Here is a 72,089-nt window from a genome sequence, read left to right as displayed (position 1 = left end):
TAAAACCAAGAACTGTCCGTCAGCTATGAAAATGTCACAGCAACCGCCACATCAAACTCTTATAGAAAGAAATAGTTACTGAAAATCATTGCTGCCACTTGTGAGTTCGCTGACCTACATGAAATAACTTGGCAGTCTCTACCCAATTACTAATGAACTGGAGATGGCCACATGACAAAAGACCACCACTACAGCTGCAGTTATCTCCCCTAGTGGAAGACGCAGCAGGGTACCCATGAATACACTATAATATATCCCTAGCTAACCTCCTCCAACCCCAAACGTAGATGTTAAGGATGACAGTGTGTATCAGTAATGTAAGGATAAAAAAATTACAAGGAATATTGTAATTATTCCCCCAAACTTAGGAAATTCAGAGCTAAGCTTACACTTAAGAGCAATCCAAACATGTTAAGATACAGAAATACAATTAAGGCATCCAAACAACTTTAACTCAGCTCCATAGAGACACCCATGCACTAACAATATAATTAAAATATTTGCTGTTTCTGGTCAGAGATTAGATTAAACTGATTTATCCCCCTCATGGTGTCAACTGCAACAATTATGTAATCTTTTATCCTTATGTACTCTAAACCTTACATCTATTTTAACAGGTATCTTGGATTTTTTTGTTTTAAACCATTATTAAAAGTTTCATACATGAATGCTAAAGAAGAAACCGAAAGAGCATGCTGCCGTGAATTGAGAGTTCTGTGAGATGCCCAAAACATTTATTGAAAACAGACAACATCTGAAGAAGTGGGTTTTTTACCCACAAAAGCTTTTGCTCAAATAAATCTGTTTGTCTTTAAGGTGTCACTGGACTCCTTGTTGATTTCCCATGAAAGTGTCTTTCAACAAAAAGCTATTATCTGTTAACACATATCTGAGGGGAATTTTTTGACAGGTCCGAGCCCAGGCCTACTGGAGAAGCCTCCAGCCCCTGCAGATGTACGTGATCGAACATTAGCTGAGGCTATCACAACCACAAGTGGGCAAATTTCCCACACACAGTATTGTAGTTCCAAATTCTGATCTTGTTCACAGTAGTGTAAAAATGTAGGAACCACATGACTGCTAAAATACATAAATTTCATCTAGGATTCTGATAACACTTTCAGTTTCCTAGTTAGGTGATTAGATCACTACAGGCCATTTGGTAAAGACCTTTGCTATGAAACTCAAATAAAAACTACTATTTCTGTTAATGGTATGGGGCTTGGCATGTCAGGTGCATTCATTTTTGAGATTATCTTCATTGGCATTTTGATGAGGAGCTGTTTCAGAACAGTGTGAAGGACTTTTCTGGCTCAGCTGTTGGGCATTTTTCTTCTCTTCTCCCCTCCCCCATTCTCTATACATAGATGTCAATCAAAATGCAGGCTCTTGGAAATCCTATTCAGAGTTTTACATAATTTATAACAGGATGCTCACAGGAATATATAGATGTAGTGCACTGACGTGGGGGGGCGGGAACCAAAAATCTCTAATACCAATGTCACAGAGATGAAAGGATTTTAAAAACTCATTCTGAGTCAGGTGTTCAGCAAAGCCAATTATCCCAGTGGAGGTAACTGCTAATCAAAGTAAAAATGGAGCATCAGAGCACAGCGTAAATGAATTCTCATTCACAGTGACTTCAACCATCACTGTTATAGATAAAACAACTTACCTTTTATTGCAGGTATTTGGGGGAAGGGAGAGAGAATCAGCATTTTATTCTGTAATTTGTCTGGGACAAGGCATTTTGTGTAACAGAAATGTTGACCTATTTTATAGGAACTGCAAAATGTGTTTTGTCTTGTACAGTTGGATAGGATGTATGACTGCATGTCATGCTGCTTCAGGAACCAGCTAACAAGAAGAACTGAAAATAAACGAAGTGTCCATGGATACCTTCACAGCCACTGATGCCTTCTTCTCCTTAGATCAAGGATATGCATTTCACTTGCTTCAGAGGTATAATCTGCTGCCCAGTGAGAGAATGCATATGCATATGCAGCTGCAAAATGGGAACTGCATGTGCATTGATGGTATTATATAGTCCTATTGGATTTGAGGTCCAGAATAGTGGAAGTAGGACAAAAGAATAGAGAGCTGCTTCTGTTTCTGAGTAATGATTGAGAGATGAGAGGATCTAATTATGGACTTCAGCTCAGGTCAAGGCAAAAAGTGACTTTATACTACCTTTGCAGATGTTAGATTCTGGAGGCAGTCAGAAACTAGAGTGGCTACAGCACGCACTAGAGCTCATCCACCCTCCCTCATCCAACCCAATTGTGCAGGTCAGTGGAGGTACAGTGGTGTAAAACCCATGTAAGTGAGAGCAGTGTCAGACTGTTTACACAGTAAAAAAAAAACTTGTGTTCTAATTTTGGAGTTTACACTGGAGGATTGCATGACTAATGGGCAGTATTTTATTTTACTTCTAAAGATAGTCTAAGGGAGTTATTTCTTCTGTTCAGTCAAGGAATGTGGAGTTGGTTCTTTTGTTTATTATTCAACTGCAATGTGTTTTCAACTTTCTCACTCCACAGAGTTGCATATAAAAACATAAATAACAGTGCTAGTATGACAACATTTGGAAAATGTAGTTCTGGCACGTATGTATTTTTTTTAAAAGGAAATAATTTATATTGTTTAGGAAATAAAATTGTTTGAAAATTGTTCAGTTTATATATATGAACAATTTTCAAACAATTTTATTTCCTAAACTATAAAGGCTAGTCCACACAGAAGATAATAGCCTTCTACTGCTGCCAACAAATGGAGTTACTACTTTACTTCATGTGGTATAGCTCTGTTATTTGATTAGAAGAACCCTGGTATGGAGTCATTATATAGGTATGAAAGGCCTGACCTATAGTGGAATCAGTGTAATTCTATTGCATGGTGAGGGTGCAGATTTTTGGAACCTATGTAAGGGATCTGAACTCTCTGTGTACTATGGGACAAAGCACTTGGAGGGCCCCTAGTATGCCAGCACGCAAGGAATTGGGGGCCGAGGAGAGGAAAGAGAACATGAAAAGGTTGGAGCTATGAATGCTTGACTACATAAATCTACTAGGTCAAAGAAGGAAGGAAGCCAACTTCAATCCAGAGCTGCAGTCCATGGAGCAGTCTCCCATGGTCATGTTTTGTGAAGGCATGATTAACTCTCCTTGACCTCAGGCCTCTTGGAGCACCACCAATGAGCATTTCTGTTCCACTTACTCAGGCTATGAACAGGTCCTTGGATTTGGACCCAATTCCCTATATAGCAAACCAAATTACAGTTTGGTCAGTTGTTTTGCTTGGTGTGGTTGAATATGCCTCTGCCAGACTTGTAAATTGAAGGGTGATGCTGGAGATCATTCTTCTCTTTCACAAAGACTCCAGAGCAGCATCTGCTCTACACATGGCTTCTCCCTGTACGTACAGAATAAAGCTACTTTAAAAAAATCTCTACCCTTAAATGAGGTAAATAAAGGGATTTGTGTGCACTGCAAACATATCTTAACCAATGGAGGAGTAGGGAAGTAATCGAAGAAATTTTTCAATACTGCATTGTCTTATGAAAAGGAATTCAACCATTAAATTGCTAGCAAAGAGATGGTAATAGGGACTGGAGCCCTTGGAGAAGCAAAGGTCAAATGACAGAGGGACTCAGTGACTAGTATTAGTGCTCAGAGCCTTATAGTTCAGAATCTCTTATGTGCTCACATACAGCACAGAATATTTAATGTGCTGTAAAACAGACAAACATTCATTGTCTGAGAGAGGAAACAGCAGGAATGTAGCAGCAAGCCAGAAAGCATTTTTCAAGGCTGTGCAGGTGGTAACCTGATAATAACAACTGAGCTCTGAAATAACATTTTTCATCCATCGACCTCAGAGCACTTTGTAAAATGGTTGATGGAGAGAGTTACTCTCCATTTCCTAGACAAGGGAACTGAGGCTCAGAGACATGGTTTTCCCAGGGTTGCACACCAATCTGGGAGCTGAGCCTGGAGCAAAGCATCAGTTTCCCAATGGCAGGTCCAATGTCCTATCCTCTGGTCACTCTGCCTCCTTTAGGAGAATAGGAAAGAGAAAGAAGTTACTTTCTAAATGGTAAATTAATATGCTTAGCAAGTAAAACACAAAGATGCAAATCTTGTGGCTGGATACTGATGGAAAGGTGTTGACACTGGTGTGCTTCCACTGTGCAGGGCAGAGCACAGGATGTGGAGAGCCTGCATTGGGGTTCAGCTTCTCCTTTTCTCTGGAGATGTACTAGACTGGGGCCACAGGCATGATAGAATGGAGGAGGGCTTAAGGGCTGGGTGCACGGTGGAGGGAATCTGGGGGAAAAGCAAATGTGGGTCCATTAGTCAAATTCACTTGCATGGGAAAAAGGGACAGAGGCAGAACTACTCCCTGGGGCTCTAGAAGCAACGGGTGTAGAGGATTCTTTCTGTTGTCTCCATCATGGAAGTCCTCTGCACAAAAGCCCCAAGAAATCCATTTTGCACAGAGAAGATTTCAGTCAGAGTAAGCTAGAGAAATCAGAATGGGTGATTTGGACCAAAGGGAGGGTGGAGATTTTCATTCCTTACAATTGAACATTAGAAAGCTCATTGATTTCTTAAGAAGATATTCCATGTTCAGAAAGTCAGGAGTTGCCTGGACTGGCATTAAAACTTTGCTTTAGGGGAGAATGAAACACAACACTAAGGAGCTGCTGGAAGCAGCGTGGGCCGAGGAATATACTAGCCACCATTTCCAGCAGCTCCCATTGACCTGGATCAGTGAACCGTGGCCAGTAGGAGCCGAGATCGGCCAGACCTCTGGACGGTGCAGGTAAACAAACCGGCCCGGCCTGCCAGGGGCTTTCCCTACACAAGCAGTGTCCCAAGTTTGGGAAAAACTGTGTTACCAACTTCTGTTGGTGAGAGTGACAAGCTTTCGAGCTTACACAGAGATCTTTTTCAGGTCTGGGAAATGTCCTGACTAAGGGTGTGTCTACACTACAGGATTATTCCGATTTTACATAAACCGGTTTTGTAAAACAGATTGTATAAAATCGAGTGCACGCAGCCACACTAAGCACATTAATTCGATGGTGTGCTTCCATGTACCGAGGCTAGCATCGATTTCTGGAGGGTTGCACTATGGGTAGCTATCCCATAGCTATCCCATAGTTCCCGCAGTCTTCACCGCCCATTGGAATTCTGGGTTGAGATCACAATGCATGATGGTGCAAAAACAGTGTTGCGGGTGATTCTGGGTAAATGTCGTCACTCATTCCTTCCTCCGTGAAAGAAATGGCAGACAATCATTTTGCGCCCTTTTTCCCTGGATTGCCCTGGCAGGCGCCATAGCATGGCAACCATGGAGCCTGTTTTGCCTTTTGTCACTGTCACCGTATGTGTACTGGATGCCGCTGACAGAGGCGGTACTGTAGTGCTACACAGCAGCATTCATTTGCCATTGCAAGATAGCAAAGACGGTTACCAGTCATTCTGTACCGTCTGCTGTGCTATTGTAAATTGGCAGTGAGATGATGGTTATCAGTCGCTCTGTACAGTCTGCTGCTGTCATGGGTGCTCTTGGCTGGCCTTTGCTGAGGTCGGCTGGGGGCGCAAAGACAAAAATAGGAATGACTCACCAAGTCAATCCCTCCTTTATGGTTTATCTAAAAATAGAGTCAGTCTTGCCTAGAATATGGGCAAGTGTATGAGAGAACCAGTGTATCAGAGAACCAGAGAGCACAGCCGCTCAGTGTCAGATCCTGCGGAAATAATGAGCTGCATGACATTCACAGGGGTGCCCCTGCAACAACCCCACCCGTTGCTTCTCTCCTCCCCCAACCCTCCTGGGCTACCATGGCAGTGTCCCCCCATTTGTGTGATGAAGTAATAAAGAATGCAGGAATAAGAAACACTGAGTTTTTAGTGAGATAAAATGAGGGGGAGGCAGCCTCCAGCTGCTATGATAGTCCAGGCAGGATATTAAATGGTAGAGAGGAGAGGAGCCCAGCATCCTGCTGCTATGATAGTCCAGGCAGTACAGAATCATTTCTCTAGACATGAAAGGGGGGGGGGCTGATGGATCTCAGCCCCCAGTTGCTATGATGAGGATGGTTACCAGCCGTTCTGTACCATCTACTAGGAATGACCGGGAGTCATTCCTATTTTTACCCAGGCGCCCCCGGCCGACCTCACCTGAGGCCAGCCAGGAGCACTCACAGGATGATGAGGACAGCTATCAGTTCTTTTGTACGATGCCATCTGCCACTGGGGAGGGGAGGGGAGAGGATGCTGCTATTCATTGCCGCAGCGCTGCGTTTACCAGCAGCATGTAGTAGACATAGAGTGACATATAAAAAAGCCAAGAAACGATTTTTTTCCCTTTTCTTTCAAGGGGCGGGAGGGGTGGTAAATTGACAACATATACCCTGAACCACTCGGGAAAATGTTTTGACCCTTCAGGCATTGTGAGCTCAGCCAAGAATGCAAATGCTTTTTGGAGACTGTGGGGACTGTGGGATAGCTGGACTCCTCAGTACCCCCTCCCTTCCTCCATGAGCGTCTATTTGATTCTTTGGCTTTCCGTTACGCTTGTCACACGGCACTGTGCTGTGGACTCTGTATCATAGCCTGGAGATCTTTTCAAATGCTGTATCATTTTGTCTTCTGTAACGGAGCTCAGATAGAATAGATTTGTCTCCCCATACAGCGATCAGATCCAGTATCTCCGGTATGGTCCATGCTGGAGCTCTTTTTGGATTTGGGACTGCATCACCGCCCGTGCTGATCAGAGCTCCACGCTGGCAAACAGGAAATGAAATTCAAAAGTTCTCGGGGCTTTTCCTGTCTACCTGGCCAGTGCATCCGAGTTCGGATTGCTGTCCAGAGCGGTCACAATGGTGCACTGTGGGATACCGCCCGGAGACCAATACCGTCGATTTGCGGCCACACTAATCCTAATCCGATATGGTAATACCGATTTCAGCGCTACTCCTCTCGTCAGGGAGGAGTACAGAAACCGGTTTAAAAAGCCCTTTATATCGATATAAAGGATCTCATTGTGTGGACGGGTGCAGCTTTAAATTGGTTTAACGCTGCTAAAATTGGTTTAAACGCGTAGTGTAGACCAGGCCAAAGTCAGATTTAGTCCGACCCCTTTTAGGGTAGCACTGACCACACAGGCCTTACTTTGCGGCCTGTAAATAAAACATAACTCATAATGCTAGTCTAGACATAGCCACTGAAGATAACTAGCAAAAGGTAACTGAAATAGCAGGCAGACTTTTTTCGTTCAGTCAGATTTTCCTTGCTGACATAAAATAGATTTAGAAGAAATCAGGGGAATAGCTCTATTTGTGATTAAGGATAACATTGAAAAAGTGGCCTATGTTTGAATTGTTGTGGAGATGGCTTTTGACACAGTTGTAGGGACTATGGTTCTTTAGCTACAGGACCTTGAGAAAAAGTTATAATTTTGAGGAAATTTCTCTTAAACATTTCCTTCGTCAAACTAGTAACTATTTGACTCCCTGTCTCTTCACAAAAGAAATTTATAGAAAATTCAGGTGGCCCATGAAGCATTAATATAAAACCCTATTATGTTAAATTTGGAGGAGATTGAATTACATTATTAATATGCAATTCAGAAGGACTGTAGTTTGCTTTAAGTGCAAATCTGATCACGGCCTTAACTGTAGAGCAATCCCCATAATAAACAACCTCCATTCTGTGATTCATAAAAGATTATGCCTGCACCAAAGGACTGTAACCTAAAGCTGTTCACCGTCATTTGTATTCATGGAGCTTGCAGAAGCTGAATCATTGCTTGCTTCTGTTCAGCCAGAATGTACATTAAATATCATACATACCAAGTCTGAAATACAAAAGGGAGCCTTTTCTATTAAGGTAATAGAGAAAAATGGATCCGTGTATCAAAGCTAAGAAACAAAAACAAAAAACCTCCCACAATGGCTGTTAATTACATGTACAGCGAGGATGTCATTCTGAATAATGCACTGCTTTTTAGTTTTGTAGAAATTAAATTTAATCAAAGGGAAATGGTTGTGCACACAGTACACTGAGGCATCCAGTAGAAAACTGAATTCCCCCTTTCCCACAATTTGTACGTTCCTCAGCAGCTTGACTACCCTAGAGCTATTTAAAAGAGAAATAGAATTCAAGAGTGGTTGAAAAATCAAGAGATTACAAAACAGTGAAGAAAGCAAATTCTCCACAATACAACAAGTGAACATTTGACAAGGATCCAGATTCTCTAAGATACAGAGAAATGTATAAAGATGAAAGGAAGGTCTCGTGTAGTTTAGCATGGGCAGAACAGCTTTAGATGCAAACACAAAGGGGAACTATCTCCTAAAACAATCCCTTAAAAAACTTTAGAACGAAATAGTGGGTAACGACAGCTGGAATACAACTAAACCAGGAAAACGAAAACAGGCGCTCAAGCAGACGCAAAAGGAAGACAACATGGAAAAAGAGAATTAAAAAAACAACTGAGTTTTCAGATTGATACTCAGTTTGCTGCTGACTAGGGAAGGGGTTGGACTGACACAGCAAATAGTGTTGTCCTCCCAGCTTCACTGTTGTGCCCTGCCACTCATTGTACGTACAGCAGGGCACAACAACAATAAGAGTTCATTTTGGGGACTGGTCAGAAAACAACATTTCTGTTTCAGAAAAAGCTTCAACTTTTTAACAGTTGTTTCTGTTCCCATATGGAATGTAACCAGGACCCTTTGAATACTTCATGAACAATGAGACACCCCCGCCCCCCACCATAATAGCCTGCTGGTTATGGCACTCAGAGCTGCAGGAGACTTCAGTACAAGACCCTTCTCACAATCAGGGATCTCCCTTAGTGCTGGTGTTTGCTCTAACTACTAGGCTATTGGCTATTCTGGGATATGAGAGAGAGAGACTTTCTCCCTGCTCCCTTTTTCCTCTCCCCTCATCCCCACAGTATGCATTTCCACAGTATGGACTACAGCGGGGTGTGGGGAGTTGTAATGTTCACTAAAGTGTTGCACTGTAACTGCTCCATGTAGACCTGTTAGCATGAGCTAAAATATTCCTAGCTTGAGTTAACCTAGTACACTAAGTTAACTCAAAACTAGTTACATTTTAGTTCATGCTAGCAGGGTGTTCACAGATCAATTACAGCACAACACTTCAGTGCATGCTGTGACTCACTCTCTCTCATAGTCTGCACCGTGGGCAGTGTAGATGCACTGCTTTCTCATTTTGACCAGAAATTCCATTCTGGACCTTCCTGACAAAATTTTCAATGTACCCTTGTATGTTTCTGTAAAGTTGGTACTTTCCATCACCACCACCATGAACAATTTTTGTCAAAAATATTCCCAACCTTCTCTCTGTGTTTCCCACTGAACTCCTCCTTCTGTGGGGAGAGAATAAAATAGAAATGCAGCTAACTCCTCTAGCTAGCTCCTCCAATCCGAACACTTGGGGTGAGAGTGTGATTGGTTACTACAAGAAGCAGAAGTGCAAGACCTGGGTTTAAGATGGAGCACCCCAGGATCTTTGTGAGCAAGAAGCACTTTTCTCTCCCATGCATTGGGCAGCATGTACTAAAGGACACCAGGAAACAAGACACATTAAAAAGGACTGATGTCAACTCCTTTCCAGAGCTTTTCTTAGGGTATGTCTACACTACAGGATTATTCCGATTTTACAGAAGCCGGTTTTTGGAAACAGATTGTAGAAAGTCGAGTGCAAGTGGCCACACGAAGCACATTAATTCGGCGGTGTGCATCCATGTACCGAGGCTAGCATCGATTTCCGGAGCGTTGCACTGTGGGTAGCTATTCCGTAGCTATCCCATAGTTCCTGCAGTCTCCCCCGCCCATTGGAATTCTGGGTTGAGATCCCAGTGCATGATGGTGCAAAAACAGTGTTGCGGGTGATTCTGGGTAAATGTCATCAGTCAATCCTCCCTCCATGAAAGCAATGGCAGAAAATCATTTCACACCCTTTTCCCTGGATTGCCCTGGCAGACGCCATAGCATGGCAACCATGGAGCCCATTTAGCCTTTTTTCACTATCACCGTTTGTCTACTGGATGCTGCTGACAGATGTGGTACTGCAGTGCTACACAGCAGCATTCCCTTGCCTTTGCAAGTCAGCAGAGACAGTTACCAGTCATATTGTACCATCTGCTTCTGTCATGGGTGCTCCTGGCTGGCCTCGGTGAGGTCAGCCAGGGGTGCATGGACAAAAATGGGAATGACTCCAGGTCATTCCCATCTTTAAGTTTTGTCTAATGGAGAGTCAGTCCTACCTAGAATATCAGGCAAGCCTACTAAAGAACCAGAGAGGCAAACAGCTGCTCCAGGTCAGAGCCCTAGACATCCCACAGAAATGATGAGATGCATGCCATTCTAGGGGGTGCCCCTGCAACAACCCCACCCATTGCTTCCCTCCTCCCCTACCCCTCCTGGGTTACCGTGGCAGTTATCCCCCTATTTGCATAATGAAGTAATAGAGAATGCAGGAATAAGAAACAACACTGACTTTATTGCCTCTGCAAGCAAAGATAAAATGGGGAACAGGGGGGAAGGCAGCCTCCAGCTGCTATGATATTCCAGGGAGGACTGAACCTCCAGGAGACAAAGCTTAAAGAAGGGAATGACCAGGAGTCATTCCCATTTTTGCCCAGGAGCCCCCGGCCAACCTCACCGAGGCCAGCCAGGAGCACTCATGGGATGATGGTGACAGATACAAATCATATTGCACCATCTGCAATCGGGAAGGGAAGGGAAGGGAAGGGAATACTGCTGTGTAGTGCTGCAATACTGCGTCTGCCAGCAGCATCCAGTAGACATACTGTTGAAAAATAAAATTGAAAAAAGGCGAGAAACAATTTTTTCCCTTTTCTTTCACAGGAGAGGGGGAGGGGGGCTGATGACACATAACCTGAACCACCCGTGACAATGTTTTTGACCCTTCAGGCTTTGGGAACTCAGCCAAGAATGCAAATGGTTTTCAGAGAGTGTGGGAACTGTGTGATAGCTGGAGTCCTCAGTCCCCCTCCCCCCCTCCGTAAGCATCCATTTGATTCTTTGGCTTTCCTTTATGCTTGTCTCAGCTCCTTAAGTTTCACGCAGCACTATGTTGAGTCCCTATTGTGGCCTCTGTCTATCATAGCCTTGGAGATTTTTTCAAATGCTTTGGCATTTCATCTTTTGGAACGGAGTTCTGATAGAACAGATTCATCTCCCAGTACAGAGATCAGCTTCAGTATCTCCTGCACGGTCCATGCTGGAGCTCTTTTTTGATTCTGGGACTGCATGGTCACCTGTGCTGATCGGCACTCCACGCTAGGCAAACAGAAAATGAAATTCAAAAGTTCACAGGGCTTTTCCTGGCTACCTGGCCAGTGCATCCGAGTTCAGATTGCTGTCCAAAGCAGTCACAATGGTGCACAGGGATAGCGCCCGGAGGCCAAAACCGTCGAATTGCGGCCACACTAACCTTATTCCGAAATGGCAATACCGATTTCAGAGCTACTCCCCTCGTCGGGGAGGAGTACAGATATCGATATTAAGACCCTTTATATCGATATAAAGGGCTTCATTGTGTGGACGGGTGTAGGGTTAATGCGATTTAAAGCTTCTAAATTTGATATAAACTCGTAGTGTAGACCAGGCCCTAGCATTGAGTGCCTCAGCTTGACTTCTTCTGATACCCAATCTGTTTTGCTCTGCTGTTAGAGGATTGACTTCAGCAAGATGGCAGACACGAGTGATAACAAATACAATTTCAAAAAAATTAATTACAAAGTTTAACAAAATAAACCTGGGTAAGGTTTTACTGTTAAAGCCAAATCAATGTGGTGGTGTTTTGTTTTTTGGGGGGGAGGGGAAGGGAGGGGCGGGGGAAGAAATCAAGTTATCTCCATGCTTGTTTGAAAGTGCCAATGAACATTCCATTTCCGGGGGGGAGAGATTTTACCGCGGCTCCTACACACACATACACACACTCTACCTCAGGCCCTTTTTTCTGATTCTGATGGCATAAAAGGGACATAAACTAAAGTGTAGTGAGAGCCTGTGACGTCTCCTTGGCAAGGAGAAGAAAGTGGTGTGGCTAGAGTGCACCATGCTCCGGCCATTCTGATCTGGCAGTCAAAGGGGTGGTGTAGCCCACTTGTAAATTAGAGCATCCTTTGCCTATACTAGTAGCTAGGCAGGCATCCAGTTGGCCCTAGAACATGGGCAGCAAAAAGGTTAAAGCTTGAAGCTACTTTTGCCCCCTTTTCCTAGCTGGGCCCTTAGGGAACAGCAAAAAGGAGAATCAGGTTCATGGAGTCTGAAAGTTTGTGTTTACATAGTATGCAATTTACAAGGGTCCCACTCCTGCATGCTCTTAATTACACAAGCAGCCTTTACTCACCCAAGTAGTATCCCACTGTACATAATGAAATCTTACTACATAGTTTCAATTGAATATAGCCATGGGGATTTTTGGTATCCAGTGCAGGCAATCTGATTAGACTAGAGGTCAAAACACAGCTGTGAGCAATCTTGTCACCCTTGTATATTCTTTTTGCAAAATGAGCCTGGTCTGAAACTTAGCACATGACCATTTTGTAGCTGGGCAGTGGGCAGGAAAAGAAAGGTGAATAAGTTCCTAATCTACTTCCTCATTTACAAACCTAGTCTTGAAACAATTTTCTTATATAGCCCTTGAATTATTATTTTTAAAACACAAGAATGTTTTGGTTATGCTGCCTTCTTAAAGCGTAATCTGTAATAGGAAAAATGATCCCTTAGGTCATCTTCTAGGCATAATTACTTGCTCCCATCTTGGATATTGGGCCACCACTTTCATGTGCTCATAGTGTAGGCTACGTGACTTGGGGAGAATTTAACTGGCCATACCATGGAAAAGTTAGAGATTTCATTTTGATAACATTTTCCTGACAAAGTCATTTTTAATGGATGCCAATGTACTCTAAGATTGGAAGCAAAGCCGTGCCAACAAAAATATTTTTAGCTGCTACAATAATTTAAGGGTCATGTGCAGTATTAATATAATCAATATTATAAAACCTTATTTTTAAAAAGAATATTGGCCCATTTTTCACCTATGTAATTCTAGTCATAATGGGAAGTTGTTAGCTTAAAATTACAACGAACTTATCCTATAAGAGTGGACTTGCATAGTTATTTCCAACTTGAAACTATATAGGACAATCACTTACCAGTGAAGAAAAGAGAAATCTTGATTGTAAAGGCTCTATTCTGTTCTTTTGGAATTACTCAGGTGTTTGACTTGGACAGTACCTTGGAATAAGGGGGATTGGAGAAGGCAAGTGTATAATCTTCCAGTTGTTTTAAAATTAACCATCCCTAAAGGCAGGGCCAGTGTTAGTTTCTGCCTTGGGTCCCAGTGAGTCTAAGGGCTTGGCTACACTAGAAACTCCAAAGCGCTGCCGCGGGAGCGCTTTTAAGTGCAAGTGTGGTCGCGGTGCCAGCGCTGGGAGAGAGCTATCCCAGCGCTGCAGGTACTCCACCTCCCTGAGGGGATGGGCTCCCAGTGCTGGGGCACTGTTTATAGACTCATAGACTCTAGGACTGGAAGGGACCTCGAGAGGTCGTCGAGTCCAGTCCCCTGCCCTCATGGCAGGACCAAATACTGTCTAGACCATCCCTGAGACATTTATCTAACCTACTCTTAAATATCTCCAGCGATGGAGATACCACAACTTCCCTAGGCAATCTATTCCAGTGTTTAACTACCCTGACAGTTAGGAACTTTTTCCTAATGTCCAACCTAAATCTCCCTTGCTGCAGTTTAAGCCCATTGCTTCTTGTTCTATCATTGGAGGCTAAGGTGAACAAGTTTTCTCCCTCCTCCTGATGACACCCTTTTAGATACCTAAAAACTGCTATCAGGTCCCCTCTCAGTCTTCTCTTTTCCAAACTAAACAAACCCAATTCCTTCAGCCTTCCTTCATAGGTCACGTTCTCAAGACCTTTAATCATTCTTGTTGCTCTTCTCTGGACCCTCTCCAATTTCTCCACATCTTTCTTGAAATGCGGTGCCCAGAACTGGACACAATACTCCAGTTGAGGCCTAACCAGAGCAGAGTAAAGCGGAAGAATGACTTCTCGTGTCTTGTTTACAACACACCTGTTAATGCATCCCAGAATCATGTTTGCTTTTTTTGCAACAGTATCACACTGTTGACTCATATTAAGCTTGTGGTCCACTACGACCCCTAGATCTCTTTCTGCCATACTCCTTCCTAGACAGTCTCTTCCCATTCTGTATGTGTGAAACTGATTATTCCTTCCTAAGTGGAGCACTTTGCATTTATCTTTATTGAACTTCATCCTGTTTACCTCAGACCATTTCTCCAATTTGTCCAGATCATTTTGAATTTTGACCCTGTCCTCCAGAGCAGTTGCAATCCCTCCCAGTTTGGTATCGTCCGCAAACTTAATAAGCGTACTTTCTATGCCAACATCTAAATCGTTGATGAAGATATTGAACAGAACCGGTCCCAAAACAGACCCCTGCGGATCTGCACTGGCTCTTTACAGCGCTGTAACTTGCTGCCCTCAGGGGGGTGTTTTTTCACTGTAAAGCGCCAGTGTAGCCAAGGCCTAAGTAGTGGGTTCTCATCTCGCTGCCCTTAGCTGCTCACACATTGGTTTTCTGCATGAAGCCCAAGCCCCGCCGTGCAGGGCCCTCCGTGGCAAGGGGCTCTGGACAATTGCCCTGCTTGCATTCCTCTAATCCCAGCCCTGCCTAAAGGCCATGTAGGTGATAGTCTAGAAATGTGCAGCAAAATGCTATCATGTGAGAAGTGCTGCTTTGGATCAATATACAGTTCTGTCCCCTTAAGTGTTCTAACTCCCAGTCTCTTTTACAGAAATGGAGTATTATTTGGTGTAATTAATGCACAATGAAGAAAGATTATTAAGTGGATAATTCTACAAGGAGAAAGGAAGCATTCTCTAGTTCTGTACCGAGTTCTTGTTTCATTCCTTACAGTAATCAACATCTTTCTTCCATTCTCTCTTCAGTAACAAGAAATCCTATGCAAACATATCCCGATTGTGCCTTCAAATTTGGGTTCGTGTTTGATCTGGAACAGATTGTTCCTGTTAATTTTTTTTATGTTAGTGCTATCTCAGAAGCTATTTCTATAGAAACTCCAGTAATAAAGGAAGATTTTTGTACACAACAGGAGAAATGCTAAATTTTAGCTTCAACAAGCATAATTGCTGAATATAAAAAAGGAGAAATTTGAATAAATTATCTTACAAGCTCTTCATTCAGAACCATTCAAATATATGGCCAACATTTTCAGATGTGGTTGCCTAAAGTTAGGCTCCTAAATCCATATTTAAACACTAAATAAAAGTGGCATGATTTTCAGCAATACTCAGCAACTGCTGGTCCCACTGGCCGTCTTTGGGGAAAAATAAAAAATCAGGCTTCTTTGTTTGTTCCTAAATAAGGCTTTAAGAACCTACTATGAAACTTTAGGTACTTCTTGTGCCTAGTTAAGTCCTTTAATACATTAATTTTACATAGGGGTTTCCAATTTTCAGCCCTTTTTGCCTTGTAATTTAAATCCAACCAACCATGATGCTCTGAACTGAAGACATATTCAAGGGACTATTCTACTGTTTGCATGATTCAGACCACAAGCTGCTAGAAAACTGAAGTGGAGAACAATGACCTGGTCAGAAGTACAGAGATTGGAATGACCATAAGGGCTTTTTATCCATTGACTGCACAGTAAGCAAATATTTATTGTAAAGCCCTTCATTTCAAGGGGCTTTTACTAGATAAACACACACTAAGCAAACTTCCCCCGCTCTAGCCCCATAATGTAGAACTTTTTAAGGCACTTATTACTCTTGGGAATAGACCACTAATTATAGCGACCTGGAAACCAACTCATTTATTTAAAAAACTGAAAAATATTACAATCCTGAAATGCTTCTGTGGTGCCTCATGTTGCCTGTCTCATCTGTCAATCAGAGTCCCTAGGCCAGACTATATTTCCAAACTGACATTTCTTCCATGAAAACAGCTGTGAAAACTTGGACAGAAAATTTTTCAGCCAAGTCTCCTAGAGCTATTCTGATCCTCAGCTGGATTTTCAGACCACTGTGGCCACAGCAGCAATATTCATAGAGTTTAAGAGTGGAAGGTACCATTGGAGAAGAACATAATGACCATACTGGGTCAGACCAATGGTCCATCTAGCCCGATATCCTGTCTTCTGACAGCAGCCTATGCCAGATGCTTCACGGGAATGATCAGAACATGTAATCATCAAGTGAACCATCCTGTCACCCATTCCCAGCTTTTGGCCTCCGATGTATCACAGGTCGTTACGTTATACCCAGTTATCCTTGGATTGAGCTCAATAACTAGCATATCTTCCAGAAAGGCATCCAGTTTTGATTTGGCATTAAGGCATCAAGGCAGCACTTGGGCCACATTGGAGCATCCCAGGAAGACTGTCCTTCACACAACAGCCCCTGGATCAGATGAGTTCTGAGCTACCTTTTCACACAAACACACAGACTTATACTCTGTGCAATTTCACCATGTCCCAGATGTGGCCCTATATTTGTATCAAAAGTTCAGCAACAGAAATAGAAAAATGATTCAGGTATGTGCTTTTACCAGTCAGCAGTTTAGCATTCATACGCTGATAAATGGGATCAATTCTGCTCTTTGTTACATGGATTTAAGTATGGGAGCTCTACAAAGATTAATTGCTCCCATCAGCATATTCCTAGGAACCATTAATATTAATCATAAGTCTTTATTCAGGAAAACATTCCTATTCAGGATATTACTACAGCATGAGCTTACGTGCTTCCCTGAACTGAGGCTATATAGGGTTGTAAATGTACTTGGTATTGTGAAGAATTAGGTCAGTGGTAAAAGGTGAACGAGGCCCGTGCCCTAAAGACATTATTTTTTTGAAGCACTGTTGAACACCAAAGGTCAAATTCTCTGTAGATATACATGAGCAAAAGTTAATGGAGGCGACACTATTGACACCAATGGGGAATGTGACTCAAACAGTACAAGAGACTGTTCTGTGTATGGTTTGTATGTGTGTAGGACATCTGGCCAAGACCAACAATGGTACTTAGGCACCTTGATTTCAGACTAAGGTACTACTGTGATTCACAAAATCCCTGCTCAGTTTACAGGGCCTAATCTGATAAGCACCTAAGTACCTTTGTACATCTGAGACTTCTTCCCTGTCCAACGTGGTAGAATTCATCAACCTTTGTTTTGAAGTATAAGGACTGTGACAATCTTTTTAATTTTAATCCAATTTATTTTTATGATTTTTAAAAAATTCTTACTAAGCTTAACGTAGAATTCCATAGGTGAATTATGCATTGCTGTAAGCAGGTCACATTCCCACTCTGCTCCTAACACAGTACACAGACCTCGATTCAACTCTACCCACATATCTACACCAGCGACACCATCGCAGGACCTAACCAGATCAGCCACACCATCACCGGTTCATTCACTTGCATGTCCATCAATGTAATATACGCCATCATATGCCAGCAACAGTCTCTATGGAAAAGGATAAATGGACAAAAATCAGATATTAGGAATGACAATATAAAAAAACCTGTAGCAGAACACTTCAACCTCCCTGGCCACACTATAGCAGATCTTAAGGGGGCCATCCTGCAGCAAAAAAACTTCAGGACCAGACTTCAAAGAGAAACTGGGGAGCTTCAGTTCATTTGCAAATTTGACACCATTAGCTCAGGATTAAACAAAGACTGTGAATGGCTTGCCAACTACAAAACCAGTTTCTTCTCACATGGTTTTCACACCTCAACTGCTAGAACAGGGCCTCATCCTCCCTGATTGAACTAACCTCGTTATCTCTAGCTTGCTTGCATATATATACCTGCCCCTGGAAATTTCCACTACATGCATCCTACGAAGTGTGTATTCACCCACGAAAGCTCATGCTCCAAAACATCTGTTAGTCTATAAGGTGCCATAGGAGTCTTTGCTGCTTTTTGAGATTTGGTAACCAAATCCAAACAAAACATCCTGTTTTTTTAATTATATTTTAATATTTTCCACACTATTTTCTTGTTTTATTGCAACCTACAATTCTATTAGCTTTTGACCAATACAACGCTCTCCTCCCACAAAAAACAAACATTTTCATTGAGCTGTTCATGAAGATTTATTGTAAGACAGTGTTATTTTATTTTCTCATTATTCATCTAAGTTTCCAGATTAATAAATATATTTAACAAGACTCGTCCCCTTACTGATCCACAGTGCTCCTAAGCATTAACCTCTTCCAGCTACTGAAAATTGGCTGTCTACATCTATTCTTCATCTCATATTACTTTTTAATATATAACAGGAATTATCTGTCACTCTCAAAGTTCCTTAATAATCTCTTTTTTGAGAGCTTTTCATAATTTTTTTACAAGTCTAAAAAACCCCTAGACACTAGTTCTTTTTCCACTATTTTGTTAAGTTTTAAAAAGAATTCTACAAATAGTTCGAGAACAGTGTTCCATTTTACATAATCCATGCTGCAGTCTCCGGTACAATGGCATGACTTCAGGATGGAAGCTGTATCCTCAGCTCTTCATTTCCTGGCTTTTCGGAATTTGATTTAAACCTTTAACACTATTTTAATATAGCTTTTTTTGTATGTAGGAAATTGAGAGAAAGAGAAGTGATTCAATATATAACCACAATGTATATCTTTTTTTAAAGGAGATTTTTCCTTGACCCCAAAAGTAAGCTGATGTATTTTAAGAAATGAACAATCATCTGCCCCATTCCTTTCCTTGGCCTATACTACATATATTTAGACATCCAGATTTGAAGAAAATGTGTGAATAGGTTTGGGGATAGAGGCTGTCAGTGGAAACATGGAAAGGAATGTTACTGGAATCTTCATTCTCTACAAAAAAACAAGATTTTGAGCTCAGTAAATGTTGTACAAAGGGTGATTACACTTTGCAAACAGTAATAAGCCAATGAAGGAATCTTACAAATGCAGGTATGACCGACTAAGTTATTGGACAGTAATCCCTAGCAGCACTACACCTATATACAAAATGTACATAGCAGTAAATATCTTTATTTAAGCAGAACAGAAAAACTTCCTGATGTTCATTTACACATAGGACCTGGCAAGAGAGTGACCTCTGCAAAGCTGATAATTCTCATGGAAACTATTAGCCAATTACAAACATAACACAATAATATCAGTTGCTAAGATGTATTTTAAAACACAATTACAATCACAAAGTATAAGAAACAAATATGTGAAAATAGTAACAATTACTAGTGCACATCTATAACTGTGCCTCAGTGGGTCACAACTGAGGATGCCAAATTCAGGACATACTGCTGAGAAATAGGACAAACACAACCCAAAACTGGTGGTTATTCTTCCATAAGATATACCAAACCAGCAATAAAAGTAAACCTCTGTTTCACCACACTGGCTAACAAGAAGTCATAAAAGCAATTTCCTTAAGCATTCCAGTTCTTATTTCACCACCAAAACCACTAGATTTACAGGTGAGTGGTTCCTTAAAACCAATCTCTTCAAATAAAAGGTTCTTCTGATCCCAAAGGACTAGCCACACACCCCAGACAATATACAGCTCAGATCTTACCCCAAAATCATGTGGTTGCCAATCCTTCAGTATCTAAAATCTGAGGTTTATTTATAAAAAGAAAGAAAGAAAGGCGAGAGTTAAAATTGGTTAAAGGAATCAAATGCATCCAGTAATCGAAAAGTTCTTGGTTCAGGCTTGTAACACTGATGGACTAAACTGCTGGTTTAAGTCAAGCCTCTGGCTGCTTCCAAATCATTGGAAGGTTCTCAATTCCTTGGTTAAAATGCTTCCATGAATATAAGTTCATAACCTTGAAGCTGGAGCAGGATAGAAGGCCTTTTATATCTTCTGCCATGTGGAGGGAATCCCATTGTTCTTACTGTGGAAAAGTACAGTAACAAGGTGGTGGTTGGAGTCACTGCAGGAAGCTATTACATATACTTCAGATGGAATATTTGCAGGACAGTCCATTCAGTGTAGGTGGGAGTCTCCCATGATCCACTGCCAGTTAAATGTTTCTTGATTAGCAACTTTATTTGAATAGTCCCTTCAAGATGTGCTGGCTAACTACCTTGTGGACATTACACCAGGAGCAAATATTTGACAGGTATAGAGCCAATACTCAACTTCAAATAAAAAAATGATATCTGCATACAGATAGCATAATCATAACCAGCAAATAATAACCTTTTCATAGACACTTCACCTGACAACCTTTGTACAAGATTTGTTGCAAATATATAACAGAACAGTGGTTGCAACAATGGTCTATATGGTCATATTTTAATAAGAATGTCACAGATGTATTTTAAAACACAATTACAATCACAAAGTATGATAATCAAATATGTGCAAGTAGTAACAATTACTAGTGCACATCATTAATCCAGCTGGTAATTAATCCAAAGCAATAATATGGCTTATTTCTCTTTGAAAGTATGTACAGAAAAACAAGTGGTGTTCATGTCGGGTCAAGCAGGAATTGATTCTATGTGACTAGAGCTTTGTAGGAATATTTTAGTATGTCTAAAGGACTTTTGTTTTAATTTTGGGCACAAGAACAATAAGTGATAACGTCACCCAACTGAGACCAATACGTTGTTCTCACAGGGGAAAAGGAAGAAAATATGGTTATTGTCTTTGTTTAGGAACAGCTTCATACAAGTAGGTGAATCTATTCTGGGCAATATGGGTCTGAGCCAAAACTGACCAAAGTCATTGGAAAGACTGCTATTGACTGCTGAGGTCTTTTGGTAAAGATAGAAGTGTCAGTAATAACCAGTCTAAACCTTGCCTCATTTCAGTAGATTAATAGTAATTAATACACCTGGCACCACTCTCGAATAAATACCTTGCTGATGAATAATAAAGGATCTAAGAGAGTTATTACTCGGAGTAATTGCAAAAAAGGTAGCTAGAAAAATCTTATACATTATTAACATAATCCATTATACTATGGAAAGGATAAGCCAATTAACTAACTTTAATCTGCCCCTATAGTTTAACTCTTTAGATAACACTTGGTATTTAGACTAGCACACAGCAGGGAAAATATTGCTCAAATAAGAATGAGGCCAAATACATAAAAATAGGAATTTCCATGTCATTTACAATAAGTATGCAAATACTATTATATTATCTACATGATGACTGAAATCTGGGTTGAACATAGGAATTCTCTCCAATGGCTGCCTACACACCAGATACAGTAAGAGAGTTTTCCCAGTCATTTAAAATTTGCTACAACACATTCAGCAAAAACTTTGGATTGGATTCACAAGGGGAACCTAATGCTGCAGTGAGGTGCACTGCAACACCGAACTTTTAAGTGGCCTGCCTCTTGCTGGAATTCACAGGTGCCCAGGCTTCCCATGCATAAGAAGAGATAGGTGCCTTAGAATGGGATCCACAGAAGCCAGCAGGCTGAAAATATTTGACTTAGGCAGCTCCAGTAGGAAATGCTAAAAAGAGGACTGTGACCTAAACCCTGCCCCTGAAAGGGAGTCAGGCATCTTCCTCCACTCAGGCTTCACGGCTGAGAAACCTGTCCTGGACTGAAGTGCCCAAGTCAGGTCAGCCCAATATCAAGAAAAACAGAAGGGGAAGGTGGTGGCACCACCCTCTAACTTTTAGCCCAGGGGTTAAAGCACTCACCTGGCATCTGTGAGACTGGAGTCCAATTCCCTCTCCTTGAGATAGAGCAGGGATTTGAATTTGGGTCTCCCACCTTCCTCATGAGCATTGCAACTACTGGGCTTTAGTGTCACACTTTCTCTGGCCCAACTGGAATATTCAATATTTTAAACTTCAAATCCCTGCTCAATACCAGGCAGAGTGGGGATTCAAACCCAGATCTCTCATCCCAGGTGAGTGCTCTAACAACAAAAAAGTTAGAAAAAGGCAGGAGGGGGGAACAACAGCACCAACACCACTTTCTACTCAGGCATTGGGACCCACAGGTAAGATGGGTGGGCAAATGACTGCTTTATGAATCCCTCTGGGAAGTGCCAAATTGCTGGGCTATCAGGACTTGGTGTTTGTGCACATCCTTAGCTGTCAACATGTTAGGTAGTCTTAGGGACTTTAATGGCAGAGACATAGGCAGCTAGAGTTTTGTGAATGCAAATAGTGCTTAAATATTGGACTTTGTTGCCTACCTGCCACTTTAAACACCAAAGTCCCTCTAGTGAATCCCACTCTGTGCTTTTATATTCCCATATAAGCATCCCTCATCAGCATCTTCAATGAATAACCTCACCAGTATGAAGTGTAATAAGGATATATTTTGTTCCAATGAAAGAGAAATATTTAATGTGTATAAAACTAACAATTTAGTTCCCATAATGATTAAGAAAATCTCTCTCAAATAGCACATTAATCCATTCAATGCCTAGTCTGGTAACTTGGACTGGTTGCTGAGGACTTCATTTGTCTCTAAAAATCATAAGAGATGTTACAATTGGATGCATTTTATACATTTTGTCGCTTTTGAAGTGCTGCTATATGTAAATGCAGATGTTAGCTATACATATTTTTTAAATGGACAGTTTGTTGTGTCCTTAGAAAGATGAAGAATTAAGTGTTAGCTCTCCTGAGATGGCAATTTTTTCCAGGGAAAGAAGGCCAAAACTGGCTTCCATTTCACCTTAGAGGACACTCCTTGCGATTTGGTGTGAGCAGCGAAATCAGATCTGCTTAAGCTCATTAGCCAACAGCAGGCCAGATTCTGGTCTCAGTTAAACTACTGTGAATCTGGAGTCATGGCTATGACAAAAACAGAGGAACTCCAGATTTTCACCAACATGATGAGAGCAGCATTTAGCTTTGAGCATGCAACTTAATTTCTAATAAAGAGCTAAGCAAGTAGCTGACAACAGCAGGAAGAACAGCAATGTTCAGTTCTTAATTCTTAAAATAAAGGAGAACATGACCTTGAAAAACTGTAATCGTCTGCTAAAGCCTGGCACAACAATCATGGTTCTAAGTGGAATTGAAGGGAAAAATGAAGCATCTAGAGTGGAGAAGTAGCTGATTTCTGGCTCAGTATAGCAACACACATTTCAAATAAAGGACAGGTTTGTATAGTACCCAATTTATCATAGGTTATTGCAAATGGTGATGACTCTGTCTGTGATTTTACACAGGGGCATGAACCCACTTTCCTCAATTTTGTGTACAAAGTCCATAATGTTCCTGGAATATTGTGGTTTGTTCCACTGTGTGGGTGATTATTATCACTTTCTTAATCCTTGTGCATTATCATATCACACAAAGCACACTATAAAGTTCCTGTTACATTTCATTATTTCAACGTCTGTAAGAATCAAGAACAGATTGAAAATTCTTATGGCTACTTCAAGTAAGTTATAAACCAAAATTCAGAGAGAGTATGCATAACTAAATAGATGCCAGGTGAGTTCAAAACACTTAGCTTGAGCAGGGATCAGTACAAGCTAGCAATTGAAAAGATTAAATGTTATCCAAACACAGAAATCAAACCGAGTTATATTACATCTTGGAATAATGCAGATTTTTGAGATTTTTCAGAAAAAGCGTCTAATAACCCTTTGAAAGCTTGGGTTAAGATACACTGGGAACTTTAAAATAACTAGATATCTAGACCATTCAAATAAAGGACAAAACTATACTTTTCTGCATCCCACGTGTTGCAGCTGTTTTGTGGGGTTTATAAAGGAATTCAATCACCAAGGCCCCCAGTCTGGCATATTTTATCTTGAGGTCAAGTAGGGTGGCATATTTCTTGGTCACTGAACCAGCCTTTTGCTTGTCTTAAGCCTCATGCAAGATGACAGGGAGGTAAATAAGGCAAGACCATACATACAAAAATAAAATGATTACATGGGCCAAACTCTTAAAAGCTGCTAGTGGAGCACACACAAACACACACAAACACACTTTGATAGGAGGAAAATGTACACATACGTAAGCACAGTAGGCCAATGGATCAGACTGCCTAAGGAGGTTGTGGAAGCTCCTTTGCTGGTGGTTTTCAAAAGGAGGCTGGATAACATCATCTATTTTGGATGATTTAGACACAACAAATCCTGCATCTTGGAAGGGGGTTAGACTAGATCAGTGGCTCTTAACCTCTCCAGACTACTGTACCCTTTTCAGGAGTCTGCTTTGTCTTGCATGTCCCCACGTTTCATCTCACGTAAAACTACTTGCTTACAAAATCAGACATAAATACAAAGTATCTCAGAATACTATTACTGGAAAATTGCTTACTTTCTCATTTTTACCATACAATTACAAAATAAATCAACTGGAATATAAATATTGTACTTGCATTTCAGTGTACAGTATATAGAGCAGTATAAACAAGTCATTGTCAGTTTGTACTGGCTTTGCTAATACTTTTCTGTAGCCTGTTGTAAAACTAGGCAAATATCTAGTACCATTGATGTACCATACCCTGGAAGACCTCTGTATCCCCAGAGGTACATGTACCCCTGTCTGAGAACCACTGGACTAGATGACCCTATGGTCCTATGATTTTAAAGCTCATTGGAGTTGCATATGGAAATTCCTACCACAGGTAGGCTAATGGTTTGGAAACAAATTTGAATACACAAGCAACAGCCCTATTAGAATCTGATGGTTCAAACTCAGTCTGAATTTGGCAGAATCACAGTCATCAGGAGTAATGTTGCAACATTTGTGTTGCAGCATTACAATACCAGCCTAGAGAAGTGCATTCTTAGAGTGTTGGTGGCAGGGGAGAAATAGCTTCTTCTCATTCTGTCCATAATCTGTGACCATAGTGTTTTGTTATTAGGTTTCCTTCTGCATGTGTTGTGTAGGAGGATTATATTATATTCTCATTTCCCACTTGGGTGCTACCCCAGATTGTACTTGCAAACACTAAACCACATTTTTGGCAGCTATTACTATTTAGTAGAGATGACTCAAACCAGGATTTTCTCTGTAACTTGAAGTCTTTAAATCATGATTTGAGGACTTCAGTAACTCAGAGGTCTACTACAGGAGTGGATGGGCAAGTTGTGTCCTGCAGTGTGAAGGAGGTCCAACTAGATGATTGTGATGGTCCCTTCTGGCCTAAAAGTGTATGAGGACCAAGACATTTGAAGTATCAGAGGGGTAGCCATGTTAGTCTGGATCTGTAAAAGCAGCAAAGAATCCTGTGGCACCTTATAGACTAACAGACTTTTGGAGTATGAGCTTTCGTGGGTGAATACCCACTTCATTGGATGGCATGCATTCACCCACGAAAGCTCATGCTCCAAAACCTCTGTTAGTCTATAAGACATTTGAAGACATTTATATCTGGGTTTATTTTTAATCCATTACAAGCTGGGGACAAACTGCAGAATTTGAATTTAGATTAGTGTTCTGATTCTAAGATGCTCTGAGGTTGGTGAAGGTGATGGGTATGGCCCAGGGGCTTTGCTTTAGACCTCTTTCTACTAATCATTGAAATGGTTTAAATGTCATAAGAGAAGTGAGCAAATACCTACCCATGACCCATTTCCCCTCCCCCTTTCCTTTGGTTTTACTTTTGAAGTAATACATGGATGAATGTTATTTATTTCTGAAAATTCTATGCAGAGCTCTGTATGCAAGCAAGCACATTTGTTTGAAATCAAACTTATTAAAAATGCTTCCAGGACCCCATCAGAAATGAAGCATTTATGTCTCTGCAGGTAATAGTTAAATATTTCAATAATTTTGTATTGTGACTATATTGAGTTATGGAGAAATGCTGAAAGTGAGAAACTACCTTTAAGCCCATTAAACACATTAGAGGCTGACTGTCCCACAGTCTTTCAGGATGGTAACTAATTGCTTCCTAAGCAACTCTAGCACATCTGCATTTTCTCTTACTAATCTTGTCATTTTACAGATTCCTTAATCTCTGAGTAAAACTTCTGCTCTCAGTTTCAATTAACATTCTTTTATTAAACTTCCCTACTTTTACCGTAGTTGCAACATCAGTGCTAGGACGACAGAAGATGCATCTTCAACATTAACCTACTACGCATCATTTAATGCTCCAGGCACTTTTGTTAGATGACTTTTAGCAAAGTTTTTCTGGCAAAACACCTTATGGATAAATGATTTTTCTGTTTGCCTTATTTCCCCCTTTGAAAAAGAAATCCTGGGATAAGTTCTTCTGACCTTCTCTTTTTGAATGATGTAATATCTGCTTTTGTTAATTAAGAGACAGGAAGACAGCATGGCATTTTTCAAAATGAGGTCATGGGAGCCTGAAAAATTGGTGAGCACTCTCTGACAAGCACATTAATTGAGTGTGATTTTAATGGTTCGTCCTGGATTTTTAATTTTGTGAACATTTAAAATTATGCATTGACTTTGGTGCAGATTCTGCCACCCTGTCTCATATGGGGTCAGATACAGCTTTTGCTTTGAGCTGTTTTGCACCACATGAGCTGACAGAAAGGGCCAATAGAGCAGGTGAATCCTCATGATACAGGAGGCCCCTACACCAGGGTAGAGATTGCTCATCTACCTTTGCAACAGCCCTGGATGCAGGAAGCATTTTGGAATTAAGGTGAGCTGGAGGGAGGAAAGAAGTAGGGGAAGGTGTGGCTGAGGTAGACCTGTACTCTGGAGATTTTGTACCTGTGAAAGGCCCCATAGGACCTATTGAAGAAGTGGTGAAACAGGCCAGCCCTCATGGTTGACCTAGACTGCATCAGGGCAAGACTAGTCTGGCAGTAGCTCTCAAAGATGGAAGGCACATGCTGATTCTCCTTTGTCCCTATCCTGGCACAAGAATGAATCTTTCCCACTGAGTGGTAACTTACCCAGCATGTATCCAGATAAAGTCAATGGGGCTACTTAAGGCATAAGGTACTACTCAGCATAAGGGTGGCAGAATCAGGCCCTTTTATACATTGAAAAAGTAATCTCAAATTAGTTCTTTGTGCTTGGGTGAAAAGTGCCACAAAAGAGATCTTGTAACATTTTACAAACATTAATTCAGTAAATCTCTCTGAAAATTAGGTCAGTTCTATTTAGGTGTCTAAATATTGCTGTCCTTTTGTGTCTAAAGCTAGAGTCTAGACAAATTGCACCAACATTTACCAATAGAAGGGGTAAATATCTTTAATTCATCTTAATATGTTAAGTTTGAAACACGTAGCCCACTTTAAATAGCCAACATTTTAAGCTATTTCACTGATTCATGACAGCCCAGATTTGACAAATATCTGGCATTCTGCAAGACATGGATTCTCGCAGGTTTTTCAATCAGTATCATTGACTGTATGGGAAGATGCGCTATGGGCATTTAAGTTCAGGGTATGACAGTTCTTTCTGGGCACTGATCTCACTATATGAGGGATAAGAATGTAAGTTTTATGAGGGTGCCTTGGTGGGATTTTGATTTTTGGATGTTGACCCAGCACATGCAGCTTTGCATTAGGTATTTTATACATAAACCCAGAGTTCTGAATGGGCAAAGAAACAGATTCAGAAACATGCTCCTAATGCATACTTCCAGCATGGCTGGACATAGCTGTCACATCCTGGCATCCCATTCCTTTGAAAGGATGTTCTATAGGAAGGAAGTCTGAAAGTTTCAAATATGCAGAGTCAAATATTCTACTGAATATTCTTCCAGTTATTCACATAACAACAACAAGCAACACCTCAATTCTTTTTCTGGTGAAAACAAAGTGTCGGACTCCTGATTTAAAACCAGTAGGATTTTATGAATTTTTCTGTAGACAATCTGGGGACAGGGCTGACTTTAGAGCAGTGGTGGGCAACTTGCAGCCTGCATGCGGCCTGCCAGCACACTGCTTCTTGCAGCTCCCATTGGCCAGGAACGGTGAACCGCAGGTACAGGGAGCTGCAGGCACCATGCCTGTGGACAGTCAACGTAAACACTACCTTGCAGCCCGCTAGCGGATTACCCTGATGGGCCACGTGCGGCCCGTGGGCTGCAGGTTGCCCACCACTGCTTTAGAGGGCAGCAAGCAGGGCCATTGCCTGGGGCCTCATGCCACAGAGAACCCCACAAGGCTAAGTTACGTCATATCTATAGACTCACTGTGGGTAAATGTAATATGAGTATTACAGTAATTTAATCTCTAAAAGTGGAAATAAATCACATTAAAGTAGAAGCTTTCAAACTGTGGACCCCAGTGTGTGTAATGATGATCCTGTTTGGGGATAGCAAGAATGAAAGCCTACAAATGTTTAATAAGAGTACATGTATTTTAAAATGACTTTCTTTATTTGTCATCTGGTAATTAACAAGAGACCAAGATGAAAATAAAAATAACCTGAAGAAGTTCCACAGAACTGCTATGCTCCTTGTATACATGCTCACAAAGAGGTCGCAGCCACTTGCAGGGAACCACCCCCATTGCTAAACACTGTAGAGGGGGTCTCTGCATGGTCTGTGCTGTGGGAGGGAGGGGAGAAGACTGGGCACAATGCACATCCTGGTGGATGATGATATTGCCTCCATTATTCACACCTTCATCATCTCTTGGCTGGGCTACAGCAATGCAGTACACCTGGGCACAAAGCCTTCTGTACTTAGGACATTTCAACTAATACAGAACTCTAGAGCACATCTCCTCAGCAACACAGGCTACCACAAGCACACCACACTTGTCCTCTGCACTCTACACTGGCTTTCCATAGAATATCAAATCAAGTTCAAAGGTCTTCATCCTTATCTTTAAGGAGCTCAATGGCCTGGGCTCAGAGTATCAAAAAGAACACCCTGGAGCTTTAGATGAAGACCATGGTTAAGAATTTTGCTCCTCTTGCACAAAGGAACTCTATAATAAGGAGAAAACTTGTCTGTGCAGGAGACAGAACTTTCTTGGGAACCTGCTTGAGACTGGAATGAACTCCAACAGGAACTAAGGTTACAGCTGTCTGAAACAGGATTTTTGGTTCACAAGCAATTTCAGCATTTTGAAAATTCTCACAAGCTGGAAATCCTGAAAAAAAATGTAGTTTTGGGAACACTGATACATGGTATTTTCTATTATATTTGCTCCACAGGACCAGCAGTTGCTGTGTTAAACTGACATCCTTGCATTCTGTGATTCGGTGAAAGTTGTCGACCCTGATTTGCTTTTGTGAGACCACCACAGTTTTGTGAAACTGTTTCATTAGATATCAGAGGGGTAGCCGTGTTAGTCTGTATCTGTAAAAGCAGCAAAGAGTCCTGTGGCCCCTTATAGATTAACAGATGTATGGGAGCATGAGCTTTCGTGGGTGAATACCCACTTTGTCGGATGCATGTTGTGGAAATTGGTTGCCTCTGGAAATTTCCACTACATGCATCCGACAAAGTGGTTATTCACCCACAAAAGCTCATGCTCCAATACATCTATTAGTCTATAAAGTGCCACAGGACTCTTTGCTGCTGTTTCATTAGAAAAATTTCTGATCGGCTCTAACTAAGAACCATCACAACTGTAACTGCCTTGTACTTCAAGTGCAAGGTGCATTTCTTTGAGCTTGCTTTCTCTAAACATAGCAACATTAAAAGAATCCTACCAAAACAAAACCCTCTCCTGAACATGCTTCTCTCTCTGAGGAGAGGATGAGGGAATAATCAGATGAGAGATGTTGCTCATGCTGGTTAATGAACTCAGGGAAAGTGCTGAGATAATTTAGTCATCACTGTAGTATAAGAATCTACACAGAACAGAACATCAGTCTTTCCTGGCTCTGTGGAAAAGAAGGGGGGAATCTATGCAGCCACAGGCTGTGTGTGTTTTGTTTTTCCATAGAGCCCCCATGAGAGATCTGGAGGCTGCTGAGGTCAGGACCAGATTTCTATGGTCAGGGAACAGGAGATAGGTATGCCATGAGGGTAAGGTAGGCAAACTAGTCCTGAGTAACAGGTCTATACCCAATCCCTTGACCTCCCACAGATCTCCATGAATCTGTCAGGTTTGGACCAGGTCTTATGCCAAGTTTTTGTGGGGTGCAACCCCACATCCACCAACAGATCTCCGTGAACAGATCATTCCGTTTTCTGGCTATGAGTTCCCCCTCCCTCCCCAATGAAAGCAGGTGATTTGAAAGAGGTACTTAGTTACATGCTTTCCTCTCTGGTCATACTTCCACTATGAGGCAGCAGTAGTGCAACGAGGGCCATGCAGCAGTGCTCTACTTAAAGCAGCATCGAGTTCCCCTGGTTCTCTGCTCATCATATTTTACTATAGCTGCCTGAAACTTTTGACAAAAGCAATTTTTAAAAAATTTATTATTATTTGGGCTCCCCAAGAACACCTGACCAACTCGTTTTTAGCTTGCATTTATATGAACAGCGTTGACAATCAGCCCTGTGCAAAAGCTAGGTTCCAATGGCTGTGGACACATATGACTGTTTTAAAATGTTCTTTGCCTAAGTTACACCCCCAGTGTAGGGATGGTTTTAAATATCGAGCTTTATTAAACTTCGTACACACCCCCTCACCCACATTGCAAAAGTCCCATTGCTGCTGCATCCTTTTGGAGTATATCAGCATTTTCCCCAATAACTCAAGTTATCATGGAATAGGTTTGCCAACTTTGTACTCACCCAAAACTGAATACCCTTGCCCTGCACCCTAACCTGGCCCTTCTCTGAGACCCTGCCCCTGCTCACTCCACCCTCCCTCTCTCTGTTGCTCGCTCTCCTCACCCTCACTCACTGGGCTGGCTCAGGAGGTTGAAGTGTGGAGGGGGTTGAGGGCTCCAGCTGGGGTTGCAGGATCTGACCTGGGGCTAGAAATGAGGCGTTCAGGGTGCAGGAAGGGATCTCAGCTGAGGCAGTGGGTTGGGATGTGGGAGGGTGTGAGGGCTCTGGCTGAGTGTGCGGGCTCTGGGGTGGGGTCAGGGATGAGGGGTTTGGGGTACAGGAGGGGGCTCTGGGGTAGGGGGTGGAGCCAAGGGATTTGGAGTATAGGAGAAGGTTCCTGGCTGAGGCAGGGGGTTGGGGCATGGGAGGGGGGATAGGCTCTGGGCTCGGGGTGCAGATTCCAGGGTGGGGCCTGGGATGAGGGATTTGGAGTGCAGGAGGGGGCTCCAGGCTTGGGCTGAGGGATTCAGAGTGCAGGAGGGGGGTCTGGGCTGGGGCAGGGGGTTAGGGTGAGAGGGGTGTGAGGGCTGCAGCTGGGGGTGCAGACTCTGTGGTGGGGCTGAGGATGAGGGGTTTGGGGTGTATGAGGATGTTCTGGCTGGGACCAAGGGGTTCTGAGGGTGAGATGGGGATCAGGGCTGGGGCAGAGGGTTGGGATGCAGGAAGGGGTCAAGGGTGCAGGTTCAATTGGCTCTTACCTCCGGTAGCTTCTGGAAGCAGTGGCATGTCCCCCTCCAGCTCCTATGCAAAGGCTTGACCAGATGGCTCTGTGCTGCCCTGTCTGCAGGCGCCACCCCTGCAGCTCCCACTGCCATGGTTCACAGCCAATGGGAGTTGCAGAGCCAGTTCTTGGGGTGGGGGCAGTGTGTGGAGCCCCCTGGCTGCTCCTATGCATAGGAGCCTGAGGAGGGAAATGCTGCTGCTCCTGAGAGCTCTGCGAAGCCACGGCAGGCAGGAAGTCTGCCTTAGTCCTGCTCCACTGCTGACCGGACTTTTAACGGTCTGTTCAGTGGTGCTGACTGGAGCCTACAGAGTCCCTTTTTGACCGGGCATTCCTGTTGAAAACCAGACACCTGGCAACCCTATCATGGAACAGAAATTCATTTTCCTGGCCAGCTGTACTTATAAGTGCTACACATAGCCTTACCCCAGAAGGAAGACGATCATTATTTGTATTCTGTTTCATTACAGGTCTCATGACTCACTTGTAGAAGTTGCACGAGGACTCTTGCTATGAAAGTAATTACCCTTTGTGGGCGATATATCTTGTGCTCAGCTCAGCGGCATGTTTCAATTCAGTTTTGAGTTGTGGGAACTCATAGCTGAAGGAGAGCTTAAAACATAAAGTCAGTGGAACCTCATTGTTTTTCTGTTTAAGAAGAAAAAGCTTTTTTTAAAAAAACAATGAACGGAGGTTCACTTTACAATATTTCCTATCTAGTGTACAGTATGTGAGGTGAGTGTCTGAGCGTGATAACAATGCAAAAGAGTCCAAGGTTTAATTTGGATGAGCCCTGAAAAAAAAATCAGACCCTTTTAATTGGGTAAAATCCTGATACCAGTGAAACCAGTAGGAGTTTTGCCATTGACTACAATAGAGCCAGGATTTCATCTACTGAGAAGCTTTGTGAGAACAGGCATTCATGATATTTCTGTGTCTTCCTGATTCTAATATGGACAGAAATCATGAGAACCACAGCTTGAATAGCATTTCAGCCTAGCTGGCGTCCTGTTCCTATTTGAAACAGGACATTTAGAGGCATGGACGAGCACAGAGAAATTCTAAACCTGAAAAAGAAAATTGGTTCAGATTGGGTTTGAGTTATAAACAAAAGGAAGAGTTGATTTTTTCCCTTTGAACTGATTCACTCAGTGTCTAGACAAGAAGTCAAGTATCAGAGGGGTAGCCGTGTTAGTCTGGATCTGTAAAAGCAGCAAAGAATCCTGTGGCACCTTATAGACTAACAGACGTTTTGGAGCATGAGCTTTCGTGGGTGAATACCCACTTCCTCAGATGCAAGGAAGGGATGCATCTGAGGAAGTGGGTATTCACCCACGAAAGCTCATGCTCCAAAACGTCTGTTAGTCTATAAGGTGCCACAGGATTCTTTGCTGCTTTTATAGATAAGAAGTACAAGTACAGCTTTGACAAATGGGATCTTAGTAGTCTTGCACTGAGCATTAATTTACAGTCTTTGCAAAAATTAACTGAGAAATTTTCTAAGGGATTAATGGATCAGTGTCATTGATGTCTGACTTGCAAATGGAAGTGTAGGGCCTGATCTTGAGATAGTCTGAGCCTCTGTTAACTCCCACTGAAATCCATGGACTTGCAGGTATTTTGAATTTTTCAGGGTATATTTTTAGGTGTAGATTTTTGAAAGAGATCAACACCCACATTCTGAGCCAAGGTTTCTAGAAGACTTAACTCCCACTTTGGTAACAAACTAAATGGTCAGATTTTTTTCAAACTGCTCCACATGGTGGGTGCTGAGATCTTATGGAAAATCTGGCCCCTAATGAATAAAAAGGTAGTGAGTCCATCAGGTTGGGGAGACGTTTGCTAGTGTTCAAATCTCACAGTGTCTGCATTCAAATTATACGACTCATCATGACACATGCTATTCTGAAAAAGAAATCATCAGGGGGTTGTCAAGATTCAACTGGAATTTAACATTCTCCTGGGAAAGAGAGGTCATTAGAACCCTGAGATTTGGAATATTGTCTTGAATGACAATATGACAGCTGTTATTTTTTTAACAGACACCCACTATATAATATGATAGAAAAATGCAAACTGTCTCTGGAGAATAAATGTAAACACAGCTCTACTATTCCATTTAGAGCTAAAAAAATCAATACAAGTACCGATCTGAAATGTGAAGGCCTGAATTACTTTGGATATTGTGGAACTGATTCTTTTCTGAGTTATAGCAGTGTAAGGTCCTAATTCAGATTAGGCAAGACACTTAGCACATCCATTGACTTCAATGGGATTAAGCATATGCTTATGTGCTGTCCTGAACTGGACCCTAAATCAGGAGCAACTACTTTGAATTTGAAGTTACATCACTGTAAAGTCATAATGGGATCAGAATCAGGACCTTTATTTGCAAAGAGCAGTTACCTGCCCTTGCCTTGGTGAATACACCAGTGCATTTTGCTGCTGACACTTGTTGGCATGGAGACTGAGGCCTGATCTACACTGGGGGTGCGAGGGGATCGATCCCGTTGACTCTGCCTGTGCCTCTCACAGCAGTGGAGTACAGGAGTCAACGGGAGAGCACTCGGGGGTTGATTTATCACATCTAGACTAGATGCGATAAATCGACTCCCACTGGATCGATCACTGCCCACGGATCTGGCGGCTAATGTGGCCATACCCTAAGAGTAAAGTAGAAGTCACATTCATAGGAATGTCTTCCTGCCTCTTCAGTCATCCACTAGTATGACTTAGAACACAATTGCTATACTCAAGAGGAAACTCATACTCTGTGCACATTACAATGTTATTTTATGTCATCAAGGCTCAAGTATAGTTACATTCAATGTAGCACTCATTATATGTTGGCAGTAGTACTGTTCAATAATGTTCTACTTTCAGTATTGAAATTTTGAAACCTGGGGAAAAACTGTATTAATATTTGTCATAATTATTAATGTAGTAGCAAAGATGTACCAGATCATCTCTGAATGGAAGAGTTTACAATCTGTGAAGATTAAAAAAAGCTGGAATGAGATAGAAAGCAACATAAATCTCACAAATACAAATTTAACAGAGGAATTTTTCACTGAAATTCTCTTAACCAAATGTCATAAATAAACAGAATGTGCTTCTTAAATTGATACTAATTTAACACACAATAAGAATCTTCTATTAAAGTGTTGATCTTGTTCCAAACACCAAAAACCCACACAAACAACACTAAATAATTCACCTTATTATGCTAGACACAGTTCTAGAAATCTCTTGGAAAGTGGGTCATACTAAGTCATTGCTTTTGTACTATTGTGTATAACTAACTTTCTTATACAATCCAGAGAGCAAAATGATAAACCAGAGTAGACAGATTCAAAAAGCATCAAATGTTCAAAAAATTTCCATTACTATTTATGATTAAACTAGATTAAGACATACAAGGTAACAAGGAAACATTCTTCAAATATATTAGCAGCAAGAGGAAGATCAAAGACAGAATAGGCCCATTACTCGATGACAGAGGGAAAACAATAGCAGAAAACGTGGAAATGGCAAAATTACTTTTTTATGTTCATTTTCACCGAAAAGGCTAGTAGTGATTGGACATCTAACATAGTGAATGCTAGTGAAATGAGGTAAGACCAGATGCTAAAATAAGGAAAGAAGAAGTTAAAAATTATGTAGACAAGTTAGATGTCTTCAAGTCACCAGAGCCTGAAGAAATATATCCTGGAATATTCAAGGAGCTGACTGAAGAGATATTTGAGTCATTAGAAATTATCTTCAAAAAGTCATGGAAGACAGGAGAAATTCCAGAGGACTGGAAAAGGGCAAATTTAGTGCCAATCTATAAAAAGGGAAATAAAGACAACCCAGGGAATTACAGACCAGTCAGCTTAACTTCTGTATCTGGAAAGATAATGGAGCAAATCATTAAGCAATCAATCTGCAAACACCTAGAAGAAAATAAGGTGATAAGTAAGAACATGGATTTGTCAAGAACAAATAATGTAAAACCAACCCAATAGCTTTCTTTGACAAGGTAATACACATTGTGAATGGGGGAAGTTGTATATGTTGTAGATCTTGATTTTAGTAAGGCTTTTGATACTGTTTGGCATGACCTTCTCATAAACAAACTAGGGCAATACAAACTATATGGAGCTACTAGAAAGTGGATGCATAACTGATTGGAAAACCATTCCCAGAGAGTAATTATCAGTGAATCACAGTCAAGCTGGAAGGGCATATCAAGTGCGGTCCCACAAGGATCAGTTCTAGGTTTGGTACTGTTCAATATCTTCCTCAATGATTTAGTTAATGCAATAGAGAGTACACTTATAAAGTTTGTGGATGAAACCAAGCTGGGAGGGGTTGCAAGTGCTTTGAAGGATAGGATTAAAATTCAGAATGATCTGGACAAGCTGGAGCAATAGTCTGAAGTAAATAGGATGAAATTCATTACAGAGAAATGCAAAGTATTCCACTTAGAAAGGAACAATCAATTACATATATAAAAAAAGGGAAATGACTGCCCAGGAAGGTGTACTGCAGAAAGGGATCTGGGGATCACAGGGGATCATAAGCTAAATATGAGTCAACAGTGTAACGCATTTGCAAAACAAAGCAAATAATTCCACAATCTATTAGCAGAAGGGTTGTAAGCAAGATACGAGAAGTATGTCTTCCGCTCTACTCTGTGCTGATATGGCTTCAACTGGAGTATTGTGTCCTGTTCTGGGTGCCACATTTTAGGAAAGATGTGGGCAACTTGGAGAAAATCCAGAGAAGGGTAATCAAAATGATTCATGTCTAGAAAACATGACCTGTGAAGAAAGATTGAAAAAATTAATATGTTTAATCTGGAGAAGAGAAGACTGTGAGGGGACACGATAACAGTTTTCAAATACATAAAAGGTTGTTACAAGGAGGAGAGAGAATTCTTTTCTTCTTCTTAACTTGTGAGGATAGGACGAGAAGTAATGGGCTTAAATTGCAGCAAGGGCAGTTTAGGTTGAACATTAGGAAAAAACTTCTAATTATCAGGGTGGTTAAGCACTGGAACAAATTGCCTAGGGTAACTGCGGAATCTCCATCATTATCTAACTTGTTCTTAAAAGTCTTCAAAAAACTGTCAGGGATAGTCTGTATATACTTAGGCCTGCCATGAGTGCAGGGACTGACTAGATGATCTCTCAAGGTCTCCTTCCAGTCCTATGATTCCATGACAATAAATCTGCATTAGGATGTTTATTAAATACAAATTTTAATGTAAAGCCAAAAATAGATTTTATATACACACGTTACAATTGTAATATCCATCATGTAGCAGTAACACAGATTTTTGATAATAATTTAAAGGTCCAGCAAGGGACATTTGACTTCAACAGGAATGCTCAGTAAGCAGAAATTACTTCATGTGATGAGGAGTTTACCTATGACATCATAAACTCATCACACATGGAGTTTATGAGTACATTGAGAACTTGCAACTCTTATTGAAGTAATATGGTATACATATATCTATGCAACGGTTCCTAAATTCAGGACACAACACGTCTGCACAAGATCATAATACTCACTTCCAGAATTAAACAGCAATTACCATTCTTGTTTTAGTGGAGAAACTAAGAGAGAACACCATTGATTCCTAATTCAACTTTTGTCTCTTAACTCACTAATAACTTGAGATTGCACAGTGAAAGTCAGGCACTGACTAAAGTTACCATACCAATAGAAAAAGGGACAAAAACTACTACCATGCAAGCATATAATACCATACAAAAATGTATCATAGTAGAGCTTCCAAATTTTATCAGCTCCATCCTGTAGTTCCTTGAAAGCAATGATTCCAACTTCCATGAAGAGACCTAATCCTCTATGCCCGCATTTATCTGGGAATATGATAAATGGTTACTATGATAAGCCCAAGAGCCTACATAAGTGTTGTAATGTAATACATGGCCAACTTTGGCTACTTTGTCCACAATAGAAAGGAGAATTCTCTCCTGCATATCTAAGACTTCAGTGTTACAGCTTTCTTGCTCTTAGGCTAATCATTTACACCTGTGCAATCTGAGTGCAAACTGGATATCAAACAATTGCCCACTTTGCACAAGTGTAAGTGACTACACAGGGTGCAAGGCTGTGGAGAATGATGTCCCTGTGTAGAAAAATAGCAAAGGATTTATTATAAGATGTCCTATAGGTGAGATTGAAGGAAATCAAAAGAGTTTAAGAAGAGATAAAGAAACCTGGGCCATAAACAATATAACTGCAGCCAAATGAGGCTATTCTCTTACTGTGGTGTCTGCTTTCTGGTGATTTCAATGGAATTTTATGCTCCAGATTTATGCAAAATATAATTGAATATAGGCCTTGGTCCAGACAAAGATGTGAGTTCTGGTTATCATTAAATCCATGTTACAGAGGGAGGAAAGACAACTTGCATGTAGACCTGGGAAAAGAGTCCACATCACCAGACTCTCAGGCCAGATCATTAGCCCAGTGAGGAACATTATGAGGAGGGAAAAAAATTGCCCGGCTCAAAGAAGAGAAGGCTTGGAAATCCTCAGAAAACCTAGGAAGGTCAGAAATAAATGTCTTGTTATAAGTGTTCCTTTATTATTTTTTTCGAGAGCCTATTATTAAGTATCCATGGGTGATAGTACTCAGAATCAGTTGCAGTTGGTCTTATTAAGCAGCCACAAAACAAACTGTATTTTACAACATTAACTATTATTTAGATGTTATTAACTAGCATTAGTTCTATGGTAATGAGTAGTGGTATACTCCAGACAGGCAGATAAGGGTGTTTTTCCCCCCAGGGGCCATGATGCTGTGCTGAAGAGTTTGTACTCAGAGGGAAAAGGATAGGATTACGGAGATAAAGCAGAGTTATCCATTACAGTCACTGTGGGGATCGGGGATGCTAAATTTAGTTAAAATGAATCTGGTTAGAACAGAGTGTACCAAAACCCTCTAGCCCAAACCAAAACAACGCTGGGGGTGTAAGGATTAATAACAGCTGGAAGTAGGAACAGAGCTGACTTTCAATTTCTAATGCACAATTCGGCATTGAAAGTGGCAAGATGCTGAGTTTATCCCTTATTTATCAAGATTTCTCTTCATATCCCAGCAGCCTTCTCAGATTCTAGCTGTGGCACTGATGAGGCAGAGAGGACAAGGTGTTGAATGACAAAGTAACTTGTTACTTCTGAAACATTGGTGCAGGGTGAAATCTTTCAATAAATTGGCTCAGGCTTCTCAACTCCCTGAGAAATAATAGACAGGCAGTGATCAAATGAAAACAGCAAAAACTCCAAACCCAGGAACATTCTCTAAAAGAAAGATAATCCAAAACTCTGTAAAATTAAGGTATAGTAATCTTCCAGGCCAGGCATATAACTAAAAACAAAACAAACAAATAGCAAATGTAGTGCTTGTGAAAGATGCCAACTTTCAATAATCCTAGAAAATTAAGTCCTTTATCTAGCCACACAACAGGTGCAAAAGGGGAGTGCAAGTAGGATTACTTGGCCTGAAAGCAGGGTTTGAATCCCCAACTTTCAATGCTAAAACATATTCCTTTTTCTTGAACTAATGGCATAATTTCTATAGTTGGCAGCTATAGTAGGTTCTTATCTTATTGTGTACAAGCCAGTAGAGGCAAAGACCCACACTACTCCTAGTGTAGGTTATATACACTCTGGGGAAGCCCCTGAAGTCTCCCAAAGTACAAGTCTCATCCTAGCACAACACTTCTTATAGCAATATCTTATTTAGGTTGCCAGTGCTTAAAGCAGAAACTTCTGCTGCATGAGTTAAAGGAATTGCAGTTGGCAGCTTCTGTTCTATTATATGAACTATACAGAGTTTGTATAATAGAGTGGGACAAAGATTCACACTCTCCTAGCATGGCTTACAAAAGTTTCCCCATGCTGCTTGGCCAGCATGCCTCAGCCTATTCAACAGGGACCACCAATGTAGTAATATATAGCATTCATACGTAATAGTTCTTTTCATCTGTAGATCTTACTATTTTTCCTATTTTACACAACGAGAAATTGAGCACATGGTGGGAAAGTGGTTTTGCCCAAGGTGGCACAGCGAGTCAGTTGCAGCGACATTGACAGACCCCCCCAAGTGTATCAATTCCTAGGTCAGTGCCCTGTCCACCAAACCATGTTCTGTAAGTGCCAGCAAAGATGGTGGATTTTGTGACCTGAACTAGACACTTATCAGGAGATCCACAGAAAGGACTTAGACTTAGCGTTTACAATCCAGTTTTTCTACTGTGAAAGTAAAGATGTCTGAAAGATAAGTCACAATTCCAGAAAGTAACTTAATTAAATGAAATAATCCTAACCTGAGGTAAAATTATTCTATTATTAAGAACTTTAAATTTCAGCCAACGGTGAGAACTGGGTTAAAACAAAATTTGCAATTGATCACATAAGCTATGAAAAAAATGTTGAAAGAATCTGATGTGTGCCAAAGTGACTCTTCTGGCTTTCTGCCAAAGGCAACTCATGTCAAACCACGAGAAAGTTGACATTTTACTAATTAAGTGTGAGGACTAACTATTTCAGCTAATCAGAAACTAGCTTATACATTAAATCACACTTTTTAAGAATAGGCCAGGTACTGATTAGCCAGAGTAAACAACAGGATGTTCGGTCATTGCTAAGCAATGAGAATATAGTTTATTCCAATAATACAGCAGAGAAAGAATATTCATCACTCCATTATACCAATGCCTCATCATCAGTGTAAAGGAGGAAAAAAGGTCACTGGAATTGAAGGTCCTCATAAAATAAATTTCTCCCACTTCTATAACTATCTGGGTTTGTTTGTTCTTTATGCTTTATCCCCCAACAAACCTTTGACATTCACGTAGCAACAGATGACCATTAGCCCGATAACAGTTGATTCTACTGACCATCTTTCTAAGTACATTTGGGTGGGCCACAATTCGTTTGTCAGTTTCATAGTTAAGTGAGTTGGGTCTGGACCAGTGTAAACAGTGCCACATCAGTCTATGCTGGGTGAGGAGGAACATACACACAAAGATCCTAAAAGTACGATCTGGATTAAATAGCACTGTAATCTTTCATCCAATGCTGAGGTGGGAGAACTATGGAAGGCCTCATATCAGCTGAGCAGATGGGTAAATAGTGCCATATCACAACATGCATGGCAAGAATCCACACTAAGATCCTAAGATGCTGAACCACATGGGGAGGTGGGATCTACAAATGTCTCAGGGGTGTAGGTGAGGGATAAATAAAGCTACATCACGACATATTAGGATGGGCTCAATAATCCTTCATTGTGAGATGCAGGAATAGGGGCATCCAAAGGCCTTGAAATTGTGGATGGAGGCATAAAAATCCCAAACAAAGCCTCTGTCTCACCATATATTTTGCAATCACCAGAAGATACAGGAAAAAAAGTGTTATAGGAGGGGAGAGAACAGGTCATACCTGGGGGAGAGAAGTGTTTGAACACTGAGAGGCTGGAAAAGGCGATAGGAGCTTCCACGGTATGTGTGTGGGGAGTGTTGGTGGTTTCCACGTTTCCCCCCTTGAGCAGGACAGCAGAGAGTTCTGCACCCCTTGGCTCTCTGCAAGCTTGCGGAGGTTGTATTTCCCTAGGGGCTGCCCCATGGGTTGAGGTAGTGGGGATTGCCCCAGCTGCCCTGGCTGCAGGGAGCTCCCCATCCCAGTGCTCCCTATTTTCTCCTGGTCACTGATGTGCTGCAGGTTGCAGCCTGCATCCTCATGGCTCAGTTCGGGCTCGGGGCAATAGGATTCCATGTAGGAGTGGGCATTCCTGCACACCCTGGGGCTGGAGGAGATACAGCAGGAGCTGGTGTTCTCCATCTTCTTTCACTGCCTAGTCCTGGCTGCTTGGCCTGGCAGGGGAGGATGCGGGGGAGCCTGACACCAGCGGCGGCGAGAAGCCATGGGCAGCAGCAACAAAAAAAACAAGCAGGAAAGGAAGAGGAGTTGGCAGCAGCTGCTTCTTCCAGCCATGCTCACTGGCTGATCCCCTCACCAGCTCATCCAAGATGCCTTGCCTCAAACATGGCCAGCCCAGCCAGCAGAGCAGAGGGCACAGCAGTTAAATCATCCTGCCCTAGCATCATGAGATTTTTTTCCATGGGACCCTGAATTGGCCAAGGCCCCTGGCCACAGGCCCCGTGGATCCGTGCATTATTCCACCACTGGCTAGGTGCCTGGGCATCAGGATGTGGTGGACTTGTATGCAGCTCTGGTAGATTTGTTGGCACCACGGGGACTTTACCACTGGAAACAGGACCTAAGGAATTTAGGCATCTACAGGGTTACACAGCAACTGAGCAGGGGTTTAGAGGATCTAAATTTTGGATTTAGGAGACTAAAGTGGCAGCTAGCCACCTAAATCCCTTTATGGATCTAGTCCTTATTCACTAGGAATGATACCAAGACAATCTATTCATTTCAAATAGTCATCAGATGTTAACTTGTGCGAGTTAGAGATGGAAGGCTCTGTATCCTGTGAGTCATGCACCCTCTCTGCATGTTATCATTTCTATTAGTGCTAATGGGAAATATGTGTGGCTACCATGAAGAGAACAAACCCTGTAAATTGTTTTGGAATAAAAACAGTGGGTGACTGGTGAACTCTCACCCCCAAATCTGATATGACAGAGAGTTTTCTTTCAAGTCAAATCACATTCTGTAATGAGGTACAACACCAAATGAGAAAGGGTCAAAGAAAAACTGATTATAAAACTCAAGATTATCTTTGAAAAGAGAGGAGAGTGGAAAGATACAATAGGATGGGCTGTCAGTATCATTGCTAGCCAGTTCAAGGCAGAAAGCCCGCTTCTTACCTTGATAAACTGTTAGCAATAGGTCACAGTCAGCTGCTTCTCTTATCAGCACCAGGAGCTTAAATGTCAACGATTAAGTGTTTCCATGGAGATCCCTCTGAGTTTCACAAATGTGGGCACATTATTTACGCCCACACTCTGCAGGATAAGTGATAATGACAGTGTGTTTTGTTGTGCCCTATCATATCTGAAGCAAGCAGTGCAGCTGGACTATGAAATGCTTATATCAGAGTACAGTGCCAGATCTCTATGATGGGAAACACACCTGTTCATTTTGATTTCCACAAACAATGTCTGGGAGAAAAAAGGCCAGCTTTGTTACAATATATTTCAGGAAGCCGACTCCAAGATAGAGGACAGTCACAGCTGCTAAGTATTAACAAATACATTCTTTCCAGGGAATGAACTAGGTAGCACATCACCCGTGACCTACATAGAATGCACACTATTTTGTGGCCAGTACATTTCAACAGTGATTGGGGTATCTTGTCTTTTCCAAATTAGCTCTACATACAATCCTATTAGTTAATTCATGCAGCAGAGACTTCGTATTTAGAAGCACTTTGGATTGGAGAAAATATTGCAATTTTTTCTTTTTTTTTTTTTTGGTGACTACCTGTTCCACTATTTAAATATAATTACTTCAGCCATCTTTTTGTGTTCATTTACCACAAATTATGTCAATATCAATGTTAAATAGTAAGTGGTTCAAAAGTATTTGCAGGATAGTTCTGAATTTGTACAAATAGGTATTTGTGCCAGAAGCATTTGCCTGATCTTCCAGTGAGGAAGAAGGAAAACTACAAACAACCAAGTGACTTCTCAGACCAATCACAACTTGGCATTGCAGCTCAGATGGGATATTGAAAACTCACAGACAGTATTTATACCTGCTCCTGTATTTTTTACTTCATACAGCTGATGAAGTGGGTTCTAGCCCATGAAAGTTTATGCCCAAATAAATTTGTTAGTCTCTAAGGTGCCACAAGGACGCCTCGGTTTTTTTTGCTGATACAGACTACCACGGCTACCACTGAAACCTGTCACAGACAGCTGTTTGCAATCCATATTGTTCTTAAAATGCAAAATGTTTATCATACAACTCTGAACAACAAAGAAATCTGAGGAAACTGCAATTGTCTCACATATATGTTGCGACTGGAATGAGGTTAGATTTCTTGGCTAACTATACACTCAGCTCACATAGTTACAACCACATGCATCAAGGTGGAAATAGAGAACTTAATCCTTGAATATTAGGTAAAGGCTTCTGTTGTTAAGGTCCTTCCAGGAGCTGCACTTCCCTTCCTCTACTACAGACAGAAAACTGAAGCCTACACTTAGGCTGTGTCTACACTAGTGCTTATGTCGGCAAAACTTTTGTCGCTCAGGGGTGTGAAAGAGACCCATTGAGCTGGTTTTATTATGTCAACAGGAGAGCTCTCTTCCATCGGCATAATGCAGCTACACAAACACTCTTACAGTGGCAGAGCAGTGGAGCCTTTCCCTTGCCTCTTGGGCACCACACATAAGGGATGTAGGAAACAGCAGTCCCTGATTTGGGTAGCATAGGAATTGTTGCCAGGCTATACTATCTCAAAGGATGGAACAGTTTACACGGTCTTCCTGGGAAGTTGTGGGTGGGAACATGCTTACTGAGGCCCAGTTCCTCCCCAAGGGTCCACTGTGGTGTTCATTTTTCCTTATTCAGAGTAGTAGCTAAACCTAGACCTGACTCTTTACCTAACAGCTGGGCTGTAGCCATGTTTTGCAATATTATTCCTGGAAGTACCATGCTGCATGATGGCATTTCTGGGAATGGTAGCACAGCACCATAAACTCTGATTTAGTGTGCAGCTTAAATTCAATCCTTCCTGGAAGTATAGTTTATCCACAGAAGATGTGGCTATTTAAGTATTCAAAAATCTCACCCATATGACATCTGTTAAAGCTATTTGTTTACAGTTATCTAGTGAGGACAGCTACTGAATCTAACCATCATGATATTTGTATGCATTAAGAAACATATGCAGCCAGATTAAATAAATAATAGATTTGGCTTATGTTTTGTTGTATCTTATCAAGGCCTCAAGCATTTTTTGGCAGTGCTTAAGCAAATGCCAGACAGAGTATTTCTTAAGATTTAGGATTATGCTGACTAAGGACAGACCGCTCGTGTCACCAGTGCTGATAACAAGGTTGAATGAAACTGAAGTAAGACCACATATTCCTTTCAGTACCATAACAAAAATAATTTAGACTTTAAGATTATGGTTATAGAAATTTGGGTGTGGTGATATGGGAAAATCCGCATTGCTGCTACCTAATCCGTACCTCTTCGGTGAATATGTAACCCACATTTCATATAGCCTTCTGTGCCTAATCCACAGAGGATGTGAATCAGCTCAAACCATAGCAACCCAGGTTTCAGTTCTGAAGGTCTAGTGTTCAGACACTCAGGATGATCAAGGTGATGTTCACTGAGAAAAATTATTTTAATCCCGCAACCCTCTATGGAATCCTTACACTCAGCTTTGATGCTGAGGCTCAATGGAGAGTTACATGGAGCGTTTCGACCACTCAAAACAAACAGCTCATCATTGACCCTGCTGAGGAACCACTGGCTTTTGATTTATGTCAGAAAAAGTGGTGCAGATTGAATCGCATCAGGACAACACACCTCTTTAAACCCTCTTTAAATGGAAAATGAGGTAAACACCTATGTGCGACTGCGGTCATCAGGCACAAATGATGGAGCATGTCATATCTGAATGTCCCCTTGGTTCTTTTGCCAGTGGCCTGAAGGACATGCACCAGCTCACTGCTGTGGCAATGTGCTGGCTATCAAACTTAGATACACATTTGTAGCTGTTGTTAGCTACCCGAGCCATACGAAAGAAGAAGACTTCAATATCAGAAACTGTTGCTTTTCACTAATAGTGAATTCATTTAAAATGATTAAATAAGAAAAAATGTATATAAAAGTAGTTATCTGATCTTAAGGATTCCCATTTATGTACAAGAATTGCAGACAATGTTTACTGTGTATTTTAATTTTGAGTTTCTGTCTTTATGAAACACAATCAGATTTATTAAAAATTACCTTTGCAAAGTTTGATAACCAGGCATATTTTAAACCAAATCAAATCTAAGTGTTTTAGCTGTTGGTAGAACCTTATTTCTAAGAAATAATTCAGTATTAAAAAGTTCAATATTGTCATGTCCTGCTCCTCTCAAAACAAATACTGATGAATGAGTTGGCCTCTCAGAGGCCCAGAAGCAATCAGAGAGACTCCAATCTGATGCTGGATTGTGCTTCATTGTATGATATTCTTCAGAGTACTACAGAGCTTCCTGGAATTGATATGTCATTCTTCATTAAGATCCAGGAGTGATCCAACTTCATCTTCACTTTCAAATTGTAAATCTATACATCAGGCAGTTAAAAAGTTAGAGATGAATGTCTGACACCCTTTTCAGACCCAGAATGAAAATTAGTCCCTATAGCTATACTATATGCCTTACAAAAGGGCACCACTCACATCTAATTTACACAGAGCAAGCATGGGTGTAGCCCTTGGTGTTTTGTAGCTTTTAAGGGGAAGGACCCATGCACTGTGATTTAAGTGGTTAAGATTATATATGTGTATTTATATTTTTTTCACCTATGGAAGCAACTCTTCCATGTCATTGCCATATATTCTTTAGGAATTACTCTGATTGTTTTATGTAATACTTTGTATTGTGCGTTTTGTCTTATATTGCACTTTTGTCAAGTATGGTAGGTTATATTACAATGTCAAGAGATTTAAAATGAACCTAATCTTTAAAACTCTGTGGTGGAAGGACAAATTGTAGCTATTAATCCATTTCAGGAGATAGTTTATTTGTAGCTTCTAGCATGTAATAGACCAACTTTTAAGGTATGAACAGAACAATACAGGGGTTTCCACACAGATCAAATGATTAATGCACGTAGTTCAGTAGTCTGACTGCAACAATGGTCATGATCATTTTGGGGAAAGGAGTCCTTCTTCTCCACAGCCCCAACACACACAGTCTTTATAATGCACCTAGACAATTGTACAATGTTACTTTTTGGAAGAAGGAGATAAAACTCATTTCTGAAACAGTAGGCAAAAAGTTTATGCCTTGAGATATATGGGTTCATATAGCTTGTAACTTTTAATACCAGTTTAGGACAGTAGTTCCAGATTTTTTAAAATTATGTTTATATTCAGCCTTCTGAATGCTTTACCTTAGTCACTTGCATGTGTTTGTGAATTCCTACAATAATGAAACACTGGGAAAAGTCCCTACAACACTGTATATAAAATAAGCATTTCCTTTATAGTAACAGGCAGTCCTTGTCTTGAAAAGCTTGCCATCTGAATGCAAAGCAAAAGAGTGATGACCAATGCTGCTTTGTGGGCATAGATGAGTTATGCTCAACAAGGGATCATGCGATTAGGCACCTCATTTGTAGCTGAAGATCACGCTTCTCCTTGGATACACATTATCTCCTTGGATACTCATTCTTTTCTCACACTGAATAACTTTTAGCTCTTAAGAGTAAGGGAGCAGGCAGGCAGTGCACTAGAGACTTCCACTCAGTACAGAAGAATTCGTATGGTGCTTCTGCTTGTGCCCATATGTTGCCTCTGCTCACACTTGCGCTGAAGTCAAGAGTCTTGCAAGATAGGATGCAAGATAGGATTGAAGTTAAGGTGCCCCCTTGGCCTTGTATTTTGGAACAGATTGCCCAGGAAAGCCTGACTTCCAATATATCACAAACTGGGCCAGACCCTCAGTCTCACTCTGTCCTCTATGCACTGCTCTGGCAATGCAAAAGTAATACAGCTGTCTTAAACAGCTCACTAGTAATCCACCTACTGTAGGAGAATCCATGGGTGGCACAAAGTTGCCATCAATATTTCCACAATTTATTGTTAAGCGAATAGGCCAAAGTCTTTGACGGAAGGTGTTTAGTTTCCTGCGCTCACTCAGAATCCATTCCAGATGCAGGTAATCTTCTGTTACAAGTTTCTGGATTACTAGAGTACTCCATAGGAATATTTATGGACCAGTATATAAGCAAATTCCACCTCTGAGTATATAACCTTTGATTCAGCCTGCACAATAAAAAAATCACACCTATAAACAAGCTGAGTGAGCTTCTTGGCAACAGTCTGTTTCTTGGTGTCTGTCTGATATTACATGTTGTGTAGATTATGCTGTCCCCTTTAGCTAATATTGAAATCGCATCGTCACACCGTGCAAAATAAAAGTGGATCTTGCCTCTCTTGGGTGATTTTTTTCCCTTGTATTTTCAAGCCTTCTCCATGCTACTTGGTGAATTATCTGTCTGCTCAATTTATTCTCCACATTTGGATGTGAGCTTGTTCACAAGTTATGTACTTGTCTATAGAACTCGGTCACGTTAGCCTGGGTTTTCTGAGCATTCTCAGTCTTGTCTCTTTCATGCCTATTACTAATATATCATAAATTAGTTCATCTTCTAAGAGCTGGTAATTGCATGAATAGCTCATTTTCCAGTTTGGCAACATACTGGTCTATTGTTTCTCCAAATTCTTTATTACACTTGCTAAAAGGATGCCCTTCATATAGGACATTTTTTGTGAGTTGAAAATGTTTTTCTAGGCACTTCTTGCCTTTTACATGGGACCTCTCTGTCTACTGTTGACATATTCTGATGCTGTTGGAGTAAGTAGCGGCCTTTGCCCATTATAGCTAAGTGTGGCTGCTTTTGTTTTGTTTTATCCAGCCCAATTGCTATTCTGCCCTTTTCACACTGAGATCTAAAGAATGTTCCTTTGCTGAACACATCCTCCTTCATGTCCATCTGCTTGGGGACAGGAGTCTGGTACACTATCAGGGTTGTTTTCTCTCTTTTTGAATATTCTCAGTTTCTAATTTCACATATCTGCAGGAACAAACTCATTTCAGATGCCCGGTTCAGTGTTTAAGCAGTATGTCTACACTGGAATAAAAGACCTGAGGCACGGCCATGGCTGGCCATAGTTAGATGACTCAGGCTCACAGGGCTGAGGCTGCGGGGCTAAAATTTGCTGTGTGGACGTTCAGGCTCGATTAGGACCCTCTGCTCCTGTGGGTCCCAGAGCTCAGATTCCCCCAGCCTGAGCCTGAACATCTACACAGCAGTTTTACAGCCCTGAAGCCCGAGTCCTGCGACCCTGAGTTAGCTGACCCTGGCCAGTCGCATGCGTTTAATTGCTGTGTAGATGAATCCAAACAGAAAGCCAAGAAAGTGCAACATTTCTTACTCCACATATCTTATCCTCTCTCAGAGAGCTCTATTTTCAGGAAGTGCTTGGTAAGTTCCCAGTCAGTATTCATATTAGCATACCATAAGCCCCCGTGGGAAAGGTATCCATCATAACACTGGCAGATCTGGAACACCACATCTTTTTGGAATGGTTTTGCTTTTGTTAGCTACATTAGGATAATTATTCTCATTGATTTCAGTTCTGCTTCAGCAGAGGTTGGATTGGATGACTGCTCCCTTATACCACTCCTACGGCTATGACCCATTGCAAAAGGGGCAAAAAAGAGAGGCAAGAGAAAATAGGGCTCTGTTCCTCAGCAGAACTGGGCATATGCAGAGAGGACCTGAGCTGCACAGTCTTCAAATGTATAGCAAGGATCCTGTGTACCCAGAAGCTCCTGATGGTATTGTGCCTCTCTAGCCCACAGTCCTTCCACGACTCCGTGTACACAGATAAGGCTATAAACCGCTCTCAAACAAGGCAAGTGCCTCATGGACAAGATTGAGCCCCGTAAGAAATAATTAATGTGAACAGTGTCCCAGGTAAAGTGACTGGCTATTTATTACTTGCGCAGTTACATATGTGACTAGAGGGCAAAATTATCTGCTGATATGCTCCATGACGTCAAGGGAGTTACATCAGCAAAGGATTTGGCCTCATATTTGTATAGACAAAGTAGAGGCAAGCAAATCATTGATTTTTTTGTTTTGTTTTGATGGCTGGACCAAAAAAATGTGTGTGTGTTTGTGGTGGGGATGGGGTGGAGGGAGGATGCTGGAATCATTAAGTTTCAAACCAAAACTGATTTTTTTTTCTGTTTCTTGATGAAATAAAAAACAGAAAGAGTGTTGGGTTGAAACAAAAATGTTTCTTATGTCAACTCAAATTGACATTTTGTTTAAGAAAATATATTATTTACTGAAAATGTCACCTGTTCTAATATAGAGCAACCTCTACAAAAACTCAGAAAGACGGACAATTAGACAACCTTTGTCTTGACTTTTTTTAAACTTACATTTAACATTCCCACTAATTTTTAATTTACTTGTAAAGGGTCAGTCAACCGTTAATACCAACCAGGAGGTTTATTCTGCTATGTATGCCCATAAAAAGGAATATACAGTAGCATTGCTTCTATTTTTAGAGATTATATTAGCATGAAATCATTGATCGATCCATGTGAATTTTTTACCTCTCAATGCAGTTTAATTTTCTAATTCATTGCTCCAGCCAGTCTCTTTATTCATTTGCTGATGAAGGGTAATGTTTCTGTTAAATGAAATATTATTAGCTGTACATTCATATACTTATGAATGAGGAAGTTTGGATCTGCACCAAGAGCAAAGCTGGCAAAAAATAATAAAAATGTTTTAATGGAAACTTGTGAACTGCTCACTAATGCATTCCTCTTGATTTTACACACCCTGAAAGTTTAAGTTACAAGATGTCAGTGAGGTTCAGGGAAGCTTGAAAAAGCTCAGAAATCCATTCTAGCTTGAGAATTTATACTAGATGATGGTGGTGGAGATCCTCTGAAAAACTGCATGGTCTAGCGGAGCCTGGAAAAGTGGAGAGACAGGAGGTCTGAGTTTTACATAAACGTCCAAATGTATGAAGACCAGTGATGGTTAGAGATACTCGATCTAGAACTAAAAAATTCAGTGTGGTGTTCAACAAAAAGTTCTGAAAAACAGTGAGGCTCAGTTTGAACTGAAATGGATTATTTTTTTTTGGTTTCTCAACTAAACGAAACCCCCCCAAAAATTTGATTCAAGTAGAATGAAATGTTCCAAGTGTTGATTCAGAACCACATTTCCAAAATAGTTTATTTCAATAATGTCAAAACAAACCATTTTGACTTAAAAAAAAACACCTCATTTTTTTATTTCGCTGAAACTATTCATCAAATTTGACCTGAATTCACAAATTGCTTTGTTGCCCCCAAACTGCATTTTTGGCAGTTTTACTAATCACCAGAAAAATTTCACCAAGCTCTAACTAGAATTCAGAATCTTTTGGCTCCATGCTTGTGCTTCAAGGAACTCCAACTTGGGGAGTGAAGGTGGGGGACAGGACAAAAATCACATTTCTGTCTGGCCAGCAGGGACAATTATGATAATCTAGTTTGACCTCCTGCATAACACACAGTTACACAAGTTACATCTCAGATTAATATAACTGAAAGTAACCAAAGGAGTTTTCTACTTTATTTGGGTTTAGCTATGTAACTTCTGTGCACCCTCAAACCCAAGTCCTTTCTGCATTGGGTAGCGCTCTGTGAATAGTCCGTGTCACTGTTCTCTCTGTAGGCTCCATTAGGTCTGATGCCTGATCCTGTAACAATCCACATGGGTAAACCCTTACATCTCTGTAGAGCGCCACTGACTTTAACAGGAATCCATGCTGGCATATGGATGTGTCCATGTGGCTCTGATTGCAGTAGGGTCAGGGTCTTAGTCAATTTCTTCCTTGCTGAAAATACTTATAAATATCGTGATAATCCTCATTAATCTTTATTTATAAGGATATTAAGGACAAGTCTGGACATCCTCTTCCAAAGGTGCGCTATCAGTAATTGGACCCCTTTTAAATTAGTCAGTTAAAAAAAAATAAAAATGAAAAAATAAAAACTGGCAATAGCGTTTTCATCCACTGCAGCCTGTAGTAATTTTGGAAGCAATTCCTCCCGAAATTCTTCTTTCAAAATCTAGAAGTGTGAATTTCTAAGCAAAAGTAACAGTTCAATGGCTCATAAGTAATCAGATTGTAGAAAATGCAGAAAAGTTGATAAAGATTTTGAATTTTCATAAAATGATTCCAAATTTAAACACAAGAAAACTTCAACAACACATTTTTACTCATATTTTGCCAACTAACAGTTACTGGCTGGATTTTGGGGGTAAATTTGTGAAAAAGGCGTAACAGAGCTACTTAATAAATGCCAAATACAGGTGTTTTGTTTGTTTGTTTTTTACAAACACTCTTCAGACTCACAGGAGATGTCATTAAGAAAGTTAAACCTACAGCCCCAGCTGCTCCCTTGTTCTTATTCAGAAAAGCAGTGGAAAGAAACACTGAACCAGAGTAGTAGATGTGACCAGAAAAGACATAGGCTATACTCGCTTTCTGCTATTTCTCTACTGATTAAGAAAGCTACAGCATGACTGTAATATCTGAACTATGGAGAGGAAAGTACGATGAAGGAGTAGATCTGAACATTAAATGGAAGAAGCTTCCATTTGGGCAATAGCAACCTAACAGACTTCTCTGATCCCTCACACCTTTAGTGATTCAAGAACAAACCTGTCGAAAGACTGGCAGCCTATGCCTGTATCCTCTCATTCATCTTGAGGGAGACCATAACAACAGAACAAATATAGAATAAATTATGGCCTACAACAACATTCTCCTTCCTACTCTTTGTCAGCAGGGGGATAGATGTATCTATTAACTAGGCATTTATGTCATGATTTCCTTGCATTACATTACTCAGGACTAATTCCATTTTAAATCAGAGTTTTTCAAAGAATCCTCAGTCATTTGCTTTCTATTACTTTCCCCCACCTCCTTTCAGAATTTATTTCCATGACTATAAGTGAATCACTAGCTGGCCAAGTAAAGTGATTGATGCAAGGAAGATTATTCCCCACTTGATATAATGCATAATAGGAACACTATTAAGGAGTTTCTTCCTGCCACTGAACAGTTGGTTACTGTAATTTGCTCAAGTCTTGCTGTATTTTTTTCCCCAAGGCTCTTATTCATGCCCCAGATTCTTCTTGCTTCTTTGATTTGAAGTAGTAACAGAGAAGCTTCCAAACAATGGGTTTTTTAATGTGTTGCTAATTTTCTCTCTTTGAAATTATGTTCTGCAATCTGCTTCTATACAAAGCATTTTTCTTCTTAATTGCTCATAGCATTAGTAAATGATCAAATGTCTCCAAATAATTTAGGCAAATAAGATTTTTTTTTAAAGAGTAGAATTTTTCACTGTATTTTAGAATAGGCAAAAGTGGTAGGAGGAAAGTAAAATCTACATGGCTAAGTTAACAACAAAAAGTATAGCAAAGGTGGTACATTTGAAAGCAAATGCAGATGCACACATTTTTAATTAAACGTTGAGGATGTAAGAGATTAAAATGCTGAATTGGAAACAATATCCAATGGCTACACCATGCACAAATCTGAAGAGTGTAAACACTGAAGAAAGAGAATAATTGTTTAACGTGGTCAAGGTTGGAAAGAAAGTGAACACAAAAAATGTAGGCTAAATAAGGAAAACTATCACCACTGAAGTCTAAGAGCCTGTGAAAATCTGGAAGTGGATATCCCATCACTTGAACCATTTAAAATGAGACCTGACACTGCTAGTCTGCAAAACACATATCTGTGTTAATCCAATAACTGAAATCTCATAGTACTGTATGTGGAGATGGGCTACACTGGAGTCCACAGGACTTGTTCTGTTACTGTGGGCCTGAAGTACCTGGGAATATTGGTATAGACTCCTCATGGATACAATGAACCACTGGATACCCTCGCCATGCACCAGACTTGCCCGGTTTGGGATGTACTGGCTGGCTCTGGGCACCCAGAGCAGGTATGGATATGTCTTTCAGCTGATTTTCTGATCCCAGGAATCTGTGGCTTAGATTTCATCAATTTCTTCTAGCAGAACCCTTTGAGTATATCTATACCCATGTCTCATTGTCTTACTCTCTGTTTAGATTATAAACTCCATGAGACAGGAACTGTGCCTTCCTTTATGTTTTGTATGGAGATGAATACACTTGAGGCGGTAAACAATCATAATAATCTAACCCAAATGAGAAAATTCTTTGAACTTTTCTTTGTCCATGGCTCAAGATGTTGTGTAGGAATAGGAACACTACTTCCTAGTTACTGGCCCTATTTTAGGTATCTACTAATATGACTCCCCTCACTGTAAGGGGGCTGGCCAACTGCCATTCATTTCTTCATGACCGCAAGTGACCATGCGGTGGCTTGCCTCTATGTTCCCCCTACTTCAGAGCTCCTTCCAAAAAACAAAACAAATCAAAACAAAACCTTGTGACAATCAAATGAAATGAAAAAATATTCCCCACTTGGAGTCCAATTTATTCAGCTCTCAGGTACATGCAGACCCTTCAGGGCCCAACCCTAGTTCAGTATCTCTCTCTTTAGCTGGAAGATTTCCACTCTTTTTTCTTAGAGCAGTGTCACAGTTCAGTGTCTCTGTGGGAGCCAAACCAGATACATCTCCTCAGGATTCTGTTTCCTTAGTACCCCATGCCCCTCACTGCAGCCCCCTGCTGCCCTTTATAGGTAATTATCCGATCCCACTCAGGTGGGGGCTCATCCTTTAATCACTGATGGCTTAGCCCCAGGCTTTCCAACCCATGAGAGGAAGCCACCCTGTTACAATCACTATGTCCCTTGAAGTGTGGAAGACAGCTAATGTTGTGAGAATATTTAAAAAGGGTAAATGGGATTATCTGAGTAATTATAAGCTTGTAGTGTGACACTGATCCTGGGAAATATAATGGAGTGCTGAAATAGGACTTGATTAAGAATTAAAAGATGCTAATATAATTAATGCCAATCAACATGGGTTTATGGAAAATAGATCCTGTCAGATTAATTTGATAACTTTCTTGTGATGAGATTACTGGTTTGGTTGATGTAATATACTTAAAAGTCTGTAAAACATTTGACTTGGTACTACACAACATCGTTTTGATTACAAAACTAGAATGATAGAAAACCAACAAGACACATTAAATGGATTAAAAGCTGGCTAACTGATAGGTCTCAAAATGTAATTGTAAATGGGAAATCATTGAGTAGGTGTGTTTCTAACTGGATCCTGCAGGGTTCGGTTCTTGGCCCTATACTATTTAACATTTATATCAATGACCTGGAAAAAAACAAGGTCTCTGATAAAGTTTTCAGATAACAAAAAATTAGGGAGAGGTAAATCATGAAAAGGACAGGTCACTGCTATGTAGAGATCTAGATCACTTGGTAAACTAAGTGCAAGTAAACAATGTGTTTTAATATGGCTGATTGTACATGTCCATGTCCAGGAAAAAGAGTAAACCATATATAGAAGATGGGAGACTCTATCCTGGGGCTTCCAGCAGTGACTCCCAGGAGTGATTCAAAAGATTTGGGGATGATGGTGGAGAATCAGCTGAATATGAACTCCCAGTGCAATGCTGTGACCAAAAGGATTAATGTGATCCTTGGGGTCATAAACAGGGGACTCTCAAGTCAGAGCAGAGAATTTATTTTCCTTCTGAGTTTGGGTCTGGTGCGATCGCTGCTGGAATACTGTGTCCAATTCTGGTGTTCGCAATTAAAGAAGGATTTTGATAAATTAGAGAGGGTTCAGACTGGAGCCCCGAGAAAGATAAAAGGATTAGAAAACATGCTTTATAGTGATGTTATGTTGATGACAAGATCAGCCCTGGTGAAAATAGTGCCACTGTCTTGCTTGTGTGGTCTTTTGATAGCCAAGTTTATCTGAGTATCCGGGGGTAGTGGTTGCTGATCCCTGTGTGTCTCCCCTGGAGGCTTAACACCTGGCAGTTGTAATTAGTGCATATTTTGGCTATGAGGTCTTGTTTGGCACCCAAAAGCTCTATGAAATTTGCTGACATTATTGTCAGCACCAGCCCTGATGAGAAGCCTTTTAAAAGGCATTGGCAACTGCATCAACCTTCAGATACAGTCAGTCAGTTATGTTGAGAACTGTCAATCTGCAGGCATAGACACATTCTTTCATTATAGTGTAGTGGTAGATGTCTGGCAGGCTTCTAAGATTCAGAGAAGAAGACAGGTGCTCTGAGATGCATGCTCTTGCCATCCCCACCCAGGACTGATAATAATGGCATTGAAGTCCTGACTGTAGATACTGGTAGCATTTCCATCACATATGTCTACAAACCATCATGCAAACAATTCAAGTTCACTAGTCCACACAACCTCAAACATGACAAAATACAGATGATCACTGGTGACTTTAACTGTCACAGTATCAAATGCGGCATAGCATAACTGATGGAAGTGGTGAACTAATTCAATCATGGGCAGATGCACAACACGTAAGCTTTATTCACAGCCCAAAGCTCCCCATTTCCTTCAACAGCAGCCAACAGAAAACAGGGCTAAAAGCCTGATTTGGTATTTGTCAGCAACAACATAACTGGCTAGTGTAACAAGCCTTAGTTTGGGTCCAATTCCACATTCGTAGCACCGGCCCATCGCCATCCAGATCAATGAAGCCATAACTCAGTACCATTCCAGCACTGCTTTAATTTAAAACAAGGAGAATGGAAGAGTGTGATGACGGGTTAGATCACAGAACCCTCTTGGGAGCTGCCACTCATTGTGCCAAGACTACTTCTACCCTTGCTTTCCCTGCTAGCTTGGGACTCCAGCACCTTGTCTTGCTGAGCCAAACATGCCTGCTTAGTCCAACAAAGACCCAGGGTATGAATTACGTGCCTCAAAACTACAGGTTTACCTGAAAGCAGCTAACAGAAGTATTCCTGTCTTTAACACTCAGATGCCAGACTCCCAATGGGGTTTAAACCCAAATAAATTCATTTTACCTTGTATAAAGCTTATACAGGGCAAATTCATAAATTGTCCCCCCTCTATAACGCTGATAGAGAGATATACACTGCTGTTTGCTCCTCCAAGTATTAATACATACTCTGGGTCAATTAATAAGTAAAAAGTGATTGTATGAAATACAGAAAGTAGGATTTAAGTGGTTCCAAGTAGTAACAGACGGAACAAAGTAAGTCACCAAGCAAAATAAAATAAAATGCGCGAATGTATGTCAAATCAAACTGAATACAGATAAGATTTTCACTAGTTCCAGAATGCTCCCTTTTACAGTCTAATCTCCTTTTAACCTGGGTCCAGCAATCACTCACACCCCTTGCACACTGTCCTTTGTTCCCATTTATTTCAAGTATCCTAGGGGGTGGAAAGGCTTTCTCTTCAGCCAGTTGAAGACAAAATGGATGGGTCTCCCTGGGGTTTAAATAGACTTTCTCTTGTGGGTGGAGCCCCCCTCCTCTGCAAAGTCCAGCTCCAAGATGGAGTTTAGGAGTCACCTGGGCAAGTCACATGTCCATGCATGACTCTCAGTCTTTACAGGTAGCATCCACTGTTTACATGCTACCTTGAACATTCTCAAGTAGACTTGTTATGTGGATTGGAGCATTCCAAGATCCATTTTCCTTTAAGTGTTTCTTGATTAGATACTTAGTTTCAACATTCCTTTTCCAGGAACTGACCAAATGCTCTACTAAGGCTATTTAGAAATCAAGCCAGTAAACAGCCAATATTCATAACATTCATAACTTTGAATAAAAAAATGATACATGCATACAAATAGGTTTAATACATTCAGTAGATCAAAATTTTACAGAGATATGTTACATGGCATATATAGCATAAAACACATTCTAAGCATATTTCCATAAAGCCTTATTCCCATAAAGCCTTATTTGTACCATCACAAAGGGCTTCTCCAATTACCTTACTGATGTTATAAGAAAGATCAAGCCAATACCAGAAAATTATGACCAGCTTGTCAATGAAGTTTACGCTGTCTTGAAGAAGCATATTCCATGGAGTTGCAGAACAAATTATGTGCCCTGACTAACATTTGAGTTGTCAGATTGGTATGCATAATACAAGCAGAAGTTCAGAGCAAATCCATTTGTTGAGGATAACATGGCAGCTGGAGGAAGAACAGGTCTCTGCACTAAAGGAAGAAAAACATAAGTCATGGCACAATCTCCCTGAGAGTGTGGGTATGACCCACAAAGTAAAAAAGCATGGATAAGCATCTGAAAGCTTATCAGTGATCCAGGGAACAAAGAGTGAACCTACAATATTACTGTATACCAGGCTGAACACCAACTCTTAGAAAATTGCAGGGTACTGAATAAACGACTCAAGAAATGGCTTAAGTGACAAGACTAGGAGACTTACAATTTTGGGACACAACCACTGAATTAACCTTTGGAATTAATATCCTCCAGAATGGCAAAGCCTCCTATTTAGACATCTGTACAGAACAAATTAAACATTTTGGACCAACAATAAAGAACTGGTTACTCAAGTTGTTGAACACATACTCAACCATGTACAAGTATCCAAGATCTGGTGATGAGCACATGTTGTGGCACTCCTGAGGCCAGGAAAGGATGCAATGGGGCCAAAGAACTTCAGGCCGATATCACTACTATGTCATCTATACATACTGTATGAGAGTCTCATCCTAAATTGCTTTCACCACTCATTGAAAAAGCACCTAGTCCCAGAGTAAACTGGATTGAACCCAGGCAAGTCATGTACCGATCAAGTGCAGACCATTACTTAATACATCAAAGATGGCTTTGAAAAGGGTATGGTAACAGGGGCCATGTTTGTTGACCTATGAGCAGCATGCAACTCAGTTATTCACTGAAGGATTCCCACTTAAATATACAAAATGACAAAAGATCATGACTTTGTATGATTGATACAATCTCCACTAGAGAACTGGCATTTTTACATTAAACTATGAATGAAGTAGAGCCAATAGTGGCAACAAAAAAATGGTTTACCACAAGGGAGCATATCTCACAAATACTTTTCAACATCTATACCAGGATCAGCTGATCTATCTCAGCCCAAGTAGTTTTACCTATGCCGACGACATATGCATCACTGCCCAAGCCAAAGGTCTTGCCTCGATTAAAGCTACACTAACATAAGCACTGTCTGGGCTCTCAGTCTATTACCAAGAACAAATTGTGTGCCAATCCAGCCAATGCAAAAGTGAATCTCTGCATTTTAGGAATTCTGAGGCCAATAGACAGCTATCTGGAATGGGGATCACTTGCCCATTGTTTGAAGCCTGTCTACCTTGGAGTAACACTAGAGCACACACTATCCTCTAAGGCACATGTGGAGAAGACAAAAGGCAAAGTTAGCACCTAGAACATACTCAGGAAGCTTGCACATTCAACATGGAGAACCAACCCAGCAACACTAAGAGCCACTGCACTAGCACTTTGCCTTTTGATAGATGAATGTTCATGTCTGCCATGGGAAAGATTGGCTTACACAAAGAAGCTGGGCACTGTGCTGAATGATCACTGCTGCTACATCACAGGATGTCTAAAATGAACAAATGTGAACAGCTTTTATGTGCTTGCCAGAATCACTCCACCAGATATCAGAAGAGAAGTCATAAGCAAAATGGAATGATTTCAACAGGTCAGAGATACCAGACATCTGCTATGGGGCCACACCACTTCTCTTTGTTGCATGAAATCGTGGAGGAGCATCCTAGCTTTAACAGAATTGCTTTAAAAAACCCACCAATGACTATAGGACTGGAAATGTGGCGCACAGATAGAAATACTCAATGATGTTAAAATGCACAATATTACCAAACAACTTTCTGCAGGTGCAGAGAAGGATTTGTTGATCTGGAGGTGTTATAAGTGTCTCCAAATAAGAGCTGGAAGCTCAAAAGTCAAAATGTGAAAGTGGGGTTATTCCAATGATCCAGACAGACACATGTAACTGGTGAAATACAAACCATGGAACATTTGTTGGTCTGCTGAACCCTGGAGGAACTACATACCATGGAAGATCTCACCGAGGCTACAGACTGGGCCATAACATGTGCCCAACACTGGAAAAACCTATAATTATTGCGGAAGGACACAAGAGGAAGTTGTACTTCCATGGGGAACAAACATTTAATAATGAGGTCTTCAGTCGAGCAGAGAAAGGCATAACATGATTCAATGGCCGGAAGTTGAAGTTAAACACATTCAGTTAAGAAATAAGGTGTAAATTTTAACAGTGAGAGTAATTAACCATTGGAAAAACTTACCAAGGGTCATGGGGATTCTCCATGACTGGTAATTAAAAAAAAAAAAAAGGATTCTTTTCCAAAAGCTATGTTCTAGGAATTATTTTGGGGAAGTTTTGTGCCCTGTGTTATATGGGAGGTCAGACTAGATGATCACAATGGTCCCTGCTGATTTTGGAACTATGAATCTAAGAATTATTATCTCTATTTTCAGATGGAGACTTGAGGCATAGTGAGACTAAGGATAACATTTTCAAAAGCCTTCTATTATTAAGAGGTCAATGGGACTAAGGCTCCAGAGTCATTAAGATTTTTTGAAAATTTTACCCTAAGGGCTAGATTCACAAAAGAGCTTAGCTGCCTAGCTGCAATTTTCTGCACCTAAATCCCAGAATCAGCCCCAATGGAATTCATAAAAATCCCATGCTCCTCCATAAAAATCATCTACATTGCTCAGCACCTAAATTTCTACAGTAACAATTCCCTATGCATCTGTGTTTCTGCCTCTATGCATGTGCACTGCAGCCTCATGCCAGGCGTCTAGATGCTTAAACCCCAGATGAATTTTGTTTTTTCCATGTGACTATCTGTAAATTTCCCAAGGATAAGATTTGGTGACTAAATTCCCCCTACACTCTCTCTCCCTTCTTTTGATCTGACTCAGACAGGAAACTAAGCTTACAGGATTTTGGCAGTGGTTATTTTAAACTAATGGCTTTTCAAAATATGTTAAGTTATAGTTACTGGTAATTGTGATTACAGAAATGTCGTGAACTATAAACTGTCATGTCATGCATAAAAAGAATCTTAATGCTGAACTGAATTCTAGCTGCCTTCAGAAGCTCTATAAATCACATCTATAAATAGAACTGAGTTAGTGCCATGGGAGAAGCCTTTGAATTTTCATAAGCCTCTCTTCTCTTATTCTGTCATCAAAATAAGTCTTGAAATCATACGCAGTTTGCATTCTCTGAATCAGTGGCTAAGTAATGGCATTATGATAACAAAAATACATCACTGTGATAAACCACCGATATGTGCAGATCATCCATTTTGTCCTTGCAGAGTGAAAGCCATTTATTGAAATAACATAAATGCCTGTTTGATTAATACCATTATTTGCCCTTGATGAGATGCTGTTTTCCAAGGAAACTTAGATGCTAAATAACACTCATGATATTGGGAAATGAAAAAAAAAGATTAGGTTTATTTTATTTCCTGTGCACATATTATTAATTGTATTACTTATTAAAATTATTATTCCTTAATTTCATGGCACCATAGAGGTGAGTGGTGGATTACAAAAATAAAGATGAAGCCCTTGCCCTGCAGGTCTTACAATTTAAAGGACTCAGTTCTGCCTTTACATGCACCTATGTAACTCTCAGTGACTGGAGTGGAAGTCACAAATGCAAATGAGGGCAGAATTTGCCCCTAATTTAAGATACAAACAACAAGAGGAGATGACAACACACTGGGAGTTTAGAGAAGGAGGACAGATATTTATAAGCAGGGTAATCATGCAACATTCAGGAGGAAAACAATTGCCTACAGTTATAAAACAAATGTTTGTTTGAGCCAAATGCATTTTCCAGTTATAGTGCCACGTGCAGCATAGAGAAGCAGTTGAATACTGCAAAAGAGTTTGTGACCATCCATTAGAATTCTGAACTACTGTTTGATTCAGCTGTCTAAAACTTCATTGAAACATACCAATGGGACAGTGTGGGGAAGCTGGCACTGCCTACTACCTCCTGTGTGTCCCCATTCTGTGGATATGTAGAGAATGATATCCTCCAAGGTTGGCAGACAGGCATCTTTCATTAGCTGTTTTACTCTTTAAAAAATCACTATGGAAAAAAGGAAGCTTCTTGCTGAAGAGACTGATGTTGTGTGTGTGTTCAGGGTCATGTTTGCTCATTTTGGTGGCACTTAAATGCTTATTGCTCTTAATTCTGTTGGCCCTGATGGTCAATCACTGCTATTCTTTCTTGTGCATCACCCACAGAACTGATTACTAGATTCCAGCCAGTTACCCATCAAAGGCATTACTGAGGGCAAAATTTGAAGACAGTGGGGTGCTCATAGGAGTTACTGAGAACCCATTGTGGCCTGCAAAACATTACTACAAGTGATGATGCTGGAGAAGGAAAGAATCCAGCTTAGTAGGTTGATTTTTTCAGGGATAGCAGGAAACCTCCCCCACCCCCTCCAATTTTACTTGTTAGCTGAGTATTTTTGAGCTGGTATCACTAAGAGCTGGTAGCCATGGAATCATAGGGTTCCATTTTTACAGAGACTTTTCAGAGCAAAACCACAGTTAACAACTCCCACTTCCCCACCATTTATTCCTCGGTAATCAGTTACAATCTATGTATATGGAAAAGTGTGAAATCCAGACAAAAAAAATATATGCGGTGCAAAAGAAAACCTGCGTAGTTTTAAATGCTGAAATACATGAAAACCTATAAAATCTAACCAAGTTAGAGAATTATTGTGCAAACATATAGAAAATTATATATTGAATTATTTTGAGGCGTTTGGGGGAGGTAAACAAGTCCCATTCGTGTTTTTCAAATTCAGCATTTAACGCTGAGTGAATAACTTCCCAGGACTCCTCTTTTCAGGTATCTTCTGAATGCAGTGTTTCCCTAGTGACGTAACATCATCACTCCTGTATACAGTGTTGAAATGCTGTAGACAAAAATCATCATAATCCCTGCTAACTGCTAGAAACTGAGGTCAATTTTTAAAGGAAGGGGTAGAAATCTGTGCAATATACATTGTGTAATACAGTGGTTCTCAACCTTTTTCTTTCTAAGGACCCTCCTCCCCCACATGCTATAAAAACTCCATGGCTCACTTGTGCCACAACAACTGTGTGTCTGCATATAAAAGCCAGAGCCCACATTAGGAGGTAACAATCAGGGCAATTGCCTTGGGCCCCACACCACAAGGGGACTCATGCAGCTAAGTTGCTCAGGCTTCAGCCTCAGGAGGCAAGGTCAAGCCTTGAGCTTCAGCCGCATGTGTGGGGGATGGGGGGCTTCAGCTTTCTGCTCTGGGGCCCAGCAAGTCTAATGCCAGCCCTTGACAGACCCCCTGAAAACCTGCTCATGGCCTCCAGGGGGCTCCGGACTCCTGACTGAGAACCACTGGTATAATACACAGAAACTGCAGCAAATTATAGCAAAAAAGTTAAAAGACAGCCCTTGATAACTAGACATTGGCCAGGTCAAACACCACAGATCTGAACCATCATAGAATTTATCTTCGAGGTCAGAATCTGAACCCAGACTCACATATGAATTTTTGCGGAGTGCCCCCCTTGCTGTACTGAGCCAAAATCAATAGCGAAAGGCACTGGTCTGAGGCTCAGCATAGTTGGGTTCAGTTCCGAATCCTGCCACAGACGTGACCTAGGCGAACTCTGTTTCAGTTATCCATCACAAAGCAGGGATAATAACAGTGCTGCGCTTCACAGGGGCCTTGTGTAGTGAAGTGTATTAATGTTTAAACTGCCTGGATTCTCCAGTGAGAGGGGCCATGTCAGTACACTCAAAACCCAGTATCTTTGATCCAAGCACTCTCTAATTTGGCAGAACTCCATATAACCAGAGGTGCTGGAACTAGGGGTGCTGCCCCACCCCTTGGCTTGAAATAGTTTGCATCATATACAGGGTTTACAGTTTGGTTCAAGGGCTCTCAGCATCCTCATTATATAAATTGTTCCAGAATCCCTGTATGCAATTATACAAATATGGACCTGACTCCTCTATCTAAAAATGCACAGTACATATTAACACTTTGGAGCTGTTTGTGATAAGCCTTTACACAGGTGCATGGGGTACATTTGGGGCTTTTTCTTATATAGGTGCCTATTAACCCCCAGCGCCTGTCCTGATTTCTCACACTTGCTATCTGGTCACCCTAGTGCAACCAAAGAAGTATCCCTATGCACCCGGTTGCTTAGAGTGAGACACAATCCTTCCTTAGGACTGGTCTGTAGTGTCTCCTTCTCAGGCCAGAGAATGATATGCCACAATTTGACAATGCGTGTTAGAAGATCCAAGCCACTCGTGATTTTAATAGAGGATAAGCTCATTGGACAAGCTTTTCAAAATCAAAATGGTTATGCCTCTCTTGAGCACAGGCTACCAGCCATTCTAGTTATATTTCACAGCTTTACTGTTCAACAGGGACTGAGATGCTTTTGAAGCCCCATCTGGACCAGAATTGTGAGTCCATGGGTGAAAGGACAATAGTTTAAGATAAACTATTGCCATTAAAGAGAAGCATCTAATTAGTCTTAATACTTGCATAAGAAAAAAATGCAGTATTTTAATATGGTTACTGTATGGTTGAAAAACAGGGCCGTCCTTAGGATTTATGGTGCCCTAGGCGAGATTATTAAACTGGTGCCCCTGTGCCTGTCTTGCTCTTAGCAACACAAATATAAGCTTACAGTATTGGAAAACTTGCCACATGCATGTTATTAAAACCAGTTTAACTTAATTTTGCACACTGTAATGCTGATGGACTAGCACTAAAGAAGTAGCACTATAGAAAAAATTCTGATTTGACCGAATGATGCAAATAAGATCATTTTTTTTAATTTGTCAACATTTTATTGGAAATTTATATGAAGAGATATTGAGACAAGGATTAGTTTTAATAAAAAGCAATCTTTCTGGCTTTTTTGGCTGCATAATCAGTAATAATGTCATCGTATCACAAAGACAAAGTGATGTCTTGTTTGATTGCAAGAATAGCAAGACCAGTCAAGTGTTCCTGACTCATTGTAGAGCGGAGATAATTTTTAATGAGCTTTAGTTTTGAAAAACTCCGTTCTCCTGATGCTACTGTTACAGGAATTGTCAGTAGAGTACGAGTGGCAATGTACCCATTAGGATATATGTCAACAAGTTTGCTGGTATGAATAAACTGTACAATGTCCATCATCGATTTTGCATGTGGCAACAACTCAATTTTTCGTACAGTTCAAGTCCATTTAAATCAAAATGATCACCGTGCTTCAGGAGGCTCTCTAGGTCAGGGGTCCCCAACGAAATGCCTGAAGGGGCCTCTCGGTGCACCCACGTACTGGCCGGAGGATAAGCATCTGCCGAAATGCCGCCGAAATTCTGCATCATTTCGGCGGATGCTTGTCCGCCACCACAGTCCTTCATCTGGCGCCCGCCAGATGAAAAAGGTTGGGGAAACACTGCTCTAGGCTCTTGCACTTTGTCATTAGTTGCTCTTGTTGTCCTATTTCGTTGAATTTAGTCCTGCTCCGCCCGCTGCCAGCTGAGTGCCTGGAACCCCAGGCCGACAGTGGGTTGAGTGGCTCAGTCGGGGTCTCAGTCGCCAGCCTGATCAGCCACTGCCAGCCTGGGATTCCTTGGGGGTACCCAGGCCAGCAGTGGGTGGTGAGTGGCACCGGGGGCCGGGACCCTGGATGCCAATGGGGCAGCAGCCGGAACCCCAGAGCAGTGATGGGCTGAGCCGCTCAGCTCGCCACTGCGTGCCATCAAAAATCAGCTCACGTGCCACCTTTGGCACATGCGCCATAGGTTGCCAACCCCTGCTCTATACACTAGTAAGGAGATGAGCATATTACATTGTTGGAGGGCTCTATTTAGCAGTAACAGGGCTATAGGAAAGTCAGTCAACATTTTTTGTTTCTCTGATGAAAACTGGCTCACTCCCTTTCCCATACCAAACTTGTCACAAATAATTATCAACAACTTAATTTTCTGTTTTTGGCTAAGATATTGATTTTTTAAAAAAAAATATTGAAATTGAATTCAGGATTGTTAGCAAGCATTTTTGGCAAACAAAGTTGTTAAATGATGCTTTAAATGGCAACACAGTACTGCTTTCATGCTTGGCTCACCCCCCAGCCTGCTGGTCCAACAGCTGCAGTAGAAGAGGAGATAGGTGGAAAACTGCAGGACCCCAAAATCCACCTCTTGGGGTGCAGAGCGGCAATAGCAGCAGCAAACCCTCAGGGTCCAATACACGCCAATGGGCACCACTGCCAGCCCAACGGACCATGGTGCAGTTAGCACAGATCTGATCTCAGGGACGGGGGCACCCATGGAGCCACAGCAGCTCATCCTGCCCTGTTGCCGTTCCCCCGGATGACATGAATCACTGCCAGCCCCAGGGGAGAGATTGCGCTCCCCTGCTAGGGCAATCAGATCCAGATGTCCTGATTTTATAGGGCCAGTCCTGATATTTGAGGCTTTGTCTTATATAAGTACCAATTACCCCTATCTAGGGTGACCAGACAGCAAGTGTGAATAATCAGGACGGGGTGGGCGGGGAATAGGAGCCTATATAAGAAAAAGACCCAAAAATTGGGACTGGCCCTAAAAAAGTGGGACATTTGCTCACCCTACCCCAACACCTGTCTGATTTTTTGAACATGCTATCTGGCTATCCCAGCCCAGCCCTGTGCAACCCTTCCAATCCTGGCTGCCTGCAGAGGAAGTGAGTTACTTTCACTTTCATTCCTCAGCAGGCAGCCAGCCAGCCTCCCCTCCCGCCCCAGCACCTCAGTCACCAACCCAGCCCTGATGGGGGGGAGGAGGAAGAGAGGGGTGCTCCATGAGGGGGAGGGAGAAACAGGGGCGGGTGCTCTGTGGGGCAGAAGAGAGAAGAATGGACGTTATGGGGGACAACAAAGGATACTGCCAGAGCCGCTGAGCCTGCCTCATCTCACGCCAGGGGAAAGAGTCACACTCACAGGTGATTTCCTTCCCCCACCCCTTCCCAGAGACACCAGCAGCCAATTCCCTCCCTCAGACTGTGCTGCATTCGGCTCTCTCTATAGCCCCAGCAGCCCTGCTCCTTAATATGCTCCACTGCTTCCCATCTGTCCAGGCTCCCGGCAGAGTGGTGCCCCCAGGCAGAGTGGTGCCCCCAGGCAGAGTGGTGCCCTATGCGGCTGCCTATTCTGCCTATGGCTAAGGATGGCCCTGTTGAAAAGTCTCAGTTATTTGAGAGGAAAGAGCTTTCTTTCTACATTTGCCCCTGGCCCTAGATTCCCACTTCCCTGCAGCAGTGACTAAGGATCATAGATTGTGGATAAATATAGTTGAACTGATTCAGGTGAGGCAAGAACTGACTTGAATCTTCTCCCCAATCACAAAGCAGATCTGAGCATCTTTTTGAAAAAAAGCATGTTTAGCTTTAAAACAAAAACAATGACAATGCAATCTGGTGCATGCCTCCACAATTCCCATGGTTTGCCACACTGTGATTAGAGAGTCAGAAATCCCACAAGGCAGATTGTTCTTGTATTTTTTCTGGCCAAGCCAAAACCAGGAAATAGTGGACATTTTTCAAGAAAGTCTGGTTTTTTAAACATGTTCCAACTCATTACAAATTTGGATCATCATCTCAACTTTTAGACACAACTGGTTCTCAACTTGTCCATTTTTAAAGGAGATGAGCCCAAACAAAAACAGTGCAGTGTAGATACCAAATACCATAAACAAATATTTTGGAAGGGAGGTGATTTTTTTTAACTAATATTTTAAAACATTAATATAACTCTTGCCTTGCTTCGTAGGTCAGGAGTCTGGAAAAAAAAGATCCTAGCCAAGAGACGATCAGTTTATGATTCAAAGCATCACATGCTACAGATAGCTCTAATAAAATCTGAACTGAATGTAGCCTACCACAGTTAAGTCATGACAAGGTTCATGAGATCTAGGACTGGGTGAATTCCTTTTATAAGAACATTTTGGGTTTTGAGTCAATCAAACATAATAAATATTGTTGATTTGAAGGAAGAGGTTTTCACCCTCTAGGTTAAATATCTAACCCTAACCCCCCATCAACTGTTCTGCTTCATGGAAATAATTAAATATTCCTGGCCAGACAGAAAGCCAGAGACTGATTATAACCTGGTGGTTCGGGCACTCACCTCAGAGGCAGAAGATGTGGGTTTGAGTCCCTGCTCCAGACTTGGGATTTTGACACTCCACCTCCCACGGAGTGCTCTCAGTATAAGGGGGTACTGCCTTTTCCATTTGTGAATCTAGCCCTTTGGTTCCTGTGTGTTTAAAAACCAGTGTTTTATTTCTGTTGAAAGGAATTTTTTTTTCCAAATGTTGATTTGCCAAAGGGTTTGGAGTTTTTTTTGTACCAGCCCAGCAAACAAAAACAAAAAACCACATTCACCCACCTTATTCCACAGCTCTAATGTACCCCTTATGAATGGTGGTGGGCAATGAGGATGGATCAGAGAATTTAATTTGGGCTGCCATATTTATTTACAGCTCAAAACCACCACCAGAAAATAACTTCAAACGTGAACAGGCTGCAGTGAAGAAGGGGAAAATAATAGCCACTGTCTCTCACCAGCCTGCCTCCATGACCACAGATGCAGCTAGCCTCGTGCTTCGCTAACAAACCTCACCAGCAAGTCTTACAATCGGTTCTCAGTCCCAAATACTTTGTCCAAACTAAATTAGAGGTCCCACATCTGAGGAATAAACACTATCTACATGAAATACTCCTGGCGGGGTTCTGTACCACTGTGTATGCACAGAATTTATGGTCCCGCAGATTTCTTTGCTTCCCTGCAGAAAAACAACTTTATGATGAGAAAAACAAAGGGAAGCCACAGAGCTGTCATGTGACCTTCTCCAGTAGTATGTTTTGGGTGCTCAGGGCAGCTGACAGAGAGGTAAATTGCTGTGGGGCAGGAGGCAGGAAGGAGGAAGACCCAGATGGTGGGAGGGACTGGAGAAGACCTGGCTGGTGGCTCCTACTCTGCGCCAGGCTCAGCTGCTAGTCCAAGCTGGGCAGAGGAGGATGGGACTTCCTCTTTCCTTCCACAGCATCTGGGGCCATGTCAGACCCACCCCTAGATTTCTCCCCCACATGTAGGAAGCTCAGCAAACTTCTCCCACCCCCACCTGTGCTTCCTGCCCCCATCCTTCCTTAGCTGCAGGGGAAGGATCACTGTACAGGGAACTGCTCCCCCCATCCACCCAACCCACGTGCATCCAGAACCATAATGGCCAGACCCTCCTGCAGAGCCTCACTCCCTGCACCCAGACCCCCTCTAACAAGACCCCCTATCCCTGCGCCCGGACCACCCCGATGAGCCACCTGCACCTGGATCCCCAGCCTACTGAGCCCCAAACAGCTGCACCTGGATCCCCATTACCCCAGCATCTGGAGCCCCCCACTATATCCCCCATACCCAGACCTCCTGCTGAGCTCTGTCTCTTCCACACATACACTCCCCTGAGCCCCACTACCTTCACCTGGACCCCCCTGTGGGTCCCATTATCATTGCACCCAGAATCCCCCAACGAGCCCCTGTGCATCCAGATACCCCCTGAACCTTGATCCCCTACTGAGCTGCCCACACCCAGATTGCCCCACTCAGAACCCTCTCAACCCACACCTGGATCCCCCCCACACTAATACCCTCCAGACTTGGATCCTGTCTTGTTGAGTCTGCCTGCCCTCACTTGTTGCAACTGGCACAGAGGGGCAGGGCCTGGGGTATTTCTGGGGCACACCCGGTTCTTCAGAGTTGGGTGCAGCCTCACCGCTGAGTCAGTGTCCAGCGGGGGAGCTGCACAGTGATCTCCCATCTCTGTGCAGTCGGTGATCTGTGTCCCCAATGCCCTGCTGGAGTCTCCATATCTAATTGACAAATACAATTTGCAGAATTTTGCAGAATTTTGCAGAATTTTAAAATATTGTGTGGAGAATTTTTAAGTTTTTGGTACAGAGTGCCTTTAGGAGTAATGAAAGAGGCCAGGGCATAGTTAAGTCACTCTCTTCCAGCATTTAGTCCTCAGAAGAATGGTGCAAGACTCACTACATAGTTAACTTTTTTTTCACGAACAAACAAGATTGACAGGATGTTATCTTTATCCTTGGAGTGAGGGTACTAATTAAAAAACTATTAATAGTTTGTATTTCCATAGCACCTTCCATGAAGGTGTTTTATAAACATTAATGAATTAAGCCTCACAGCACTGTGTATTATCATCTCCACTATGCTATCTTTGCAGTCAGTATCTCCTACTGTGAATTCTTAGAACAAAGATTAACAAGGACAGAAAACAATCCTCAAAATCAATTCTGCTAAGAGGTTTTAAGGCAATAGTTGCAGCCTTAGATCTTCCTTGGATGCCATATCTGTGTGCTCTGCATCTTCAGTGTACTTTTACTTTTATTATGTCTTTGTGACAACAATCATTATATTCATCCAAAAAGCACTCCCAAAAGAACAGCAGAGAGAGTAAGAACTTGACTCTGGAGTTATGCAATTTCATTTACTATCCTAGAAGAAAAGTTTTGTAATCAAGGATAAGAATGCCATTTAAAGCAAGCTTCTGATCAGGAAGCCATATGCTGCTCTGTAGAGCCCTGGGGGATTAATGAATATATTGTAGATCAAGTAAAAAGGGTAGCATGGAAAAACTAGAGCTGGGCAAAACATTTTTTAGACAAACAGTTTATTTGCCCAAAAAATGCAGATTCAGATCAACAAACTGTGAATTTGTGAATTATCTGAGTGAATACCTCTGGCAGTATGTGACTGGGATTCATCACCAAATTTGGTCCAATGGTTGGATCATTAGCTTCCCTGGCCTGGGCTGGGCACTGACAAGGAGTGTGACTGACGTCTTCTCCCTCTTAGATGAGTATACTAACTGCTGGATTATTGGTATAAGGAGACCAATACTCCCTCTCCTGTTGTGACTCTAGCTATTCATTTCCTTTGCTTTTATTTTTTAAAAAGGTTAAAATTTCCAGAAATTAAACATTTCATTTTGGGTCAAACTAAGTATTTCATTTGATCTGAAACAATTTTTGTCAACATTTTCAATTTGCCAAACATTCTGAAAAATGTCATTTTTGGTTTGGGTTGAACCAATTTCTTTTTCCTGGAACTGCCAGCAAACAAAAAATATAAATTATTCACCCAACTCTAAATAAAAGTAGAACTTGATATTAATTGTTGCAGGGAAAGGTGGGATTTGAAAAAAATCTTGTAAGCAGACAGTGTAAAGAGAAATGTGGAAAACTTGTAACAAAGTAAATACAATAATATCAGGAAGGGAAGACTATAAACACTTTACTCTTCTTGGTAACACTCACATACCTTAAAGAAAAATATTTTCCACACTATAAATAACAGATCTCTTATTCTATGGCAGGAGATAATGCTGTCACCTTTAGGGGAGATAAGTGCAGGTCCTGCATTGGGTTTATTTATGATGAGAGGTATAGAAATGATAAAAAGCAGTGTTGGTTGATGAAATTCCAGGCTTCTCACCTGAATTCTTGGAGGAATTTGTTTTGGTATCGCATACAATTTGACTAAAAAACTAGAATGATATAAAAATGAACATGGCACACATTAATAAAATAAAAACTGGCTAACTGATTGGTCTCAACATATAATTGTTAATGGAGAATTAAAGAGCAGGTGAGTTTCCAGTGGCTTCTAACAGTTTTTGGCAGTATGCTGTTTAATATTTTTATCAATGACCTGGAAGAAAACATAAAATCAATGATAAAGTTTGTGGACAACATGAAAAATTGGGGGTGTGGTAAATAAGAGGCCTGGTCTCAGATTTATAGCAATCTGAATCACTTGGTAAACTGGGTGCAAACAAACAATACACATTTCAATATGGCTAAATATAGTTGTATACATCTAGGAAGAAAGAGTGTAGGCCATACTTACAGGCTGATTAGGGTGATCATATTTCTCAAAGTGAAAATGGGGGACTATGTACAGTTCACCCGAGCCCCGCCTACCTTGTGGGGCTGGTGTCATTACTTTCTTAAGTGTCCCCTCCCGCCCAAACACACACACACATACAAGTCTCAGCTGAGTCCCACCCCTCACACGGGGCTGTCGTCATCACTGCTTGGTGTTGACAAGCCCCCCACTCCACACACACACACTCCTTCTGCACTGGACTGGCCTGAGCTGCACGCCCCAGCCCCTGTATGGGGCCGGTGTTACCACTTGCTCCCGCTGAACGTTCCTCTGCACACTGCTGGGGGGACGTGCCCCGTTTTTTTGGCAAAAATGGGCATTTGTCGTATTTGGTTTTGCCAGCTGATTATCAGTGGGCAAGACCAAATGGGATAAGCGTTCAGTTTTGCCAAAGAAGTCTGGGCATCTGGGACAGGGCTTAAAAAACGGACTGTCCTGGCTAAAATGGAACATATGGTCACCCTAAGGATGGGGAACTCTATCCCAGAAAGAAGTCATTCTGAAAAACGGTTTGGGGATGAATAATCAGCTGAACACAAACTATTGATGAAGAGAAGAAGGTTCAGAGAAGAGACACACAAATGATTAAAGGATTTAAAAATCTGCTTTACAGTGGAATTCTCAAAAAGTTTAATCTATTTAGCTTAAAAAGAAGGTTCAGGGATGTCTTGATTACAGTCTATAAATTCCTACATGGGAAACAAATATTTAATAATGAGCTCTTCAATCTAGCACAGTGTATCTCAAACTGGGGTTGCTGCTTGTGTAGGGAAAGCCCCTGGCGGG

The sequence above is a fragment of the Gopherus evgoodei genome, chromosome 1 (assembly GCF_007399415.2).
Source record: "Gopherus evgoodei ecotype Sinaloan lineage chromosome 1, rGopEvg1_v1.p, whole genome shotgun sequence".
Classification (NCBI taxonomy): domain Eukaryota; kingdom Metazoa; phylum Chordata; order Testudines; family Testudinidae; genus Gopherus; species Gopherus evgoodei.
This window is presented reverse-complemented; position numbering follows the sequence as displayed.